A 72,089-nucleotide genomic window follows, 5' to 3' on the forward strand; every position below is an offset into this window, starting at 1 on the left:
ATGCTGTTTGGGAAGCAATTCAGCTTTCAGAAGACAGGTCCCAACTGAGGAAGTGGGTTAATGGGGTGGGGGGCTTTGACAGTTACAGCCCTCCCATAGTCTCTGGACTCTCTTGACTTCTTGGCTCATGGTAACAGAGAGGTGTCAACTCCGTGTTCCCTCCACTGTGGAGGCAGCCACAATGAAGTGCTGTCTGGACTATCATAGGCTTCAATACTCCGAGGCAGTGAGCCAAAATAAACACTGATTTCTATGTTGTTTCTGTTCCATTTGTTTCTTTTTGCAGCAGAATGGTTAACACACTATTCCTAAACAGGAAATCGAAAGAGCGACAGTCATCGCAGTATTGGGAGAGAAGCACACTGTCAGCTCTGTACTGACCACACTGAAAATGGAAGCAGCCAAAGGTTTAGATACAGTCACAGCCAGGCATAAGCAAAAATAACCTCTTAAAAAAAACTTGACAGAAATGATATAAGCCAGAGTTCCAGTCTACAAGCCCCCTGGGAAGGTTAGAAATGGAAAAAGCCATATATAATGCCAAAAGTTTGAACCCAAATAGCAAAATTTTGATATGTTTATATTCTGACTGAAAAAAATATATATATGAGGTGGGAGAAGTGAGGTGAGAACTGTCACATGGTATGGTAACATTATGCAACCACCCCTCATGAAGAAATAAACATCTGAGCATCCCCTGCAGGTAGGTATCAAAACCCAAGAGTGAGGGGTCCTGGCACTGGGATCAGCTGATGTCCAGGTCAGAAGGTACTGCATTTTAAGCAGAAGAAGGTTATTTGGTTTTGAGTGTACATCTGCCTCATCTGCTAGAACCAGAAACCAAAGAATCATCAACTCATAAAGCAGCTTCTCCCCCCTGCGATACTCACAGGAGGCAAAAGATGAACATTTAGTTTTCTGTATTTGTCAACCAAAGGCTCTATAATAGCTACATTTCTATCAGAAATAGTTTAAAGAAAACTGTAGGCTTAGCTTTAAGCATCTGCCCTTGAAATATCTGAAATTTATTGAAGTTGGAGAAATGGTGTCACAACATTCATTTAACAAGATAAGTCATAGATTCACACAGGGAGTGCAATGACTTACAGCTAACTTTGATTTCCTCTTCAGAAGGGAGGATCAAAGTGGTTCTCTAAAAACTATCAAGTAGAGTAATGGCAAACAGTCCAGACATATTGAGTGTGAGAGCCATTTATTGTGTCCATTACAGCTTAGGGACCGATCGATAGCACAGTCTTAAACATAAACTTATGAAGTGCTAAATCCTCTTCCAAAATAAACTATGAAGCTCTCAACCATACATGTGCGTAATAAACAAGGCAAAGTATTTATGTATGGCCCCAAGTGATACTTTGAAGTTTGATTTTAAAGGACACATTTGAAAAGCAATTTCAGAAAGAATGTTATCTATGGAATGAAAATCTAAATCCCTTTACATTTTATTTTTCAGTCTTTCCAAAGAAATGGCTTAATGCCTCCTTTGATATGACTTGATTCATATCAACCCTTTAAAAGACTTAGCAACAACAAAAATATCTTTATATTTCTCAGTTCAGGAGTTTTATAATCATATGATCTGTGTATATCAGACTGATGAATTATGATTTAAAATAGAAACATCACTGAAGACCCCATATGTTTACAGTCTTGTGTAGCAGTTGATGTTTTCAGAAGATTATGGGAACTCTAACCTAAGCTGTGGATTATTCCACAATCAGAATTTGATGGCACTATTAGGATGTAATGGAATCTAGAAGATGAAGCCTCACGTGAAGAAGTAGCTCATGGCAATGTACCCTGGTCTATCTGGCCACTAACCCTTCTCTCTCTTTGCTTTTCAGCTGCCATGAGGTGAACAGATCTCCCTCTCAGTACCTGCTCTACTTGGTGCCTCCCCACTGAACATAACGGAACCAGTTTTTCATACACTGAGATGTCCTTAATCACAAACCAGTGTGCTCTGTTTTAGTTACTGTTCTATTGCTAGAAAGAGACACCAGGATCAAGGCCACTCTTATAAAAGAAATCATTCAATTGGGGACTTGCTTACAGTTTTAGAGGTTATTCCATTCTCATCATGGTGGGGATCATGACAGCAGGCAGTCATGGCATTGAAGAAGCAACTGAGAGCATTATAACCTGATCTGCAGGCAGAAAGAAAGAAACTGAGCCTGTGTGCTTCTGAAACCTCAAACCCAGTGATACATCTGCTCAAATAAGGCCACACTTCCTAATCCTTCCCAGATAATTTTACTGGTAACTAAACATTCAAACAAATGAGCCTCTGGAGGCCATTCTCATTCAAACCACCATGGACCTCTTTCTTTCTTTCTGGGTATCTCTTGCAGGTACTGTGTCTATAGCATCTGTAGATTGCTTTTGGGATACCTGCAAAGGTAACCAGTATTTAGTCTCAGTAATTGAAGGACTTATTTTCATTTCCATCAACAGTGACTTAAGAGTTTCCTTTTCTCTACGCTTGTGCCAGCATTTGCTATTTTTGCTTTATGGAAAATAACCGTTCTAACTAGAATATGATATCTCATTGTAACATGATGTACATTTCTCTGATGGCTACTGATAATATTGAGAATTTTTTTTCTTAGAGATTTGTTGGGCACCAGCTTTTTTTTTTAATCCATCAATATAATCCACCATATTAACAAACTGAAAGAAAAAGAGCACATGATAATCTCCTTAGATGCTGAAAAAGAATTTGACAAAATCCAACATCCATTCATGTTTAAAGTATTGGAGAGATCAGGGATACAAGGCACATATCTAAACATAGTAAAGGCGATATACAGCAAGCCTATAGCCTACATCAAACTAAACAGAGAGAAACTTAAAGCAATCCTACTGAAATCCGGGACAAGGCAAGGCTGCCCACTCTCTCCATATCTATTCAACATAGTTCTGGAAGTTCGTGCTAAAGCAATAAGACAGTTGAAGGAGATCAAGGGGATACAAATTGGAAAGGAAGAAGTAAAATTATCACTATTTGCAGATGATACGATAGTATACCTGAGTGACCCCAAAAATTCTACCAGGGAACTATTACGGATGATAAACACCTTCAGCAAAGTGGCCAGATACAAAATTAACTCAAAAAAATCAGCAGCTCTCCTGTATACAAAAGACAAAAAGGCTGAGAAAGAAATTCGGGAAACAACAGCCTTCACAATAGCCACAATGACATAAAGTACCTCGGAGTAACCTTAACCAAGGAAGTCAAAGACTTGTATGAAAAAAAATTCAAGTCTCTGAAGAAAGAATTAGCAGAAGATATCGGAAGATGGAAAGATCTCCCATGCTCATGGCTTGGCAGGATTAACATAACATTAAAAATGGCCATCTCACCAAAAGCAATCTACAGATTCAATGCAATTCCCATCAAATTACCAACACAATTCTTTACAGACCTGGAAAGAAAAATTCTCAACTTCATATGGAGAAACAAAAAACCCAGAATTGCTAAAACAATCCTCTACAATAAAAGATCTTCTGGAGGTATCTCCATCTCTGATCTCAAGCTGTACTATAGAGCAACAGTAATAAAAAATACATAGTACTGGCATAGAAACAGAATGGTGGATCAATGGAACCGAACAGAAGACCCAGAAATAAACCTACACACTTATGGACACCTGATCTTTGACAAAGATGCCAAAGCCATACAATGGTAAAAAGATAGTATCTTCAACAAATGGTGTTGGTGTAACTGGATAACTACATGTAGAAAAATGCAAATAGATCCATACTTATCACCCTGCACAAAACTAAAGTCCAAGTGGATCAAAAGACCAGAAACATTAAATCTGTTAGAAGAAAAAGTGGGGAAGAGCCTTGAACTCATTGGCACAGGAGACAACTTCCTGAACAGAACACCAACAGCACAGACTCTAAGAGCAACAATCAATAAATGGGACCTTATGAAACTGAAAAGCTTCTGTAAAACAAAGGACACTGTCATCAAAACAACCCTGACAGAGGGTTAATATCCAGTATATATAAAGAACTAAAGAGCTGAAAAGCATCAAACCAAGTAATCCAATCAAAACATGGGGAACAGAGCTAAACAGAGAATTATCTGTAGAGGAATATCGAATGGCAGAGAATCACTTAAAGAAATTATCAACCTCGTTAGCCATCAGGGAAAGGCAAATCAAAATGACCCTGAGATTTCACCTTACACCCATCAGAATGGCCAAGATGAAAAACTCAAGTGAGGTTGTGGAGAAAGGGGAATCCTCCTCCACTGCTGGTGGGAATGTAAACTGGTACAACCACTCTGGAAATCAATCTGGGCGCTTTCTCAGACAACTAGGAATAGCACTTCCTCAAGATCCAGCCATACCACTCCTAGGCATATATCCAAAAGAGGCTCAAGTACACAATAAGGACATTTGCTCAACCATGCTTGTAGCAGCTTTATTTGTAATAGCCAGAAGCTGGAAACAGCCCAGATGCCCCTCAACTGAATAATGGATGCAGAAATTGTGGTACATCTACACAATGGAATATTACTCAGCAATGAAAAACAAGGAAATCATGAAATTTGTAGGTAAATGGTAGGAAGTGGAAAGGACCATCCTTAGTGAGCTATCCCAGAAGCAGAAAGACACACATGGTATATACTCACTCATATAGACATATAATATAGGATAAATCTACTGAAATCTGTACACCTAAAGAAACTAATCAAGAGGGAGGACTCTTACTAAAATGCTCAATCCCCATCCCAAAAGGCAAAGAGGAAGGACATCATAAGAAGAAGAAAACAGTAAACAAGCTAGGAATCTGCCACAGAGGGCCTCTGAAAGGCTCTGCCCTGCAGACTATCAAAGCAGACGCTGAGACTTAAGGCCAACTGTTGGGCAGTGTGCATGGAATCTTATGTAAGAAGTGGGAAATAGTAAGATCTAGAAAGGACAGGAACTCCACAAGGAGAACAACAGAACCAGAAAACTTGAACACAGAGGTCTTCCCAGAGACTCATACTCCAATCAACTACCATGAATGGAGATAACCTAGAACCCCTGCACAGATGTAGTCCATGGCAGTTCAGTGTCCAAGTTGGTTCCATAGTAATGGGAAGAGGGACTGCCTCTGACATAAACTGATTGGCCTGCTCTTTGATTAGTTCCCCTTGAGTGGGGAGCACCCTTACCAGGCCACAGAAGATGACAATGCAGCCACTCCTGATGAGACCTAATTGACTAGGATCAGAAGGAAGGAAAAGAAGACCTCCCCTATCAGTGGACTTGGGGAGAGGCATGCGTGAAGAAGGAGGAGGAAAAGTGGGATTAGGAGGGGAGGAGGGAAGGGTTCATGGGGGGATACAAAGTGAATAAAGTGTAATTAATAAAAATTTTTAAAAAAAAGAATCAGAGATACAGAGAATGGAATTTTCTGTGAGATTGTGTCTCCTGGAAGTGTCAGAAGCTACATCCACAAAGCCTCACCAGTATCTATCTACACAAGAGTAAACAACCACAACACCAACAGTCTAACATGTAAGAGGGAACGCTCACAAAGCCTCAGCCCTAGACAAAGAACTACAGGCAACAAAGAAAAGATGGAAACGCAAGACATTGTCTACCCCAGAGAAGAGCACAACAATTGAGAACAGAATACTAATTTATCCTTGAAAACATACTCACAACGTAGGAGAAAACAACAGGACAGGAGCCTACCACAGAGGGCCTCTGAAAGACTCTACCTAGCAGTGTATCAAAGCCGATACTAAGACCCATAACCAAACCATCGGCAGAGTACAGGGAATCATATGAAAGAAGGGGGAGTTAGTATGACGTGGAGAGGACTGGAGCTCCACAAGGACCAAATACATCTGGGCACAGGGTCTTTTCTGAAACTGACACTCCACCCAGGACCATGTATGGATATAACCTAGAGCCTCTGCTCGGATGTAGCCTGTGGTAGCTCAGTAACCAATTGGTTTTTCCTAGTAAGGGGAACAGGCACTATTTCTGAAGTGAACTCAATGGTAGGCTCTTTGACCTCCCCACCCACCAAGGGAGGAGCAGTTCTGCTAGGCCACAGAGGAGGACTTTGCAGCCAGTCCTGAAGATACCTGATAAAACAGGATTAGATGAAAGGGGAGGAGGTCCTCCCCAATCAGTGGACTTGGAAAGGGGCAGGGAGAAGATGAGGCATCGAGGGTGGAATTGGGAGGGAATAAGGGAGCAGGATACAGCTGGGATACATGTTAATAAAATGTAACTAATAGTAAAAATAAAAAATAAAGAAAAAATAAATTAAAAATATACTCACAAATAACATTATGCAAACTGAGCATGCTGTATTTATTTATTTATTTGGGAATATAAATATATATTTAAGAGTAAATAATATAAATAAATATATTATTTAGGAATAAATATATGCCCTGTATATACTATATGGCATATAAATGTTTCCTGTATGTATATATGTATGTATGTATGTGCGTACTTAGAAATACACATTGAGGCCCAGAATTTGAAAGAAAGCAGCAGTGATAAATAAAAGGGGTTGGAGGAAAAAAAGGGAGAGAGGAAATTATGTAATTACAATCTTAAAAACTAAAGGTTTGTGTTGAAAACTTCCCTCCCATACTTGATAAGCCAGGGCTGCCTTGCTGCATTTCTTTCAGCACCCCTCTCAAGAACTCCCACAGAATACCTCATCACATGCTGTGCTCTGATGCCTTTCCAGCCCAAAGCCCCGAATGCTTTTGAGAATACTCTGAAGACCAACATGCCCATGGCCATCACAGCCATGTTCCTGGTAACAATCTCTGTCCTAGTTTCCTTCTCTGTTGCTGGGATGATAAACACCATAACCAAAAGGAACTTGGAGTAGACAAGGCTTATTTTACCTTGCAGGTTAGGGTACATCGTCAAGGGAAGCCGCGGCAGGAACTGTGGGGCAGACAGGGAAACCGCAGCAGGAACTGTGTGCAGGAGAGTGAAAAATCTCCTCATACAACCCAGGACTCTTTGTCCAGGGGTGGCAACACCTCCCACATAAATTGCAATCAAGAAAATGACTTGATCACAGATATGCCTACAAGCCAATCTAACAGTGGCAATTTCTTGGTGAAGGCCCCCTCTTACAGGTGTATCAAATTTTCAACCAATATTAGCCACCCATCATTGCTACCCAAAAGAACTGGTCACTGCACTGCCCATAAAATATCCCTGACATTCTCACTGACGTTTGTTTTTTTCCTTAACTAGGTATAACCAGCTACATTTTCTGCTTACACTAAAACCATATCTCTATTCCAAAACCTAATTTAAATCCTGCCTTTCTCACAAAGGGACTGGTGACATGGGGCACCCTTCCTGGCTGAACTAAGTAAAGCGGGAGGGCAACAGGTAACAGCAGCTAAACCAAAAGTTCCACAAAAGATGGTGCAAACTGGTGAACTCCTTCCTTAGCCTCCTGGGAGCCAGGCCAGGAAGACAATCAGACAAAACAAACCGAGAACTTCCAGCCAAAGAGCACTGTTTCTATTACCCTATGTTCCCATTTTAATTAGTGAGGGAAGATCAGAAGTAGTGCAAATGAAAGGCACAAAGCACAGCCTATCACTTTTACAAGTGTGAATGAATGCCCCGTGGGTTGTTTTTTGTTTTGTTTTTTTTTAATTGCATGAGGAGGGTGAAGGCGAAGTCTCTATAAATCGGGGCTTCTCAGGGAAAAGTGTTAATCTTATGTAAATTAAAATTTGAAAGTCTATTTAACTGAAATTGGCAACAGCAAGCACTGTGTGACTTTTACCAGCCCTGGGGGTAGAGCCTTCAGCCTGCCCACGGCCAGATCTCTCTCCTCCGCTGAGCCCTTCCGTAGATCACTCTCCTGTTAGGATCGATTGTTAAGGTTTGACTATGAAATTTCCTCCCCAGGCCTATGGGTTGAATGTTTATCCCAATACAATGGCACTGTTTTGTGGGTTCCTGGGAGCACGTTCCTGGGGCCTTATTCTCAGCCATGCTTCTTCCTGCATTCTCGGCCATGCGTCTTCTCAGCCCTGATGTGTGCTGGTCTACCATGCTTTTCCCACGGGGATGTACTAAATCTTTTAAGAGGAAGAGCGTAAGTAAACTTTGCTTCCTTTAAATTGCCCACTTAGTTATTTCATTTAGAGCTTTGCAAAAGGATCAAACACAATCAAACAAGGATTGCTACTTGACTTCAAGAAATATTTTCCCTCACTGAAAAACAGGAGGGATTATGAGAAAGAGGCAAATCTGATTCCTTTCATTCAATGTTTGAAGTCATATGTTAAGTAATTTTTAGAAGAAAGTCTAACCACCATCTGATCTTATTAACTTCTACACCTAAAATCTATTCACAACCCCAACTCCATCTGCTTGACCTCATCTCCATCTAGTTTAGAATGCCAACCATCTTCAGAATTACAGCAGTCTGCTACCAGCTTTTACTCTTGCAAGCTGTTAATCCATTAGACCAATTTGTCAAAACAAAATGTGTGTGTGTGTGTGTGTGTGAGTGTGTACACAGAATTTACCTCAAAGAGGATAAAAAATAGTTATTCTGGAGACAAATAGCAGTGACCATGGCCCAAGAGCACATTTGAGTTATTCCTAATTCCATATTCCAATGTGGTAACAGTTTGATAAAGCTTTACAGTAACCTAACAAAGAAAGTCACACGCAAGGCACTTTTCAAACTCATTGCTGGAAAACACTAGGTAGATGGTTAAAGCAAAGCAAGGAACTCTGCAGAAGGTCGCAGATGCTGTCTGATGGCATTTTTAGCCTTTCAGTTGCTAGAAGCAGTGGTCTGTTAATGTAATGTATTCCAAAATGTTTTTTACCTGTTAGTGATAGGGTGTCAGGTGAGACACAGAGTGGGCAAGGAATGGCCATTAAGAAGCCTAAAGACATGCAAGATAAATTATAACCTGGACCTGAAACATTCCAACCTCTGCACACTCAATCAGCCTTGCCAAAGATTCCACAGAAGGTGGGTTCTTTCCAGAAACTTTCATTCACATTAGCCATCCTCACTCCAGAGGAGAAAAACCCAAATAGTTCTACATCTGTAAATACATTGACTTCTCAGAAAAATAAAATAAAATAAAATCACAAAGATAATACCTGGTTCAGATATAACCTTTAACAAAGAAATAATGTGAATTCTATATAACTTCTTCCAGAAACTAGAAAAAGAGAAAATATTTCCAAGTTTATTATACGAAGTCAGTATTTTACCTAAAACAAAGCTGCAGACATCACAAGAACAAGCCACCATTGTTCATGAAAAAAAGCACATAGCAAAAGCACATAGCAAACATAGCAAGCCAGCATCACGGAAAAGGGCAACACACACAACCAAGCACGATTTATACAAGGATCTAAGGCGGGTGGCAACTACTGGAAATGTGTGGGACCTCCACTTTCAGTGACTACGAGACAGCAGAAGCTGGACTGAGTTTCTTGAAACCACTAAAAAATAAAAAACATAAAATAACAATACTCAAAATCTGCATAATTAAAGGCTGTTCAGAGACGAGGGTGTATGTGTTCCTAACTGGTCTCGGACTTGAGATTTTGTGGGAGCGCGGCTGGGAATGAAGTTACTTCTTTCTGACTAACAGATACTTTAGAAATGGAATTCCCAGAGAGGTACTCCATCTACGTCCCAGGGAAGGGCGTCCGTGGGAGCAGCCATCCTCAGTCCTGTTCCCAACAGTTTGGGGTTGATTTGTTTGGCTCTTCGGTGTGGGCTCTCCTCTTGAGGCACTAGGACTCTGGGCTGCCGGATGGAGGCTGATGCTACAGTGGGTTCTCTGCGATGAAGGGGCTTGCCCTGAGAGAGAGTGTGCTCCCTAGGAGGAAGGTAGGTGAGGCTTGCTCAGCCGCGGGTACACACTGGCGTGGCCATAAATCTTCTTAAAGTTATGGTTACCTTTTAGATTTATTTTCAGAATTCAGCGTCCCAGAGAAGAGAGTATGTTCTCTGGAACAGAAACAGAAGGCAGAGGACGGTTTCCTTGGAATCAGGAACATATAAGACAGTCGTATCCATCCATCAGGGTTGTTTGTCAATAAAGAACGGTAACATTGTTTTTAACCATCCAAGTAAGAAAAAAAGACTTAGTTTAAAAGAAAAAAGTATAAGTTTTGTTAAGCAGTAGTCAAGACATTTTGTACAAACATTTACAAAGAAAATTGAGACATCATCAAAAGCAATGTATGGGCACAGTCTAAATAATTTTTAATGGTGTCTGACATATGTGTCATGACAGGAAATGTGTATTCTGACATCAGTTTGGGGCACAAACATTTACAACTGAAACAAACATGTTCTTTTAAAACCACTCTGGTTGTCAAACTGAAGCAAAGGTTATGCTTCAATGGCTTTCTTCTCTGCCTTCAGAGAGCGAAGACGTCTAGAGGAGGAGAAGGCCAGGCCTTCTAGTTTCTGGAAGGCCAGGAGGTTACCACGGATGTAACCTCCGTGTCCTCTGCGGTTGGCGTATCTACTTAATCCATATATATCGAGTTATCTCCAAAGCAATAAAGACCAAAGAGTTGAAGACATGAGACTTGAATAAGAAAAAAAAAAAGCCTTGAAGAAAAAGTGTCCAAAAATAATAAACATTAAAGCAAATTTACCTAAGAACTATAAAATCGAGATCAGAGATGTGGGTACATGCTGTCTATTTCAAAAGGTAGCTGATGAAAATCAAACTCCAGAATGTCTTTGGTCTTGTTTTATTATGATTGGAATATTACATTTTTTTAATTAAAAGTTGGATTCCTTTGGGGAAAAAAAAAATGAGAAACAGTCTAAATTCTGAAGTCTTTATTTATATGGTTTCAGATTTCCCACAACTAATCTTTAAAGAGCTCACTTGTGAGATGCAGAGAACTCGAGATGAAGACTAGCCACAGCAATGTGAAAAAGTTAGTGAAGTGCACACTTCCAAGCTGCGTATTTATGTGAAGCCAAATTTTCTTCATTGAACCAAAATACCATATTAGAATGAAATGAATGCAGGAGAAGATAGGCGAATCCAGCTGGGTTTCATTAAGCTGCACATTAAGGCTTTTACAAAAAAAAAAAAAAAAAAAATTAAGACAGTACTGCCCTTACACTATGTGGTGGGAAGATTCTTTTGTTTCAAAAAACAAAAAACCTCTGTCAAATTACATTTTCAGGTCTGGGATTTAGATCAGCATGTGCAAAGCTCTCTATTAAATTCCCAGCACTAAAAAACAAAAAAACAAACAAATCTTTTCCTTGTTATTTCTAAGTGAAATAGAGAAGATTTTTTAAATCTCTGTTTTGTTTCTTATATGATGTTTCCTTAGCAGTAAGTTATATATACAAACTCCCTGGTGGCCTCCGGTGTTTAAGAGAGCAGAGAGGTCCCAGGGGCCTCCAAAGCGTCGGATTAGTTCTTTACTGCAGCCTGGTTTTCTCCAAGAGGCTGCAAGCAACGCATACAATTGCAGCGGACACACCGTAATTCCCACCAAATGGTTCTTATCAACATCATGTTCAAGTTAGTAATGCCAAGGACCAGCCTGCTGACTTCTGCCCTTGGAAACTTTTACAGGGACTTGTCAACACAGGAAGAAAATTAATGCCAAACTTTGTAACAAAGTTATTGTCAAACAACACCACTAACCTGGAATCATGATTGTGTTTGAAGAAGAAATAACTCGTGGATAAGCTACTCTGTAGGGGCTCCATGTTACAGAGAATTTTCACTTGCAAATCTCTATATTCCAAAAATCATGAAGATTTAAATCAAAAAGCTACAGTAGAAACCCAAGTGTCAAGTTCATTGAGTCAACTGTGAACTCTCTTGTTTACTAATTAAATTCCGAATCTAAAATGTAGCTGAGCAACAGATCTGGAACTAAGTTGTTTTTCCAGTTAACAACAACAAAAAAGAAGAAAAAGAAAAAAGAAAGAAAGAAAAGTTAAGACTTGCTAGTGAAATAAGCAGAGTAAGTTGTTGCCGGGCTTTTGGTAGGTACTTGGATTAGTAAAACTATCCATACTTTAAATCTTGCATTGACATCTATCACTTTGGATCTCTTATCTACCAATTTAACCTAAAAAAAAAAAAAAAAAAAAAAAAAAAACAAAAAACCTCTTTAAATACAATGTAATCCTGTATTTAACCTGATATTTGAGATGTGTAGAAGGTGGGAAGTAATTAACATCAAATCCTTCTTAAAGATCATGTGCTTTTGATTTTCCCTCAGATTTATTATCAGCCTTCATTGTGGGACCTATCACTTTCCACAGACTGGACTATGCCTTTCTATAGATCGGGCAGACTGAAACAGTTCAATAAGGGACAGAAAGAAGTAGAGCGGCCAGCCACACAGTGAAGTGGAAAAGGGGATTCAAACAGTCAGGGCCCTTTCCTCGTCCACCTTACACGTTTCTATTCCATCCTTCTGATGCATAAACCTCCTCTGTTACACTACAAGAAAATGTCTCTCAAATTGTTTCGCATCTTCCTTCGGGTGTCACTGACAGACTCCAGTGTTCGGATTTTGAACAATGGTTTTCTAAAATAATTTATTGAGACCTTCCCTATAGTTTTTGTTGCTGTTATACTCACTGAAATTTACCTCATGTATTTCCAACATATTGTTAGCAAAGTCGAGCAACAGTTTGGGCTCAATAACATTGCACATAAATTTTAATTTAAAATTATTACTTCTTGGCTGCAAAATTGTCTCAAATCCTCTCCATTCACATGTGATATGATATGAACTGAAAGGCATCAGAGATGCAGAAAAGCGTTCAGAAACCAATGTAAAGGAAATGCACATGAGGAAAGGCTGTAAAGCTGTCTGCACAACACGAGTATCAGAATCACGTCAATGGGTCATAGTTCAGTTTAAAGAATGCTAACCTAATAACTGAGTTACTAAGAAGCATCTAATAAAAAGAAGAATATCTAAGACATAGACTTTAATTTTAGGTTTGTTGAAATCAGCTTAATTCAGACACATATAAAAATTCAAAAAATTATTTCTGTTTGTACACATACAAATATCCTCACAAGCTACGTAAAGTCCCATCAAGTTGATTCCAAGATAGATATATAGAGCACTTACTTCAGTTCACAAAGTGTGGGCGCAGAGAGTCTGAAGAAGCTGTTGGTGGGGTCTAAAGGGGTTGTAATCACTCCCACCAAATGCAGTCTGTTCTCAGCACAAACTGCTTTTGCAAGGCCTCTCTCATTGATTGAGACAGGCATGGGCTGCTCCGAAGACGGATTATCTGGGACCAGTCCTAATTTACAAGATTAGATATGGTCCACTTCCAGGAGTGGCATGGTTTACAGAGAAAAATAAGACCGGAGAAGAGTGAGCTTCTTTTGAACATAAACAGTTTTTCTTAATTCTAGTTTTCTTTAAATGAAAATATACATTATTGCAAACCTGTTGGTAAAAGCAGGACTAGTTTACAATGTCACTGAGCATACCAGGCCCTTTGTTCAGTACATGTTAACTATCATCAAATAAATAAAATATTCCCTATCTTTTCAAGTCTTACACTACTCTGTAAACACGGTATACACACACACACACACACACACACACACACACACACACACAGCTGTCTTAGTGTTTTCTACTGTTACTTAGGTATCACTGTTTCCCCAAAACATAGAAACTACCTCATTGTTGTGGCTAATTGCATTTTTCATCTACCTCAGTCTTGTGGCTAATTACATTTTTCATCTACCTCGTTGTTGTGGCTAATTACATTTTTCATCATAGCCTTTGACATACAGCCTTTTCTTAATGTGATTCATACACACACATCAGACTCAGCTCATCCATCTAAACCATGACAAAAGACCCAGATGCCCGCGAAAGGCACTCCGAAAAGTATTACCTGCATCCTCCAGGCAAATCCACCTTCTCAGCCTCTCTTATTTTTATCAGTCCTCTGTTTTCAAATAATGCCTTGCTTGGGAGACATGGTTATTCATAAGCTGTAAGAAGCGGTATGTTTTATACACAATAAATCAAATATGTTCATTGTGAAATTATATATCATTTTCTATACAATTTTTTGTTTTTGAGACAGGGTTTCTCTGTATAACAAAAGCTCTGGCTGTCCTGGGCTCACTTTGTAGACCAAGCTGGCCTTGAACTCACGGAGATCCACCTGCCTCTGCCTCTAAGGGCACGAACCACCACACCTAGCTATCTATACAAAACATTTTAAGAGCTTTTTCTTCTTGAACTTCAAAATGGATTTATTTACAAAAATTGTTTCTTTCATTCATTTTCACTCCTTCTTAGACTCTGGATAAAACAACATTTGAGTGTCCTATATAACTTAATATTTTCTCAGCAAGCTTGTTATGTTTAATTAATGTTAAAACCTACTAAACTTACTATTTTCCTGTAACTCTAATTCTGGTGGATCTGACACCCTATTCTGGTTTCCAAAGGCACTGCACATACATGGTACACATACACACATGCAGGCAAAACACCCATACAGAACAATAAAAAGTCTTTTCAAAATTAAAACAAAAATACCTGCTCATAGCTTGAACTAGCTTCCACCACCCGTTCTGTTAAAAATTTCTGTTGCCTTTCTCCTTCATTCATCTGTAGCCTAAACTATTGAAGTAATATTTTCCAGTTAACCTGAACTCACTTGTTCTTATAACATCTGTTTCTTATGACATTCACTTCTTTCCCCATCTTCTAAGTTTCCATCCCTGTTTTATTCTCCATGTATTGCTTTATTCATTTATCTACCTTTCCTGCAAATGCCTCCCCAAATCATTTCCTTTCCTATAAAGTCACTAAAAGAATGTTTTTAACTATGAGTCACAGCATCTGCTTCCATACCCTGCTGAATAGTCTTTCAGAGGCTCTCTGTGATAGGCTCCTATTCTGTTCCCTGTTTTCTCCCTCTTCTGATGTCCATCCCGTTTGCCTTTCTGAATGAGGATTGAGCATCTTACCCAGGGTCCCCCTTCTTGCTTAGCTTGTTTAGGTGTACAGATTTTAGTATGTTTATCCTATATTATATGTCTAATATCCACTTTTAAGTGATTATACACCATGTGTGTCTTTCTGCTTCTGGGATACCTCACTCAGGATGATCTTTTCTAGTTCCCACTATTTGCCTGCAAATTTCATGACTTCCTTGTTTGTGTAAATGTACCACAATTTCTGTATCCATTCCTCAGTTGAGGGACCTCTGGGTTGTTTCCAGGTTCTGGGTACTATGAATAAAGCTACTCTGAACACCGTTGAGCAAACTTTGGGCAGAGTGCAGGGAATCTTAAGAAAGAAGGGGGAGATAGAAAGACCTGGAGGGGACAACAGAGAGAGCAACAGAATCAAAAAATCTGGGCCCAGGGGTCTTTCCTGAGACTGATACTCCAACCAAGGACCATTCATGGAGATAACCTGGACCCCCGCACAGATGTAGTTCATAGACTCAGTCTCCAACTTGGTTCTCTTGTAAGGGAAATAGGGACTGCCTCTTGCATGAACTCATGGTCTGACTCTTTGATCACCTCCCCCTGAGAGGGGACCAGTCCTACCAGGCCACAGAGGAAGACAATGCAGCCAGTCCTGGTGAAACCTGATAGACTAGGGTCAGATGGAAGGGAAGGAGGACCTCACCTATCAATGGACGTGGGGAGGGACATGGGAGGAAAAGAGGAAGGGAGGGTGAGTTTGGGAGGACACCAGGAAAGGGGCCACACCTGGGATACAAAGTGAATAAATTGTGATAAATTTTAAAAATTTTTAAAAAAAAGAATGTTTTGAAACAAAATAATAAAAAGGCAAGATACATGTAACAGGAAGATTGTTGAGATAGGCAGTATTTTCATAAATTTGTTTAAAATATCAAACACAATAGCTATATGTTGGTGTTCTGCCTGGTTCGCAAATCCCAAAAGACCAGGAATAAATAGACTCCGCTGTAAATACATGAGGCTTTTTAATTTTATATGCATTCGAACATGGGACGCAAAACTCCTGTGGAAACAGAAAAGGAATGTGGCCCCGAGATCAAGGGGTACAGAGTTTTTAAGGGAAAAAAAATGCAAGCAGTGATGTACATGCTTTGGCATTACATGACTGGGTAAAGGAAATTGACTTTTGAAACAATAGGTCCACTTTAGGCACCAACGCTACTAACAGTTCTGGCCTGGTCTTATGGGCTGGTTTCCTAGCAACTGTATAATTAGAGGGCAGGGAAAGAATGCAGTAAGACGAGTTCTCCTCAGGGCATTACTGGACAAGTCTGCACCCAGGTAGCCTTAGATCAGGCCTTAACCTTTAATAATAGCTGCTGATTTTTAATCTTTCCGTCTCTCATTGGCTTAAAGATTGAGTGACTTAAAATGATACAATAAGCTACACCTCAGTCTTCACTATGACCGTAAGAATTCAGTGAAGTGCTCCTGAACACAATGCCTAATCGGCCCCTGGATTTCTCTTCTCTCTCTATTCCTCCTGTACTCCTCTCTGCTGGATCTATTAGCAGCTGACAATCACATAGATTGGATTTCAACAAACACCACATCCTGCAGTCAAAATATTTGTGTAAGATGAGGCACAAAGTTTTTTTAATTTTATTATTTATAATCTTTGTTAATTTAACACTGACAGGTGATGATTGTACAAACAAATGAGTTTCAGTGTGATATTTTCATACATGCATTTATAGCACACACTGAACAAATCCAGCCCATCCTTTCTTCTGCTCCTACCCTTAAACACCTGGTAATCACTATTTTTTCTAATTGACAGTTTATCATTTACACATATGATAGAAAACAGGTAATGCTCGTCTCTCTTTGCTTCAGTTCCACACATTTCGCAGTAAATGACAGGACTTAATTCTTCTTTGCAGCTAAATAATACGTCATGGTGAGTCTACATGTACCACATTTTCATCATCCACTGATCTGCTGATGGACTACTAGACTAATTTTATATCTTAGCTACTGGGAATAATACCACAGACAAGCATGGCCATGCAGATTTCTCCTTGAGTGTTGATTTCAGTCCCTTTGGGTGTACCTAAGAAATGGCAAAAGTAGATCGTGTGGTAGGGTTTTTGTTTGTTTGTTTGTTTGTTGTTTTTCAGAATTTTGAGGAATCCCCACACCTTACTTTTTAATGGCTGTTCGAATTTGAAAGTTCTATTTTTCCACGTGTCCACCAGCATTTCTCTTTCTATCCTTTTATGTTTTATTTTATTTTTGCGAATGCTGAGGGTCTTAACATCTCAATAGTATATATATATATATATATATATATATATATATATGTATGTACACATATATGATATGTGATAGCACATATATATCACATATATCAGCTGTGAATGTTTAATCTAATGGCTTTGACTATCATTTCCCTGTTGGCTGCTGGGTCTTGAGCATTTTTTTTTTCACATTTTTTTGGCCATTTGTACTTGTTCCTTTGAGATCTATCTGTCTATTCAGAGTATGTGCACAGTTTATGGAGTGGTTAGTTGTTGAAATCTATTTCTCTTATCACATATAAACCATTCCAGTTTTACTGGTCTTTTATATACAAGTTACAGCCAATATTATCAAAGGATTTCAGAAAAGTAATCCTGATCCTACTTTGTCAAAAAAAAAAAAAAATGGCTTTTTTAATGAATGGGCAACCATTGTGTTCCAACCATTTTTATTTTAATTTCTATCTTTATAATTGAAAACCTTGGAAATTTTTAAGGTATTTCTAATTTTTGTAAAATCTAATTTTAAACATTTTTTTTTTACAAATGGGTTCTCAACTCAGAGAAAAGGTAATAAATGCCTGCTAAATGTATCTCACCTTTTAATTATTTTGTAAAAACATATAATTGACATGAGGAAAATGGAAATGCAGAAACTTTTTCAACAATTCTTTGCATAATTGCTAACGGAATAATAAATAAACAAACCATGTACTTTTTCCCCAATCGGTTTCTGAATATTTCTACCTTTTTAAACCTTTATTGTTTTCATTCCTAAACTATTTTGAGCTGTTCTGAATTCTAATTGCATTGCATTTTTAAATATATGTATTCTGTATTCTATATAATATAATCCAAATATATGCATGTATATGCTCACTTTTCCCTCTCCAATGATTAAATATGGGTAAAATATTATGTTGGTCTGGCAAGATGGCTCAATGAATTAAAGCACTTTCTGTCAAGCCTCTCAGTCTGAGTTCCACACCCAGAACCTGCACAGTAGGAGAGAACTGGCTCCTACAAATTGTCCTCTCATCTCACACATACACACAACCTCTAACCCCACCAAATAAAGAAATATAAAAAATACAATGCAATTATCACCACCATGATAAAATTGTAATAGACGCTATATAAACAACAAACAAATAACAGAACATGGTAATGCTTTCTGATGAGAAGCCACCTATTTTTATTGTTAAGAATTTATAGTTTTCAATAATATTTACTACATAATTTTTACTAAAATTTAACCATGTTTGCGATCAGATCATTAAAGGTATAAACTCTACCAGTATGGAAATATATCTGGGTCTGGAGTGATGGCTCAGCAGTGGCTAGTGCTTGCTGCTTTTTCAGAGGACCTGAGACTGGTTTCCAGCACCCAAGTCCCATATTCCCAATGGCCTGTAACTCGGACTCCAAGGGATGTGACACCCTCTTCTGGCCTACACAGGCCCTGCACCCATAAGCATAAATCCACATATAAATAATAAGATAAAATCTTTATAGCCACTACTAATGAACTAAATAAGCCTCATTAAATGTATGCTTTCTTGTTGAGCACCTGAATCCAACATCAAAGAATGCTTAGGAAGAAAATACAAGGGAAACAGGACGTTAAGAGATTTATAGTCTACACTTTAATTATTAAAACCATGTAATTTTTGTATATTCATTAGACATACTAAATGAGCCCTAAGTAATTAGAACAGAAAGTGACAAATTATTTTAATCTTTGTTCTTCACATAAAATTAAGAGGAATCTATGACATGGTTTCAATTCCCACCAGTGAATGAACTAGGCATGGTGATACACACCTGTGATCCAAGCGTTCAGCTCGTGGAGGTGGAAAGATAAGAAGCTCTAGTCATCCTGGGCTAATATAAAAAGCTTCAAGCCAGCATGGAACACCTAAGCGCCTGTTTCAAGAGCAATACAAAAAAAAAAAGAAACCGAGGAACATTAAGTTTTATGACAAAAAGAAAAAAAGAATTAATTAAAAAAAAATACTTCAGGGCTGGAGAGATGGCTAAGTGGTTCAGAGGACTGTCTGCTCTTCCAAAGGACCCGGGTTCAATTCCTAGCACCCACGTGGCAGCTCACAAGTGTCTGTATCACCAACTCCAAGGGATCTGACACTTTCACACTAATGCACATAAATTTTAAAAATTCAAATACTTCAACCCAACAGAATAAAACCTGTAGTGTGTAAAAATACTATCTTTTTAAAAACTTGCAGATAAAAATTGCACCAAAATGTGATACACATCTCCAGTTCTATAAGATTTAGAATAAACTATTTACTTTCAGTCAACTTATTTACCTATTTGACAATATGAATGGTGCCCATGTATTGCATTCTAAAAAGAATGTAAGTTTATAATATATTACAATTCAACAGTTCATTCTGAAGTTTACTATACACACAGACACCTAGAAACCATTAACCTCGTTTTTGCCTTGATGCTATGTTATGAAGCCTTTATCTGCATTTTTTCCAAAGGTTTTAGTGTATGGGTAAACACTGCCCTCTCCTGGCAATTAGAAATAATTGTGTGTCTACAAAATTCTTTATGGCTTATTACTGCAAATTTCTTGACATGTTCATTATTAGTTAATGAGTAAATGTTCTTAGCCTAAATCAAATACTCTCATCTTCAAAAACAAATAATCCTCACAACAATAAGAAGGTTCATTGGCATTTTTTTAACAGGAGACTGTTTTAAAAGGAGACTAAACTAGGCAGTCTAAATTCTCCTATAAATCTGCCACTAATGAGATAGTGAATCTCGGACTAATGTTATAACCATTCTAGACCTATCTATAAGATTATATGACTAAGTCACTAATGGAGTTCTTCAATCTAAAAGTTCATGTGCATCCAGATTTAGAAAAAAATAAAATACTTGTTTTTAATACCCTAATATGAAAAATAGGTCTTTTCATGACATAACCTTTATATTTATCTTTTATTAAGAAAATATTGATTGTGTGCTACTTGTATTATCATTAGGGAAAATGAAGCTCAATTTCTATTCCTCTCTGTTCAAACACTCTTTCCCTAAACAATACACAGCAAGATCCTACTGAATTGTAAGGAAAAAAATAAACTGGAGAAACTGGTATCGCCTTTGATAAGGGGAAAGGAAGTAACAAACTAAGTGGGCAAAAGTTAATAAGAAAGAATTCAATCCTCAAAGATTGAATTTTAAATGGTGCGGTGACAAGTACTTAGAGCAAATCCAGCCACCGTTTTTGAAGAAAGAGCCTGGTACCCCAGCTTTACCTATGACACCATTTCATTCTTCTTCCTCAGCTGTCACCAGCTTTTCAGTTTCTTTCTCTGGCGTATCCCTTCTTATTCAACCTCTCTGGCAACTTCTTAAACCTCTCTATCTATAACAGTAAGCTGGCTTCAAAATGTGTCCTGAATACCAGCCTAAGAAACAGTTGGGACCCTTGAAAGACATGCCATGTCCTGGATTCAGTACACTCTACAATATAAAAACCCTAACGTGAATTCCATTTGTAGTCTTACATGCTCTGCTACAGAAAGGGAGAGCAAATGACCGAAAAACTTTAAAGCAGGCTAATTGCAAAGAAAGGGAATCAAGAAGCTCATCGTTTAAATCGAAAGTGCTGAATTTATGGGATTTTTACTGTGATTATTACCGTGTATGTACGCGTGCGTGCATGCGTGTGTGTGTGTGTGTGTGTGTGTGTGTGTGTACACGACTTGCAAACACAGGGTCGCCCATACTTGAAACTATCCAGGAGATGGAGGATGCTTTAAGGATGCACAAACCAGGCCCTTAGCAGGCTACCGTTCCCACTATTGTCCCCGGGCTTCTTCTAGGCCACCTGACTTGAGGCCCCGCCCACCGAGGACGCTCCAGGCCGGGACGCACAGTTACAAGGTTGGAGCCCCACTCTGCGCCTGCGCAGTCGGTCTGCCAGCGTGGGCGGAGCCAGGACCGGATACACGTAGCTTTGGGCGGGACTTCACACGTCGCAGGGCTGGGCTTAGGGCGGAAGCCACGGTTTAAGTCAGACTCTTGAAGCCAAAATCCCAGCCTAACCATACTGCGCGAGTGGGCGGGGCTTAGTGAGGTCACCGGAAGCCTGGGGCGGGCCTAGAGAGGGGTTCGGTATTATAGGCCTGGGCTTGGGCCGGAAACTGGCGGCGTGGGCGGGGCTTAGGGCCGGTCGCGCCTGCGCACCGAGCGCCCCGCCGGCGGGTAGTTACTTTTGAACTGGTGGCGGGGAAGAGCGGAAGGAGGCGTGAGGACGAGGTCTGCGGTGAGGTCGGCTGCGTTCTCCGCTAGATCTAGTGATGGCTCAGCAGCTCGCCCGGGAGCAAGGCATCACGCTGCGCGGGAGCGCGGAGATCGTGGCGGAGTTCTTCTGTGAGTGTGGAGAGCGGCCTCCCAGGCCTGGGGGCGCGCGCCGGGGCGGAACTAGCTCTGGGGCTCCCGCGCTCCTCCCGGGGGCGGGGAGCGCCGCGCGGGCCCTGGCACGGAAGCGGCTCGCCTGGGGCGTGATCCCACCCTCGCTTTGAAAGCCGGGGTGTGCTGACAGCCTCTGACCACGTAACCTTTTTACACTTAGCGACATGGTGAAGCCTGGCGTTGCGGGGTTGAAGGTTTTCCCTATGGTTTGGTGCCTGCTCTTGCTGTCCGCAAGACTTAGACACGTGTGCACACGTTTACAGCCTTATTTCTTTCGCCTTCAGCCTTTGGCATCAACAGCATTTTGTATCAGCGTGGCATTTATCCGTCGGAAACCTTTACCCGAGTGCAGAAATATGGGCTGACCCTGCTTGTAACTACTGACCCCGAGCTCATAAAGTATCTCAATAATGTGGTGGAGCAGCTGAAAGGTAATCACGTTTTGAGCTTTACATCTTATACATTTACATGTCTAAGCCTCCCAAGTAGCATAAAGCAATTATGCCTTCTCAACTACAGATTGTGAATTGGGAGGAAGCAAATAATGGAGAGAAATCCCACCCCTTCCGCCACTACTTTTTTTTTTTAATTAATTACCGTTTATTCACTTTGTATACCCCCTGTAGCTCCTTCCCTCATTCCCTTCCAATCTTACCCCCTCCCCCTTCTCTACCCTTGCCCTTCCCTCAGTCCACTGATAGGGGAGGTCCTCCTCCCCTTCCTTCTGATCCTAGTCTATCAGGTCTCATCTGGAGTGACTGCATTGTCTTTCTCTGTGGCCTGTTAAGTCTGCACCCCCCCTCAGAGGGAGGTGATCAAAGAACAGACCAATTAGTTCATGTCAGAGACAATCCCTGTTCCCATTAATATGGAACTCACTTGGACACTGAACTGCCATGGGCTACATCTATCTGTGCAGGGGTTCTAGGTTATCTCCATGCATAGTCCTTGGTTGGAGTATCAGTCTCAGGAAAGACCCCTATGCTCAGATATTTTGGTTCTGTTGCTCTCCTTGTGGAGCTCCTGCCCTCTGCAGGTCTTACTATCCCCCCCCCCCCTTCTTTCATAAGATTCCCTGCACTCTACCCAAAGTTTGGCTATAAGTCTCAGAATCTGCTTTGATACCCTGCAGGGTCAAGCCTTTCAGAGGCCCTCTGTGGTAGGCTCCTGTCCTGTTCCCTTTTTTCTCCTTCTTCTGATGTCCATCCTCTTTGCCTTTCTGAATGGGGATTGAGCATCTTAGCCAGAGTCCTTCTTGATTAGTTTCTTTAGGTGTACAGATTTTAGTATGTTTATCCTATATTACCTCCACTACCTTTTAAGTAGACTGAATATCTTGATTTTAGGAGTCTTAAATAGTTTTTCTTTTAATTTATTTATTTTATGTACATGAGTGTTCTATCTGCATTTTCACCTGCCAGCAATGGGAATCAGTTCACATTATAGATGGTTGTGAGCCACCGTGTGGTTGCCTGAAATTGAACTCATGACCTTTGGAAAAGCAGACAGTGCTCTTAACCACTAAGCCATCTCTCCAGCCCTGAGTTTTATCAGCTGCCTTAGGAATGGATTTTGCAGTTTAACCAGGTGCAACAATTTGAAAGTTTTACACAATTAAAATGACTTAATCTTTCTGTTTTGCTTTGTGTCTTTCAGTGCTCTAAAAGCAATACAACTGTCTTTTTCTCTTTGGGTTTTATTTTATGTGAATCGGTGTTTTGCCTCTGTTGGGTTTTAGTTTGTTTCAGTTGCAAATTTGTTATAGTGTTCATTGCATTTTTGTTAATTTCAGCATTAAAATGGCCTTCTTTTGGTGACCAACTGAATACAATTAGCTTCATATTTCCTAAGGCCATTCTCTTGGTTTGATTTGGTTTGCTTTTGAGACGTGGTCTTTATGTATCTCTGCTTGGTCTAGAACTTGCTATGTAGACCAGGCTAGCCTTGAATTCACAAAGATCAGCTAGCTCTCCCTCCCAAGTGCTAGAACTAAAGGCATTGTCATTGTGCATAGCTTAAGGCCATTCTCCTAAACACTCCTTGCAATTCAGTTCCATAGTAGAGTGCCCATCAGCACTTGTGAAGGCTGGGCATGATTCATAGGCAAAAAAGGTAGGGATTTTACCGATTTCCTTAATCTTAACATTACTAACACTTTGGTCTGGATATTTAGTGGGGAGCTTTCTTATGTATCGTAAGATAATGTGGCAACATTCCAGCTTCTGCTCTTTTTTAAGAGCTGAATTGTTCTTTGTTTTCAGTCGCATTTCTTCTAGGCTTTTTAAAAGCTTTTTACTTCTTTTTCATGTATTTTCTGTATCTCTGTTAGGATTTTAATTCTTCCAGTTGGTTTCATCTCCTTTCATCTTTAACCCTTTAAAAAAATTGATGTATCCTGAATTGCTGTCCCAATTCCTGAGGTCCTCCTTAGAGATTGCTAGATTATCTGTGGCATGTACAACTTCACTATCAGCTTTTATGTGGTAAAACCAACCCTCTACTCCAGACTCATAACAAAGATGACATATCTGTGAGGTTGTCCTAGACATGCTTTATAAAAACTAAATGTAGGATGATCTCCCAAATTGTTTATCAGTGACTAGATCAATATCCCAACCAGAAATGAAATCAAAAACCTGGAAACTACCTCAAAATGATTCTTGCTCATAGTTCACTTACTGCAAGGATGATAGTTTGGAAACACAAGGCTAATTGATCACTCTGCTTAAAACACAGTTGTAGTCTTCCTGAGTCTTAAAAGTATAGTTTCGTTAATACATATTTTGATTTTTCATAATGTAGTTTATTCTCCCTTTGCAATTATATTAGCCTGCTCAATTACATATGTTCTTATTTAAAACCTGTTTTTCTTTTCTTTTGTACAGTTAACACAACAATTAATCCTTCTTCCACCTCCCAGAGTGAATCGGAACAGTCACTACAGCTGTGACTTGACAGTTGTGACAGTGGTTAGATTAAAGCCTATGTCCTATGTTCTTACTGTGATTGCACTGAAAGTACAGGTTCTCTGCTCTGTCTGTGATGCTCTGGGTTGCACCTGTTAGTAATGTGGACAATTTTTAAATTGGCCAGATTATTAGTGGGGAACCTCTTTCCTTATGTATGAAAGGAAGTCCAAAATTCTAGTGTAAGAATTTTGTGAGGCTAAAAAAGTGGGTCTGTAGAAGAGAGCCGCTGCATTACAGAGTGTGAGCGCTGCCCTGTGTGTTGCAGATTGGCTGTACAAGTGCTCAGTTCAGAAACTGGTGGTGGTCATCTCAAACATTGAAAGTGGGGAGGTCCTTGAAAGGTGGCAGTTTGACATTGAGTGTGACAAAACTGCAAAAGAAGAAGGGTGAGTATGGATTCAGTTATTCCTACATTAACTTTTTTTTTTTTTTACAAGCTCTGTTATATTAGTTCATGTTGTAATGAACTGATTTCTTAGAATTGCAATGTTTTTAAAGATACCTTTGTTGATTTGTGAGGGGCTTCTGAGTTCCTCATAGCCTGTCAGAGATTATTTAGATAAGATGCTTTTAACATGCTGTCTTTGGGCCTAACTCAGTGATATTTGACCTTCATGTTCCTGGGTATACCAGAAACTCTGACGATATATTATGTGGGCCATTTAATCACAGGCTTAAAGGTACTGTTAACTGCTGGAGATGAGCCTAGACCCATTCCTGACCTAAATGCCGCTCCACTGTACTTCATCTAATGCCATGAACTTTGTAAAAAATGAAGATTGCAAGTACTCTACATCAGAAATGCCCATTACACTAGGCATACTTTTCTGTAAGTTCCTGTAATAAAGAGCAGTGTGCTTCTGAAGTCTTTGACCTGTAGGACATTTTTAGCTTATAAAAAAATGTATGTGTAATTTATTTTACTTGGCTTAATCAGGAATTGGGTATTTAGATGTTACTAAAAATGTCAAAGTTTGGGTTGGAGAAATGGCTCAGCAGTTGGGAGGTTCAGTTTCCAGGTTCAGTTCCCAGCATCCACATGGCAGCTCACAACTGTCTGTAACTTCAGTTTCAGGGGATCCATGGCAACAGGTATGTATATGGTGCACATGTGTATGCATGCAGGCACAATGCCCATACACATAAAATAAATAACTTTGTTAATGCCAAAATTCTACATTTTTGTGTTTGAATCCATTTCCCATTATCTTAAAGACTTAACTGGGAGTGTTGGGGAAATCTACTAATCATCCTACACTGAATGACTGATACTAAGATCAGCTCTAAAGGATGATGGAAAGAAAGGACTGATACAGATACAGTAGCCCAAGGATATCATTAGTCGTTAACCTTTAGTTTCCTGATATTGGAAGCATTTTGTTCAGTCAGTGGTTACCAGTGTGCTTTAATTAGCTTACTGAAACCTAGAATGAATTTGTTTCATTCCTGTCTAGTGTGTGTAGAGAAAAGTCACAGAAAGCCATCCAGGATGAAATCCGTTCAGTGATCAGACAGATCACAGCTACCGTGACATTTCTGCCACTGTTGGAAGTTTCTTGTAAGTATTATGCAACCTCTTGGCTTAAATGTGCTGAGGAAAGTATAAGCTATTGTTGGGAGGATCCCCCAATTATTAAATCTTTCCATTTATTAAATATGTGGGATATGGAAAACAGTACAGCACAAATAGAAGATGTGTATTCCAGAAAGTGTGAAGATGAGGACTGAGGAGATGGCTCAGTGCTTAAAGTACTTGCTGAGCACCTGAGTTAGATCCCTACCATCAAGATCCTCCAGGTGGTTGTGGTGGCCCACCCATAACTCCAGCCCAGAAAGGCAGGATGGGATCACCAAAGCAATCTGGCTACCAAAACTAGCCACATTGGTAAGCTTTGTGTTTGCCTGAGAAGCCCTGTCTTAGTGAATAAACTGGAAGAACAGTCATTAATTTGAGGCATCCACCTGTGTGCTCTCTACACACACTCAAGAAAAGAGTAGAAAAAAATGAAAATGCTAAAAAATAAAATATTCTGCAGTACTTTGAAAATTTTCTCAAAATTTCTTTTACTACTTTTATTTTCTACTGAAAAGTGTAATGCTCTGTTCTAAACCCAGTTTTTGTTGAAGAAAATAATAATTAGGACAATCCAAGCTATCTTTTTTAACCAGAGGTGGTTCAAAATAAGTCCCAGTGAGAGAGGCAGGGAGGACAGCTTCACTTTTAAAACATACTTTACTGTCATTCCCAACTTAGGTTCATTTGATCTGCTAATTTACACTGACAAAGATTTGGTTGTACCTGAAAAGTGGGAAGAATCAGGACCCCAGTTCATTGCCAATTCTGAGGAGGTCCGCCTGCGTTCCTTTACTACCACAATCCACAAAGTGAATAGTATGGTGGCCTACAAAGTGCCTGTCAACGACTGACGAGAAGGTGAGGGAAGGATGGGATTATCATTCACAAGTGTGTTTTCCAGACACTAAGTCAAAGATAGTTGATACATTTTCTTCCCATGTTTCATTTACAGGTGAAGAAAGCCAGGATCCTACTTTGATAAATGTGCCTCAGTGTTCCATTTCTTGGGTTCCTCCTGGACTTGCCATACAGTCAACATTCCAGGAGGGCTGCACATTATTAAGGGGAACCAGCAGATTGTGTCAGCATTGTGGAGTGGATTTTTTTTTTCTTTTTAATACAGTGGTCATTGTAGATAGAAAACTTCTGTTAAAAAGCTAAATACTTCCCCTAACATTTAGCTCAGGAATCTTCACTGGGATATAGAGAAGCACCTGAATGTAAATACAGCAGAAGGAATCAAAGGTTTGTTTAGTTCTGAGAGTCATGAATGCTGCCTTATTGTGTCCATTTTATTTCTCCTTGTATAGATCCCATATTGAATACGTGTTAATTATTTTATTTTACTGTATATACCCTGAACTCAAAGCAATTGATACTGTTTAAATTCTGTAATAAAGAACTCTCTGTTTTAATGTTTTATAAAAAAAAAAAAATCAAGCTTTAAATAACTGATAAAAAATTAACTCATGTTTTAAGTTTGTGTTACAATGTCTTTGATGGCTAGTTTGGTATTAATACAGTCAGATACTGCAATGGATTGAGTGTGTGGATTGTTCCCGTTGACGTGTGCTATCTTCTTCGTCACAACAGTGCAATTAACGTGAAGGATGAAATGGCCTTTGAAATTAGTTCATATATTAGCCTGTAGTGTCATGTCAACCTCATGTTTATTATGGTCTGAACACCGAGCTTACTTCTTTACCTTCATCACTATTCTGAATAGGTGTGTTGATTATAATTTGCCAACATTTAAAATTTTTCCAGAAAAGTGACAACTTTGTTTATAATTTGAGTTTTATAACTAAATTTTGTAAAATCACATTCTTGTAAGTTGAACATAAACATTTCATACCTCTTAACGATTATATATTATTTAAATACACATTTTAAAGTCAAGGCATCAGTCTGAGCTTTGTTGGAAGTTAGTTGGAAAGATTTGTCCTATATTTCCAATAGGATTATCATGGGAGTAGGGTATTTCATCTAACAGCCAAAAGATTTGGGGCCAGTTTCTATTCTGCGGGAAGTCACGATGCAGTGGGACCTAGTGGGTCTCTTGAGGCAGACTTGAACTCTAACTCAACTGTTTACTATAGAGGCAACCTGTTCCCATTTGGTCCATTGAGGCATAAATGAAGCCAAGAAGGGGATGAAATCCCACTCATGATCTTCAGGATCTATTGGTGCAATCAGCCAGAAAATCCAATCTCCGTTACTGCTGAAAAAAAATTCAGTGCTAGCATGAATTCCCCTGTTAGAATTCCATTTAAAGACAAGACCATGGGAAGGCCTGGGCTTATGTAAGATAGAGGCTCTGCTGAGGTGTGCATTGGTACTTCTTTGTTCACTGTGGGGATTTATTATATTTTGAGTTTGTAAAACATTTTCCCAAAATGTTACTTTGTTTTATGATGCATCTTCAAATTTTGTGTTCTACCCTCCTTTCCTTTTGGCCAAAGCCTGAGATGCTAACTCAGCTTTTGTCAGCAGAGGGCAGCCATGAGACTTGTCAGGGGCAGTCGGCTTCAATTTGTGAAGGATAAAAAATAAATAAAATAAAATTACTGGGAATTCGGAGGTTCTGGAGTGCCAGAAGCAGCAGGGAGGTTTCCCAGAGTGACAGTGAACTGGCATGGAGGATAGATGGAGCACAGCAGAAAGAGTCAAAAGGGAAGATTGACAGTTTCCACAGACCTTCCCACCACCTGTGCAGTTTGCAGGGCTAAGACCCGCCTGTGGGAAGCCCAAGGTTTGGGTCCTTAAAGAGGCAGAAATCTGCTGTCAATCAAGAGAACTGTTTTGAACTCAAGCCTGGAGTTGAGAACATGCTGCCAACAGTGCCAAAGGCTCACAGCCAGTAGAGAGGGGGTGAGCACCAAGGACAAGCAAGCTTGCTTCCTGTGTTGTTATTTTATTATTCCAGAAGAAAATAAGAAACTAGAAATTGGCCTGGAACTCATCCTGAAGCACAGGCTGTTCTAGAATTTGCAGCATCTCCTGACAACCTCCCAAGTGCTAGCTAGGGTTGCAGGCATACGCTCCCAAGCGTCGGTGCGTCCTGCTTTCTGATATAGTCAGTTTAAATACATTGATAATGCTGTGCTGCTGTCTCCACCTTCCATTCCCGTACGCTTCCTCTTGTAAAACATAACTGGAATTTTAAGTTCGTGTTGCTCCTCCCTGAATCTGGTAGCTGATTTTCTGCCTCTGTATCTCATACAAATGAAATCATGCTTGTATTGGTTAGTTTGTGTCTTTTATTATCCCAGTGTCTTCAGGGTCACCCATACAGTATATTTCCAAATTCCCTTTTTAATGATTAATACTGTCCCATATGGGTTTAACCATACTTTGTTCTGTGAATGCTTGGGGTGTTTCCATGTTTCTGCTGGTGTGAATGATGCAGCTGTGACTGTGTTAAGTCCAAGCCTTCAATCATTGGGGGATATACACTACAGGATTGTATAAAAAGTCTGTTTTTCAATTTTTTGAATCACGGTTTTCTGCAGTGGCTGCTATTGTTGAGGACAGTCATACATCTCACAGCAATAGGCAATTTGTAAGTAAATTTCACTTTTCTTTACATCAATGCGCTACCGCTCATACTGTGCTGTCTTCAAAGCCCTCCCATGTTTTAATTGTTGCAGCGCACGTCCTAATGGTGCTTGAGGTCTGTAACTGTTCGCTGTGTCTCCTTTCTGTACTGGCCCTTTTAAGTGTATAATACCTTTTGTGTTTTATCTTTTTGATTGAACATCTTTTGCCTTGTGTTAGTCCAGCAATCTCTGCTCTTCTGGTTGCATTATGCCTGGAATATGTGTTTTCATCCAAGAGTTCTGCTGGTGTAGTGTTTTCAAGTGCTTTCTAACTTCTCCCAGAACCCCTTTCTCCACAATGACATTGGAGAGAAATGCAGCATTGGTTATTACATAGAGCTGTAATTTAATAAGAGAGATGGCATCAGAGTACACTTTCTTTTTAAAGGCACACACTTTTAATCCTAGCATTCCAGAGGCAGGAGGATCTTGAGTTTGAGACCAGCCTGGGATGATAGAAGACCCTGTGTCTCAGGAAAGGGGGAAAAAGAAAGGAAAAGAAAATTTTAAATGTAAACCTCCATTACAGTATTGGCTGAGTGTAAGAATCACCTGGCAACAACTTAAGAATGCAGTTTCCTGGATTTGATAAATTATCTAGACCTGTGGGTTGGGAGGTGGGGTCCCTGAAAAGTCCTCCAAGGAACTTTTAGTGCCTACAGGATTTATTAATAGAAATAGATTCTGGAAGTACCAACGTCCCTGGTTCTCTGAGCAGTAGGGCTTGGGAGAGTGGATCTGCAATAATCTGGAACTGGGTCCAGAGATGAGACTGCTAGCATTTCTGACCTTAATTGCATCCTTGGAGACTTGGTGTGAGGCCAGTTGTTACCCAGTGAGTTTGTCCCTTTACAGGTTGTTATCCCTGTACAAAATCTGCTCGAGATAATTAGAGACCAAAAGTACAAACATAAAACTATGACAGTTACCAGAAAACATAGCAGAAGCACTTTACAGCATTGGTACAGACCTTAGCCTTTGGACAGGACTCCAGGGCTCAGAAAATAACAGCAGAGGCTGACAAATTAAAGTAAAATAAAAATAAATTAAAAAAATAAAAAGCACAAAAAAGGAAATAACCACCATAATGAAAAACTACCCTAAAGACTAGAAAATATCTGTCAGTGTCTGGGTAGAGGTTACAATGGTTAGTTTTAATGGCAACTTGCAGAAAATTAGAATTACCTGAGTAGGGAGTCTCAGTTGAGGAATTAATTTAATTGATATGGGATGACCCAACCCATATGTGGGTGGCACCTTTTGGTAGCCACCCAGATTTAAAAAAAAGAAAAATGAAAAATATTATAGTGTTGCTATGGCTGATTTCTTGCTGATATCAAAACCATGGTTTCCAGGTTTTCGATGCTGGATTCATATTGCTGAAGCATCCAGCCCCCATATGCTGGGTTCCCAGCCCCTCCAGTGAGAGGACCACTGTGGGACTGTTCAGACTGCTGAGTGCCCATCTTCAGGACCAAACAACTACCAGATTCATGGCCTCCGGTGTAATTGAGCTGCTGTTCTTTCAAAGTCAGCTAATTTAATAATTTTTAATATATATGTTATACTTGTGTACTTTTTTTATCCTACTGGTTCTGGTCCTCTACAGATCCCTATGCAATTTTTAACATGTATTATAGGTATTTTTAAAGGTGGACAAATGATCTGTATAGAAATTTTTCAGAAATTTAAATTCCCAACAAATACATGAAAAAAAGCCAAAATTTCAGGCATCAGAGAAATGCAAATTAAAACTACAAATACAGTGTGATATTAGCCATTAAAAGTGAAATGTGTCATTTGCAGTAAAATGGACAGAATCACATGACGTTAACAAAATGACAACACATTTTCTTTCATAAGAGGCTAAAAACTGATGACTTGAAAGTAGTAATTAGCAGGAATTGGGAAGAGCTATTGGGAAAGTAGAGGAGGAAAAGGACTTCTTTGCTTCGAACAGTCTAAGGGAATATTTTAACACCGCTGCATGCATGGATACAATTAATATGTTAATAAGTTTCAAAAGCTATTAATGTTTCAAGATGTCCACCACCTCCCTCCCGTCATTTGGTTTTAAGATAAATCAACACAGACCAAGCCCCTACCTATCTTTGCGACGCCATTTTCACTGCCTGTACGCTTTGTTCATACCCCTGGTCGGGTGAACTATAATGTTACATATTGAAATTCTGGGCCCCCTACATAACACTGAAAACTGTACCGTACGTTACTGCTTAAGTATATTAACAGTTTATCCCCTCCATTATGTATTCAGCCAGGTTTGAACACAAAGCCATTCTTATGTCACTGACAGCAATAGGTTTACTTTATTTGGGGGGGGGGGGGCGGGTGTCTCGAAACAATTTCTCTGTAGCCTTGGCTCTCCTGACCACATGGGCCTAGAACTCACAAAGATTTGCCTGCCCCTGCTTCCCCAGTGCTGGGATTAAGGCATACACTACCACTGCCTGGCTGAGTTTACTTTTTAAACATCTGTTTTTAAGCATATGCCTCTGTGGGGCTAGGTGCACCTGAGTGCAAGTTCCCCAAGAGGCCCCCTAGGTCTGGAGTTACTGGTGGCTGTAAACCAGCAACTGAGCTCTGGTTCTCTGCAAGACCCATCTCTCCAGCCTAGCAGTAAGTTTTTCATAGCAATTTTTACCCTTTTAGAAGAGAGTTTTGTTTTTGTTTTTGTTTTGTTTTGTTTTTTAACGGATAAAGAGCACAATTCTATGTCTGGTCCTAAGTTTGTTTATACTTATGAAGAACTTCTGGGTCACTCTTGGAAAAATATTATTTGTTGTTGTAAGAACTGTTAGAGCTTTAATTTCAAGTCTGTTATTCTGTTTTGATGGAGGTGATACATCACAGCCATGGCAGCTGCAGCTGTTTTGAATGCTGTCACCTCTCCTTTTCCACTGGTTACCTACTCTCCTTCACCTTGGTAATAGCATGCTCTCTCTCTCTCTCTCTCTCTCTCTCTCTCTCTCTCTCTCTCTCTGAACGTGGCTGATGTCTGGGATCTTAGCCAGGTGCTCCTGACTCAACTAACAGATTTGTGACGGAGTCCCAGTACTGCTTGTACTGCTCTAGGAAGAACATCCCCCGAGCTCTGGTGAAAGTCATGACTTACTTCCGGCCCGCTGACAGGCCAGCTTAAAGCCCTGGCAAAAGGAATGGCCCTCTGATGCTTTCTTAAGAATTGGACTGTATGACTGAGCTGCACCCTGGTGTCATCCATCTTCTTGGTGAAGCACTTGAACACTTTGACTAAAACAGTCAAGGGTGACAGTTGGGCCATGTTCAAGATAGGAAGTAGTAGGTGCCCAGCCACTGCTCCTTCTAAGCATCTTCTTTGCCCTCTTTAGGCAGGACAGGAAGAATTGGAAGCAGTCACACTTTGGTGACATGAGTTCATCCACCAGATCCAGTTCTTTCTGTGTATGGCAGTAGAGTACACCTTTACCAAAAAAATAATAATAATAATAATAATAATAAAATTTAATTAAAAAAATAGAGAGAGAGAGATTTGTCTACACATACCTCAGTGCACCACAGGCATGGCTGGTACTAGCAGAGGCCAGAAGATCCCTGGGAATGAGTTAGGCAACGTGGGCTACCACGTGGGTGCTGGGACTACATCTGGATCCTCTGTAAGAGCAGCAAATGCTCTTAACCACTTTGTAACTACAGTATGCTAAGCATGCCTGTACTACCATTGCAGCCTTTAGAGTGATTATTTAGAATGTTGGCCTTTTTGCCTGATTTACTTTTCTCTCTTTGTGTGTGTGTGTGTGTGTGTGTATGTGTGTTGTAGTGCGTAATACCCATGAAATCCCTCAAAACACTGGCTGGCTAAGTACCAGCTGTGGATTTCTTTTTATTCCTGTGGACTGATTGCCTAAATTCAACTATACGAACCCCAACTAAAGCAGCTAAGTAGTTTTATGCCTTACGTTTGCGGCCTTTGTTCCTTTCTGAAGCCCCAGCTGTTCTGGTTGAAACGGTGAAAGGCTAGCGCATTGAAATGCGCTGGTAAAATACTTCAGAGCTGGAAGCTCTGCCGTCACCACACTGTACAAGTACTAACTAGCTTCTGTCAGTGAATGCACAGAGAGAGGTGTGACCTTAGGGATGTGGCTCTGCTAGGAAAGAGATAGTGCATCATTTTCCCTTCCAAGCTACAGTGACACAGCCCTTGAATGAGTCACATAACTGGGCATTAGTAATGAAATTTATTTTTACTTTGTCATTTATTTTTATGTTTTGCCTGCATGTATAATACATACATGCAGTGCATGTGGAAACCAGAAGGGGGCATTGAATCTCCTGGGACTGGAGTGACAACAGCTGTGAGACACCATATGGGTTTTAGGAATTGAAGGTGAGTCTTCTGGAAAGAGTAAGTGCTCTTAACCCTTAAATGCTGAACCATGTCTCTAGCCCTAATTTGCCTTCTTATTTTGATAATACTTCATTTTATTTTTCTGAAGCAGATTATTTAGCTTAGACTGACCTTGAACTTGCTGTGTATCTGAAGATGACCCTGAACTTTTGATCTTTCTCTACCTCCCAAGTGCTGGGATTACTAGTATGAGCCACCTTGCCTGGATACGCAGTAATGGGGTCAAACCTAGGGCTTTGCACATGCTAGGCAAGCACTGCTCCAATCAAACTACATTGTCAGCTTATTTTTTTTATGTAAGATTCATTAATATTGTGCAATATAACCAAAAAGTATTAGACTCGTGTGTGCATGATACTGTGTGCATAGTCCAATAGCAGCCAACTAGTACCGGAGAGGCTGAGAACCCAGTAACAGAAGCAGACAGAAAAACCAAGCCTTTCATTTGCTCGCACACATTGGGTTTTCTAACTCCAGTAACTTAATCAAGAACTCCCTTCCCAGGCATGCTCAGGAGTAACCTAGTCTAAGTCCCTCAGAGGCTTGCCTCATAGATAATTCTAGATCCTGTCTAGTTGACACTATTAACCCTTGCAACTGTCTTGTGTGTCTTAGTCATAGTGACAAAAGTCAACACTAAAGTATAGAGAAATATAAGCTAATGCTGCCTTAAAACCTTTAGACTTCATAACTACAGGACATAATGCCACAGATTCTCAGGGTGTATACATTAATTATGGGAGCAATCAAGACACCACAGTTGTTAGCATCTATGTCCAGTTAAGCTCTATTCTTTGATGTTCTCAGTCCTGACAAAACATTTCCATATACAAAAATATTGCCATGTTAATACCTGAGAGAAAATCCGTTATCATGTGCATACTGGTCGCCATGAACAATGTGAAACTGACTTTAAAAAAATAAATTCATTATGGCTTTCAAGAAAAGTCTGTGTACCAATTTTTATTCCAGCTTTACTTATGGCCCAACCTGGAGACAATCCAACAGTCCTTCAAAGAGCCAGTTAAATAAACTGCAATACAATACAATAAATCACTGCAATACAATACAATTACAGGATACAAAGACAAGAACAGTATATGATACCAACAATAATATGAATGAATCTCTATGCTGAGTGGAAAAATATTGAAGAACTGTATATGCCATATGGTCCTGATTACACATTCCAAAAAGAAGAAGAGAAAAAAAAACCTAGAAATGCAAAGGAAAAGAGGTTGCTGGGAATTAAGGGGAGGCCGGCATGAGGAAACAATTGGTATGACTGTAAAAGGAGCATGTAAAGATCTTTATAGTAATGGGAACATCCTATGTCTTAATAGTATCTATCGACATCCTGGTTCTGTGGCTGTGACGTGGCACTCAGGGATCCATGTGCTAGAAGCTTACTTAGCCCTTAGTGCTACAGTGAGTGAGGATGAAAGCCTACATGACAGCTGTCCTGTCACTGGAAATGCTGCCTCCTGAAAGGACTAAGGACTCTAGTGCTTTCAGGAGCATCATTGTCAGAGAGCAAGAGTGGACCTTCTGCACACTGTCCGGCCTCCCACCCTGCCGTGTGCTCTCTCACATGAGTGCCTGCTGTAACATAACCACTGTGGCCCCACCCAGAGGCCACTGCTACAGGACAGCCTGAGCTGTACTTTCTGCCTCCGAAACCCAGCAACAGAAGACAGTCTGGCACATCTGCTTATAATATTGTACCTCAATTTGGGGATACATATCCCATCTGTGGCAAACTAGACAAAAGATGGGTGCAATTCCTGCATTAGATTTTGAAATTACACTTGGATCCAAAACTACATGGATAAAAATTAATTTTGAAAGCTTAAAAAAATGGAAGCAAATCAGGAAATGAGTGTGTGAGTTTTTCAGTTATGGCATAAGCCTCAGAACTTTGACATCATAGTAGTCAGTAACCCCTAGCTACAGCAGAATCCTAGACCGTAGCAGTTTGTCTGCTGTTTTTGGTCTTTGTGCCAAGAAAGGAAGAGAACCAAAAGTTTAAGGCTTTCTGCTCAAGACTTTGCCGTAAAAGGTATCTTTTTAATGTCCTGTTGTTTATCTTCTTGACCGAGGCCTATTTTCCTTTGAATCACATTTACTAAGTCTCAGCTTCAGCATTGGTTTTATGAGAAGTTACATGTGTTTGAACTTATGAAGATGTCAAACTTGAGAGCAGGCCTGACTATCAGGGGAGCTGTGTTCTGTGCTCTATGGGAGGTATGTTGGTAAACAGAAGGTCCACCCTGGCTGTAAGACTTTACATTCTGCACAGTTTAGTTGTGCCCGTGATGGCCACAGAGCCTTCCTGGAAAGTGGTCAGACTTCAACCAAACCACTAAGAACTTCCTGGAGATTAGCAAATTTCTGTTGTTTCCAATAGTATTTGCTGGTTTTGAGCAGCTTTTTCCCAAAATTTGAACATTTTTTTGATAAGATGGAAATACCTTTCACATAATATTTATTTATCTGAATTTTCACAAATAAATCCAAGCTGAAACTACTTTTCCACATACCTTTACATCAGCATCTTACATGTGTTAGAACAGCTGCTGTCTCTATCTCTCTTTGCCCTTTTGTTTCATTGGCTTGTAAGCACTCACTCACTAAACTATCTCTGATCTATCCAAGGCTTCATTGCTGTAGCATCTCAAACACAGGTTTGAGCTGATGGGTGCAGGTTAGTTTTCCAATACACAGACTTTTTTATTTTACTTTAATTTTTATTAATTACACTTTATTCACTTTGTATCCCCCCATAAACCTCTCCCTCCTCCCCTCCTAATCCCACCTTTCCTCTCCCTTCTCCACGCATGCCCCCCTCCCCAAGTCCACTGATAGGGGAGGTCTTTCCTCTCCTTCCTTCTGAATCTAGTCTATCAGATCTCATCAGGAGTGGCTGCATTGTCATCTGTAGCCTGGTAAGGTTGCTCCCACCTCAAAGGGAGGTGATCAAAGAGCAGGCCAATCAAATCATGTCAGAGGCAGTCCCTGTTTCCATTACTATAGAACCCACTTGGACACTGAGCTGCCATGGGCTACATCTGTGCAGGGGTTCTAGGTTATCTCCATTCATGGTACTTGGTTGGAGTATGAGTCTCAGGAAAGACCCCTGTGTTCAAATTTTTAGTTCTGTTGCTGTCCTTGTGGAGCTCCTGTCCTCTCCAGATCTTACTATTTCCCACTTCTTTCATAAGATTCCCTGCACATTGCCCAACAGTTGCCCATAAGTCTCAGTGTCTGCTTTGATAGTCTGCAGGGCAGAGCCTTTCAGAGGCCCTCTGTGACAGGTTCCTAACTTGTTTCCTGTTTTCTTCTTTTTCTGATGTCCATCCTCTGCCTTTCGGGATGAGGACTGAGCATTTTAGCCAGAGTCCTCCCTCTTGATTATTTTCTTTAGGTGTACAGATTTTAATAGGTTTATCCTATATTTCATGTCTATATGAGTGAGTATATACCGTGTGTGTCTTTCTGCTTCTGGGACAGCTCACTCAGGATGACCCTTTCCAGGTCCCACCATTTACCTGCAAATTTCATGATTTCCTTGCGGAGTAGTATTCCATTGTGTAGATGTACCACAATTTCTGTATCCGTTCTTCAGTTGAGGGGCATCTGGGCTGTTTCCAGCTTCTGGCCCAATACACAGTCTTAAGCTAGCATGAAGGTAGGAAATATGTTCACGTACCTGGAAGACCTCATGTGGAACTGCTAGGTTCATTCTCAGGGATTGTGTAACACATCTATTCTGAACAACCATGTACTAACTTTCATACTTATTTTCAACTAAAGAACTTATTAGCAGCAATCAACACACACATGCACTGTCTCTGTGTCTTTCTGTATCTTTCTATCTCTCCTCTCTCTCTCTCTCTCTCTCTCTCTCTCTCTCTCTCTCTCTAATGCATGTGTGTGATCCCATTTTTGTGTATCATCACCAGGTTGAGTGAACAAAAATGTCCCCCAAGTTTTATAAACTTATTAAAAACTATCATTTGGTTGGTGACTTAAAACATTTTCAGAGCTTATTGGGAAGAATGAGAGTTAATCCAAGTATGATCTTTTGTTTACCTGAATATGTACAAAGGCCAGAGAATCTACATCTAAGCCCTTAAGCCCAGCATTACTTTGCATTTTTAAGCCTGTGCAGCAATAATTCAGCACCATTTGGGGGCCAGTGACCCTATGTCCATGTTTGGCCTGGGCTCCTGTTGCTTCTTTAAAGTGTCCATCTTTCAAATACTTTGGTGGCTTTTCAGATATGAATACCCTTGAGTTTACCCATAGGTAAACTCAGGCCACATACAAAGAGCAATGAAGACCATTATGCTAATCTTTACAACCTGATGGTAAGAACCTATTGCTGAGGAAAACACTTATCTATGTCATCAAACATGGGGAAGTTTAACTTGTTCCTATCCGGAAGCTTCACCCTTAATGACTAGTGTTCATAGTATTGAAGATACACTGCACACTGCCAGAGGGGAAAGGTATCATCAATACATCAATATTACCCAGTTACCAACCCTGTGACCTGCAACAGGAAACTGCCTGAAAGATACACTGCTATAACAGAGTCACAAATGTTATAGGAGTAACCAGCCATTTCTGACTGGATTTAAGGCCCATTTTTGAAGTGGAACCCATACCTGGACTAGTTAAAGGAGCCAAGAACCTGACTGAGTAAGCCATGGATCTAAGAGAAAGTTAATGACTGTCATTCTGCTAACGGATCATAGCAATATAATGATTTCTAATGACACACACTATACTCATAGATCAGTGCCTCTGTCAGCCATCATCAGAAAAGCTTCTTTTCACAGTAGATGGGAACTAACATAGAGAGCCACAGGTGAACAGTGTGCAGAGAGTAAGACACACAGCAGGACTAATGCACCTATGAATTCACAAAGACTGTGAATACACAAAAGGCCTACACAGGTTCAAGCCTGACAGGGTCCCAACACTGGAAGGGAGAAGTGGATATGAGCTCCGTGCTGGCTAATTTTATGTCAACTTGATACAAGCTCAAGTCATATGACCGGAGGAAACCCTAATTAAGAAAACGCCTCCCTTAGATCGGGCTGTACGCAAGCCTGTGGAGCATTTTCTTAATTAGTAGTTGATGGATAAGTGGACCCATTGTGGTAGCTACACCCCTGGGCTGGTGGTCATGAGTTCTGTAAGAAAGCAGGCTAAACAAGCCTTCGGGAGCAAGCTAGTAAACAGCATTCCTTCATTTATTCTGCATCAGCTCCTGCCTCCAGGTCCCTGCCCTGCTCAAGTTCCTGTAATGGGAGTTTTGGTTTCTTTGTGTCTTATGGTAAAATGCTTATGTCTTAATCCCAAGTGTGGGATTTTAGTTAGGCTACAGTTTGTCCACAACTGTTAGTTATCACACACGGCGCTTGATCTTTGCCAGATGGTAATGGCCTTCCACGTGCTGCATGGAGAGGGATGTGGTCTAGGACTCTATAAATATGAGGCCTAGAAGGAGACTGTGTGGTGGTCAGTGGAGTTTGGTGTGGCGTTCAGTGTTGGCGTGGAGCAGTTTGGACTGACGGAGAGACCAGAGACGGTGTGGCGGTGTGGAGCAGACCTCTGGAGTGAAATGCTTCAGGCGCAGCAGCATGGAGGAGCCTGCTAGCTCTGTCTGCAGTTGGTGGAGATTGGTAGAGAGGCCTAAAAGAACCCCTTGACCCTAACTAGAAGTAAAGGGGGTCCCTCTACCCACCAAACTTTTCTCTCTCCTACTTAAGGATGGTGAAAGTGAGGTAGAGACCTAAACACCCCAAATAAAGGAGAGTTTTAAAACAAGAATGCCACCCATGGCTTTCCACTACAAGTTCCTGTCCTGACTTAAATAAACCTTTTCCTCCTCAACTTGCTTTTTGGTCATGATGTTTCATTACAGCAATATTAACACAAACTAAGACATGTCCCCACGCCTAACAGAGAAGCTGTCTTCAATTGACACTTAACCAGCAAAGAAAAGATTAGTTTTCTACAATGCGTCTCATGGGATATGTTAACCACAATTCAGGGCAGGCTCCATGCTCAGAATAGTTGGCCAAAACAAAACAAGCTCAATGATTTTGAAGACTCCATTTTAAACTCATTTTGCTTTATTTATTTTCTTTTCCTTGTTGATCTTTCACTTGTATGTGTTGTTTCCTTTTTGCTGTTTGTGGAGAATGTTTTTGTTTTTAAAGAGAGTGGGGAAAAAACATAAAGTTAGGAAGGTTGGGAGTATCTGAGAGAAAAAAATTAGTTCTGTTTCTCCCAGTCATTATAAAACAAGAAAAAAGAAAGAGCACTAAGGAGACACCTGTGCCTTTTCTGAATCCACAGTCCATTTCTTCATTGCTCATTCTAATAGATTTTATTTTGACTGCCCCAGATCTTTAATTTTAAGATAAACACATTGGATGGAAAGTCTCACTACTGGCTTCATGTTATATGCAAAGGCAAGAAAAAGTATAATTAAAGTTTGGGCTCTTTTTAGACGCTTTGATTTAAAGTTACCTGGGAACAAGCTTCAGTTGTGGAGTGTGGATAATAACTTGATAATAACTATTAATCTGTGGGCTTATAAATTATTAATTAGTAACATTCGACTGCATGTTTTAGAGTTTTTGCTGTAATGTTAACAAATTTGGACAAATTGGATGATATTATAGAACAGTAACTTTACTGGAAGTACCTCTGGATGACTTATAAGCTCTTTTCAGTTAGAAATCAACTGTTTTGTGTTCATTTAAATAAGTATGTCTTAATATTATTGCAAGATACTTGATTGCTATACATGTCAACTCATGTTTTGTCAGCCTAACTAAACTAAATTTAGCTAATATATGATATTAGTCTATACATGGGTAGTGTTCTTGCATTCTGTTTAAATTCTGTGTGAAATAAAGGTCATAGCATAATGAAGTTGCTCTCTAATTCTATAGTGCAAGTAACAATGCATATTTTGATGTCTATATTATGTATTCCAATATAGTGGTGCATGTGTATGCACAAAATTGAATAATATTGTTAAGAAATTCCCAGCCCTGTTTGATTGTTCTTTTTGCAGATTTGTTCTTTTATATTTGCTCCCTTTTCATGCCTATGTACTGAGATTGTCTCTTGAGGATTATCTCCGTGATAGTTCCTGAAGAACATACATTTCTGACATTAGAACACGTTGCTAGATTTCTGTCCCCTGGAAGCTGCTCCTAATGGTTCCTCTATTGCACTATACAGAGGGAGGTGGACTAGAACCTGTTCTGTCGGTATAATGCTACCAGCATGGGCGTTTTCAAGACTGACCATTTGCTGCTGGACAACCATGTGTGCCCTTCCCTGAGGGATAACATGTTTCCCATTCTCGGCTTCCCTTGGTTACCTGTAATTCTTTGTGTAGGACTGAGGGCTTGTGGGCTTTTCTCTGTCCAGTTTGTCATTGGTGTCATCCTTGTTTATCTCACATTTGGGCAGTCATGATGGTGAGACTTTATGGGTACAGCTTAAAGACACAATCTCACAGGTAACTCCCTGATCCTCTGGCCCATAAAATCCTTCAGTTTCCTCGTCCACAATGTTCCCTGAACCTTAGGTACAGGAGTGTTTTGTAGATATATCCATTGGGATGGAGTTCTGCAGAAATTCACTATGCTGGCCTGGTCTTTGCTGCCTTGAGAGACCTATGTGTAATAACTGTTTTAGAGTCCATGGCTCCTGGGACACTGAGTGCCTTTCAGTTCCTGAGAAACCAAGGCACTCCCTTAAGTGGAGCATTCAGGCCGCTTTGTGTTTTCCTGTGCTTCTGGAAGCCAATGAAGCATATAGAAGCTTGGCTGGACAACTGGTCTTAGATATTAATTTTGTATGCCCTATATAGATGCTCTATATATATATATATGTCATAGTATCCTGGCAACTACCATTGTATTGATCCTGGCAACCACCATTATATTCTGTTTCTGATAAGGGTATAAAAAGTCTGGTTGCTTGGAATAAACTTGTCACAGCCTCGGTCTTTCTGTGGCCCCTTCAATCTGTGCCTAGTTTTCATTTCTCACTGGCCATAGCAGGTAAACTTGGTCTGTTAAGTAAGCATTGGCGCTTACAGGGTTCTATACCTTTGCATTCGGATTGGTTGTGGGTTTCTCTCTCTGTGGCAATGAGGAACTTCCTTGATGATGGCTGAAAACTGTATTTATCTGTGGGTATTAGGACAAATGTTTGCAGATTGTTGTTAAGGATTACACTTGTGTGATAAATTAGTGGTTGTAGATTCACTTCCAATAACCATTTCACTAGAATTGCGTAGTTGGCTAGGTTTCTAGTACCAGGCATGATCTCTCTCTCTCTCTCTCTCTCTCTCTATCTATCTATCTATCTCTCATTGCTTTTGTCTTAAGTCCAATTAAAGAGCAACTAGTTACCACCAAGGTATGTGTGCCACTACTGCATTCTTGGGTTTATTGTGCCACAGATGTTCATAAGCATCATAGCTGGGTAGGACAATTGGTTGCATCCCTCCTTTGGAAGCTTGCCTGCCACCTTCTGGTGCCATGAAAACTAGTCTTCAGGAAGCAGGCATTTAGATCATTTCCAGCTCAGGGATATCTGGGTACTTCTGCTTCTGAAATATACAGTGTCTTCAGAAACAGAGACTTACCTTCCACCTCTACAGGGCAACGGCAATAGGCTGCCTGCTTTGGGAGTCTCTTGGACAGCCCTGACCAACAACTCGAAAGAGGGCTTTTTTTTTATCTACTCTTGGGGTTTTGTTAAATGGTCTTTGGCTCTTGCAGGGAACACCATCAGCCCAGATAATAAAAGTCTATTAAGATTATATGTTTAATTACCAAACTCATTCTGTGACTGTGAAGCCACAGTCACCTTGATACCTAAACCACACAAAGACCCAACAAAAAAAGAGAATTTCAGACCTATCTCTCTTATGAACATTGATGCAAAAATACTCAGTAAAATACTTGCAAATTGAATCCAAGAACACATCAAAGTTATCATCCACCATGAACAAGTAGGCTTCATCCCAGGCATGCAAGGGTGGTTCAACATAGATAAATCCATCAATGTAATCCACCACATAAACAAACTGAAGAAGAAAAGCCACCTAACATCTACTTAGATGCCAAAAAAGCATTTGACAAAGTCCAACACGAATTCATGTTTAAAGTCTTGGAGAGATCAGGGATACAAGGCACATACCTAAATATAGTAAAGGCAATATACAGCAAGCCTATAGCCAACATCAAACTCAATGGAGAGAAACTTAAATCAATCCCACTGAAATAAGGAACAAGGCAAGGCTGCCCACTCTCTCCATATCTCTTCAACATAGCACTTGAAGTCCTAGCTAAAGCAATAAGACAACTAAAGTAGATCAAGGGGATACAAACCAGAAAGGAAGAGGTCAAAGTTTCACTATTCGCAAATGACATGATAGTATACATGAGCGACCCCAAAATTTCAACTAGAGAACCCCTCCAGCTGATAAACACCTTCAGCAAAGTGGCTGGATACAAAATCAACTCAAAAAAATCAGAAGCCCTCCTGTATACCAAAGACAATAGGGGTGAGAAAGAAATCAGGGAAACAACACCCTTCACAATAGCCATTAATAACATAAAGTACCTTGGGTGACTCAAACCAAGCAACTGAAAGACCTGTTTGAAAAAATCTTTAAGTCTCTGAAGAAAGAAATTGAAGAAGATATCAGAAGATGGAAAGATCTCCTGTGCTCATGGATTGATAGGATTAACATAGTAAAAATGGCCATCCTACCAAAAGCAATCTACAGATTCAATGCAATTCCCATCAAAATACCAACACAATTTTTTACAGACCTTGAAAGAAAGATTCTTAGCTTCATATAGAGAAACAAAAAACCCAGAATCTCCAAAATGATCCTGTACAACAACAGATCTTCTGCAGGTATCTCCATCACCGACCTCAAGCTGTACTACAGAACAATAGTAATAAAAACTGCATGGTATTGGCATAGAAACAGAAAGGAGGACCAATGGAACCAAATAGAGCACCCAGAAATAAACCCACATACCTATGAATACTTGAATTTTGACAAAGATGCCAAAACCATTCAATGGAAAAAAGACAGCATCTTCAACAAATGGTGCTGGTCCAACTGGATGTCTACATGCAGAAAAATGAAAATAGATTCATATTTATCACTCTGCACAAAACTAACGTCCAAGTGAATCAAAGACCTCAACATAAAACCAGATACTCTAAATCGGTTAGAAGAAAAAGTGGGGAAGAGCCTAGAACTCATTGGCACAGGAGACAACTTCCTGAACAGAACACCAATAGCACAGGCTCTAAGAGCAACAATCAATAAATGGGACCTCATGAAACTTAAAAGCTCCTGTAAAGCAAAAGATACTGTTGTCAGAACAAAACAACAGCCTACAGACTTGGAAAGGATCTTCCCCAACCCTATATCTGATATTCAGAATATATAAAGAACTAAAGAAGTTAAAAAGCAATACATCAAGTAATCCAATTTTAAAAAATGGGGTAAGGAGCTAAACAGAGAATTCTCTGTAGAGGAATATAGAATGGCAGAGAAACACTTAAATAGATGCTCAACATCCTTAGCCATCAGGGAGATGCAAATCAAAACGACCCTGAGATTTCACCTTATACCCATCAAAATAGCTAAAATCAAAAACTCAAATGACAACACATGCTGGAGAGGTTATGGAGAAAGAGGAAGAACCCTCCTCCATTGCTGGTGGGAATGTAAACTTATATAACCACTTTGGAAATCAATCTGGCGCTTTCTCAGACAATTAGGAATAGCGCTTCCTCAAGATCCAGCTATACCACTCCTAGGCATATATCCAAAAGTTGCTCAAGTGCACAACAAGGACATTTGCTCAACCATGTTTGTAGCAGCTTTATTTGTAATAGCCAGAACCTGGAAACAATCCAGATGTCCATCAACGGAGGAATGGATACAGAAATTGTGGTACATTTACACAATGGAATACTACTCAGCAATTAAAAACGAGGAAATCATGAACTTTGCAGGCAAATGGTGGGATCTAGAAAAGATCATTCTGAGTGAAGCATCCCAGGAGAAAGACACACATGGTATATACTCACTTATACAGACCTATAAGATATGATAAACATAATGAAATCTATACACCTAAAGAAGATAAACAAGAAAGAAGACCGAGGGTAAGATGATCAATCCTCACTTAGAAGGACAAATAGGAAGGGCATTGGATATGGGAGAAAACAAGTAACAGGACAGGAGCCTACCACAGAAGGCCTCTGAAAGACTCTACCTAGCAGTGTATCAAAGCAGATACTAAGACTCATAATCAAATCTTTGGCAGAGTGCAGGGAATCATATGAAAGAAGGGGGAGTTAATATGACATGGAGAGGATAGGAGCTCAACAAGGACCAAATATATCTGGGCACAGGGGTCTTATATGAGACTGTTTCTCCAACCAAGGACCATGTATGGATATAACCTAGAACCTCTGCTCAGATGTAGCCCATGGTAGCTCAGTAACCAAGTGGGTACCCTAGTAAGTGGAACAGGGACTGTTTCTGACATGAACTCAATGGCAGGCTCTTTGACCTCCCCACCCTCCAAGGGAGGGGCAGCCCTGCTTACCCCACAGAGGAGGACATTGCAGGCAGTCCTGAAGATACCTGATAAAACAGGGTCAGATGAAAGGGGAGGAGGTCCTCTCCAATCAGTGGACTTGGAAAGGGAGGAGATGAGGGAGGGAGGGTGGGATTGGGAGGGAATGAGGGAGCAGGATACAACTGGGATACAGAGTTAATAAAATGCAACCAATAATAAAAATAAAACACAAAAAACAAACAAACAAAAGATTAGACACAGGGTTACATTTATGAGAGGGTTTTTCTAAAACAAGTAATAGTATAATTCCGTATTAGTTTTCAGACATCCTTATTATTTTACCAATCTCCCTTCTTCCGTATTTGCCTCCCACCCAATCCCTAAAGAGCCTTCTGTTTTCCCATTTCCCTAGTAGATTCACTTGTATCCGGTTATTTCTCTCTCTATTCCTTCGCCAAATCCCTATCCTGGAAGAGGTTCTGTTTACTTTCCTGGTTTCTAGAGTTACTACAGGCTATGTACTCACGTCTAAAGATTTGAAGCTAGGGACCTCCAATAAGAGAGAGCATGAGAAGTTTGCATTTTGGGTGATCAATGTGATCTTTTTCTAGTTTCATTCATTTACTTGTAATATTCCTGATTTTATTTTTCTTTACAGACGAATATTATTCCATAGTGTACACATACCAGATTTTTATTACCTGTTCATTCATTGTAGTACATTTAGATATTTTGTTGTTGTTCGTCTTCTTCTCAGTTCCCTAGCTGTCATGATTAGGGCAGCAATGACCATGGCTGAACAAGTATTTGTGGAATAGGATGCTGAGTCCCTTGGTCATATGCCAAGGAGTGGTATAACTGAGTCCTATGGTAGATTTAGTTTTAGTTTTTTGAGAATTTTCCACATAGATCTCCAACGTGACTGCACCAGTTTGCAATCCCATCAACAGTGAATAAAGATTCATTTTTCCCATCCTTCCCTTCCAGAATTTGTTGTTGGTTGTTCCATTGATTTTTGCCATTCTAACTGGGCTAAGACAAAATCTGCAAGTTTTCATTTGCCTGTTCTTAATTGCTAGGAATGATGAACATTTGTTGAGATATTTATTAGCCATTTTTTTCTCAGTATTTCAGGTTTCATATTTAGGTCTTTGATCTATTTGGAGTTACTTTTGTCCAAAAAGTGACAGACATAATCTCATTGTTGCTGCGTGTGGCTGTCCAGTTTTCCCAGCGTCATTTATTGAATTTATGGAAGATGATCCCCCTCCCCGTGTTGTCTTTAGCAGCTTTGTCAAATATGAAGTTGTTGAAATTAATTTGTGCTCATGTTTGGGTCTTTGACTTTTTTCCATTGGCTACATGTCTGGTTTTGTGCCAGGACTGTTGGGTTGACCTTCCCACATATTGAGAATGTGTGTCTCTGCAGAGAGCCAAGTACTGGCAGGATTTTGGTATTGTAATTTCTACGGCCCATTACTGATTTTCTATTTGTAAATGCTTGTCCTTCCTCACCTGCCAAAGGGCAACCCAGAAGAGATGGATTGGACATTGTCTTGATGCTGATTGGTTCAGGCTGGAATGAGGCTTTTTGTGCAATAAAGAGCTGCCCCACAGCTGGGGCAGGAAGTATGGGGATGGGACTTCTGGGCTGGCAGAGATGCAAGAAAAATGCAGGAGATGCAGAAGGATGCAGAGGGAGACAGGGAACCAGAAGGAAGATGGAAGAGAGACAGAATGGATCAGGGAGGTACGCAGTGAGAACCACGTGGAGACACAGTGCCAGAGAAGTCGAGTTAGTAGCTAGCTCAAGGCAAAGGCCAACAGCTTTAAATTACAGGGATGTCTCCATGTCTTAACTAAACCTCAAGCCCAGCAATACAGACCATACTGTGTTTACAACCATGACTCTGTAGTATATCTTAAGATCTGGAGTTGTGATCTGTTCAGCATTAATCCTTTTGCTCAGGATTGTTTTGGCAACCTCTGTGGCCTCTTGTGGTTCCATATGAATTTTTGGATAGCTCTTTTTCTATTTTCACAAAGAATGAGGCAGAAATTTTGATTGTTTTTGTTTGTTTGTTTGTTTGTTGTTTTTGTTTTTTGTTTTTTTGCATTGAATGTGTAAATGGCTTTTGGTAAAATGTTCATTTTAAGAATGTTGATTCTACCAATTCATGAGCATGGGATGTCTTTCCATTTCCTTTTGTCTTTCTCATCTCTTTCTTTAGAGATTTAAAGTCTTCATTGTAGAGATCCTTCATATCCATGGCTAGTTTACTCATGCAGATTTTATTTTCCCTGGTGTTATTATGAATTGGTTCGTGTCTATAATTTTCTCTGTATGTTTGTTGTTGGGGAATTAGAAAGCTATTGGTTTGCACAGTTTTACTGCTGAATTTGTTTATGATTCCTGGAAGTTTTCTGGTATAATTCTTGGGGTTTCTAATGTATACTATCATGTCATCTGCAAATAGGGATAGTTTGACTAGTCTTTTTCTCTACTTATATCCCTTTAATTTCCATCTTTACCTTAATACTCCAGCTAGTAGTTTGAGCAAAGTGTTGAAAAGGAATGAGATTCCTGTCTTGTTCCTGACTTCACTGGGATTTTTGCAAGCTTTCCTCCATTTAGAATAATGTCATCTGGGGTTTCTCACATATAGCTCTTACTAGATTGAGGTATGTTCCTTTAGCCCTATCTTCTCTAGGACTTTTATCATGGAGACATGTTGGATTTTTTTTTTCAAAGTCTTTCTCTGTATCTGTTGAGATAATCATGTGATTTTTCTCTTTAAGTCAACTTAGTGGTTAATAACATTTATTGACTTGTGTTTTTTGAACCATCCTGCGTTTCTGGGATAAAGCCAACTTGATCATGTTGTATATTCTTTTGTGATACATGTCTGTATTCTGAATGCATGTATTTTATTGAGTATTTTTGAGTCTATATCAGGGATATTAGTCTGTAATTGTCTTTTCTCTATTGTGTCTTTACCTTGTTTTGGTATTAGCGTGATACTGGCTTCTTAGAAGTGGTTTGGGAGGGCTCCTTCTGTTTCTTTTTCTTTTTCTTTTTTAATAGTTTGAAAAGGACTGGGTGTAAATTTTTTAATGTCTAGTGCAATTCTTCTGTGAATCCATCTGGTCCAGGACCGTTTTAATTTTTTTTAACCTTAAAGGCTTTTTATTATTATTTCAATCTCCTCATTTATTATGGGTCTGTTTATTTTGTTTATTTCTTCTTGGTTTAATTTTGATAATTTGGCTGAATCTAGGAATACATCCATTTCTTTAAGGTTTTTTTACAGCATGATAAAGTATTTTCTTTGATGCTTCCATGTTCATTTCTGATTCTGTTAATTTAGATTCCCCCCCCCCTTTTTTTTGTTAGTTGGGCCAATGATATGTCAATTTTGTTTATATTATTTATTTATTTTTACTATTAATTATACTTTATTTATTTTGTATCCCCCCATAAGCCCCTCGCTCCTCCCCTCCCAACCCTACCCTCCCTCTCCCTTCTCCACGCATGCCCCTCCCCAAGTCCACTGATAGGGGAGGTCCTGTTCTCCTTCCTTCTGATCTTAGTCTATCAGATCACATCAGGAGTGGCTGCATTGTCATCTTCTGTGGCCTGGTAAGGCTGCTCCCCCCTCAGGGGGAGGTGATCAAAGAGCAGGCCAATCAGATTATGTCAGAGGCAGTCCCTCTTCACATTACTATGTAACCCACTTGGACACTGAACTGTCATGTGCTACATCTGTGCAGGGCTTCTAGGTTATCTCCATGAATAGTCCTTGGTTGGAGTATGGGTCTCTGGGAAGTTCCCTGTGTTCAAATTTTCTGGTTCTGTTGCTCTCCTTGTGTGGTTCCCGTCTTCTCCAGCTCTTACTATTTCCCATTTCTTACATAAGATTCCATGCACTCTGCCCAACAGTTGGCCATAAGTCTCAGCGTCTGCTTTGATAGTCTGCAGGGCAGAGGTTTTCAAGGCCCTCTGTGGCAGGTTCCTAGGTTGTTTCCTGTTTTCTTCTTCTTCTGATGTCCAACCTCTTTGCCTTTCAGGATGGGGATTGGGCGTTTTAGTCAGGGTCCTCTCTCTTGCTTAGTTTCTTTAGATGTACAGTTTTTAGTAGGTTTATCCTATGTTATGTCTATATGAGTGAGTATATACCGTGTGTGTCTTTCTGCTTCTGGGACAGCTCACTCAGGATGATCCTTTCTAGGTCCCAGCATTTACCTGCAAATTTCATGATTTTTTAAAGAACCAGCTTTTTAGATTTGTTGATTCTTTGTACTGTTTTCTTTGTTTTATTTCACTGACTTCTGCTCTGATTTTTATTATTTGTAATTGTCTACTAGATTTGCCTTTAATTTATTCTTGTTTTTCCAAATTTTTACATTTTCCCCATAAGACTGCTTTCAACGTCTCTGGGAGGTTTTGCTGTATTTTCATTTCAATTTAGTTCCAGGAAGTTTTCATTTATTTCTCGATTTCTTCTTTGACGCAGTCATTATTCAGTAATGAATTGTTAAATCTCCATGAGTTTGTGTATCTTAGCAGAGATTTGCATGCTATCCACTCTGTAGGACATGTGAGCACACTGGGATTGGTAAGCTGATATCTCTGAACCCGATGCTCCCCAGGGCCTGCAAGAAGAGTTCTGCAGATGAAGAGGTAAGTGACAGTATGTGTAAGCCAAGGGTGGTCTTGGCAGAGTAGGGGAGGCTACAGGATAGCACCAAAAGTAAGAGTACAGTGCAGTGCAGGCCATAGGATTTGAATGAAGGAATGAATGTAGGGAGGCAGGGTGGAGGAGAAGAAAGAAGACCTGGTAGGGTGTTGATCTGGAGCTCCTGTACATACTAATTAAGCAGTAGGTATGACAAGCCCTTAATGTCCTGGGGAAAGAAGCCCAGTGGACACTGAAGGCAGGTGTCTGAGCCCAGGAAGGGCTTACCATAACCAAGATGGCATAGGGAAAGCCATGCAGCCCCTGCTGAGAAGAAATGCCTGTGTTCAGTGAATAAAGGGAATTTATTAGGTTCAGGACATATGTGTTTGGGGGATCTCAGTGGCTCTGAAGGTTACTGTGGCATGCACAGGCCACACTGACTGAAGTACCATAGAGTAGAAGTTAAAGGAAGTTGGAATAAGAACCGGAGGCTCAGGCCACGGGAATGGGACCTTCCCTATAGACACCTGGAAGCCATTTTGATTCCCTCACTCTAAAAGACAGCTGTAACTTCAAGCCATGGCTGCATCCTTTGCATCCTGAGCTTGGGAAATGAGCTCTCTCCCAGAAGTCTTAGAGGAAATCACAGAGGACAAAGTGAGCCCTGGAGCTGGAGGCTTTAAGGCCTGGAAAGCAGATAGATACTGTTATTCAAGACCTACTACCTGGACTGAAGCCCCAACAGTGGCAAAAGGAGCCAGCAGGGCAGGGCTGCAGCTTCTATCTCAGGTGATTGATGGAATTCTGGCTAAGATCTGATTCACAGTGGGGCCCAAAACTCAAGCTGTGGTTATTTCCACAATCCCGGAATGTGTAATTAAGATATAGTCTTAGAAATTGGAGGTTTCGGCAAAAGAAACAGCTGTCACTCCAAGTGAGTAAGACTCAGTTTATTCGAGACTGTGTATGAGTAACCATGGCCCAGTAACAAAGATTCGGGTTACTCCACGATTCTGTTTTCCAATGTGGAGGTAATTACATACATTTATAGTTTTACAGAACAAAGACAATTATAAATCAGGACAGGTTTAAAAAACATGAGACATTGGAGGGGTACATCGAGATGGAGAAGCTTTTTTATAAGCTCAAGGTTACCCAATGCCGCTCTTAGCTCTTGGATTGGTGGAAGCTAGTGTTCCACTTCTAATAGGTTTTTATGTATTATCATGAGATGTTTAGAATTAACAGAATCCAAAAGAAGGTTTCTTACTTATTATTACAAGGTGTTAGTTCAGATAGAGAGTATGGCTGTTCCAGGGGGGTTAACTATTGGCCCTCTGGCAAAATAGTTAGCTTCTGAATTTACAAAATTCCAATCTCTCCACAGTACCGCGAATCTAATAAGTCTACCAGTCTCTAAAAACAGACTCCTTCCAGGAGTATTTTGTTCAGAGGCAGACACATTTTCTCTTCAGGAATTTTCATTCACAGCGGAATCCCCACATATGTTCCCTCACCTGCTGTGTGAGGGCTATTATGGTTGAGATAATCAAATTGAGGCCATTGGAGTGATTTTTCTTTTAACTAAGTAAAAGGGCAAATCAAAACCAATATCACATTCCCAGAGGGATTATATAAATCAATGCCACCATCAAGGATTTGAAAGATGCAGAGGTGATGGTTGCCACCACATCTCACTTTAACAATTTTATTCTCACAGAAAACATATGGAGACTTACATGATGGAGTGCTCATTCAGGGAGAATGACTGTTGACAATGATGAAGTTAGTGAGGAAGTGACTCCAACTGCACTTGCTGTACCAGATGTGATTTCCTCACTTGAGTGGATTAAAGTACCTCCAGATACCTGCTAAACAGATAATGACCTCATAAGCTATTTTTTTAAGTACTTGTTAATATGGACCACCAAAAGCAATTTGCTTTTTCCCGGCAATGCCAGCGGTGCAACTTTATACCTCTACCTCAAGGTATATAAACTCTCCAGCCCTGTATCATAAATTACTTCAAAGGAATCTTGATCCCCTATCTCTTCCTCAAGGTATCATGCTGTTCCATATGTATTGATACATTACGCTTCCTGGACAAAGTTAGCAGGAAGTAGCAGCCTTCTTGGACTTGATAAAACACATGCACATTAGAAGATGGAAAATGATTTCAAATAAAATCAAGAATATTCTGCCTCACTGAAATTTCTAGGATGCCAGTCGTGTGGGGCATGTAGAAATATTCCTTCTAAAATGGAAAGGTTGCTGTTCCTGGTTCCTCCTACTTCCAAGAAAGTGAACACTTAGTGGACCTATACGGATTCTGAGAACAGCACATCCCTTACTTGGATGCTTTACTCCAGCCATAAACAAAGGCATTTGGACAACTGCAAGCTTTGAATGGTGCTGGAATATAATAAGAATCTTCAGTGGGTCCATTCTGCAGGCTGCAGTGTGGAGGCTGCTTTGCCACTTGGGCCAAAGATTTACCTGAGATCCAATTTACCTGAGGTTTCTGTAGCAGATAGGGATCCTGTTTGGAAATTTAGCAGGCCCCTATTCTATCACAATGGAAGCCCTGGGGATTAGAGACCAAGACTGTACCATCATCTGCAGGCAGGCTCATTCCCTTTGGAATGAGACATTGCTAACACGTGGATTATTTCATAATGTAGTTAGTTTGATTTCAATGTTCTCGGAGGAATATGAGACTTGCAGAATCGCAGTTGAACTAATTATTTATATTATACCTATTGAGCGTTACAGAAGGTATCACAGTGCTTCATTTCAAACCATATTACAGAGACAAAATAAAAACAGCACGGCAGGGGAAGGGGATGGCTCCTCTCAGGAAGGAGAAATAGAATAGATATCGATGGATGAACCGGGGTGGAGGTTGAAATGGGAGGATCAAACCAGGAGGGGGAGGGAAGATGAGAGCATGAAAGGGAATACAGGGAGGAATGGCCGAAACTAAGGAACATTTGAGGAGTTTATGGACACCTAATACAGTAGAAGCTCACACACACACACACACACACACAGGTGATTTAAATGAAATCACTAAATATCAGGGAATAGAGAGCCCCAGTGAACAACTCTTATTACCACATGAAGCTTCCAGTACCAGGAATGGGTTATATCTTACCAAGATGTTGGCCAAAGGCACCTTATGGAAACCTCCAAGAAACCAGACTATTGCCAAGGCTATTGTTTGCTCTTCACAAACTGGTGGTAAGGCTTTATTGCCAAAGACATCACCTACGTTAATCACTGATCATGAAAAATTTATGCTGGTTGTCTATCTAGAGTCTATGGATTACTGTTCATAGTGCTGAAAGGTACCGTGCACACTACCAAAAGAAAAAAGCACCAATCAGCTACCAACCCTTCAATATACAATACATATAAAGAAAAGGAAATAAATTGTTTTTTAAAGAGAAAAATTACCGTTTTTTAATAATCTGCTGGCACACTGACTGCATGTTTTTCAGCATATTGATTATTCTATTATCAGAACTGATTTGTATTAATGGGGTAATTGTGGGATAAGCCTTCATCACAAACTTCTGAACCACCAGGATGACTGGGTCGTACATCCATAATAGGACTGAGGTGAATGAGATGATGAAGTCTGCCCAATATGTGATCACAAAGAAAAACACCAGCAGCAAGATGGTCTGGGTGGCCTTTTTCTCAGGGGGCGCTCCCAGGTGGCTGATGCTGTAAAGATGCTTGCATTGCTTCTGATGTCTGAACAGGATAATTACCATGTATGCACTTGTGGTCAGCATGACTCCTACAAGAAACACATCTCTGGAAGTTGTCAGGGTTAAAATCAATCCCTCGACGATGTAGTTCATGGGGAAGAGTACGCAGGATTTAGTGACCTTCATCTGGTTGGCATCACTCAGATTGGTAAAACCACCCACATAGAAGATCCGGTTACTACTGAAGGACAAATTGAAAGACCAAATACAGAAGAAAGCATAGATCATGTATTTTTTTAGTTTTTGCTTAAATTTTGACAACAAAGACGTACTGGGACTTAGAGTGACAGCCTGGAACACACTGAGGAGGCAGGTGAGGCAGATGGAGAGGCCTCTCAGCACCCTGTGTATGTAAAAGGTTGCCTTACATTTGACATCATTCTCAGCGTTCAGTGTGTCAAATATGTCTATGAGCCAAATGTCCCCTCCCGTGAGGAGCATCACGAGGTGAACGAAGGCCAGCTGACAATATGTCAGATCCATAAGCTTAGGTCTGTGACATAGGATTATGAACGTGTAGAAACAAAAAAGACATATATTGGCTAGGACTGCAAGACCAGCTTGGAAATAAAGGACATTATCTAATGAAGACATGAGTGGAAGGTGTATTCATCTTAACAGCACAGAGGAAGCATATTTCATATATCTGAAAAAGATCATAGATACCTCAAACTTGTGATTCACTGGTCAGTATGTCTAGATCATCATTCAATTTTACCTACTTATTCTTGATTAACCTGTCTCTTTAAGTTTTGATGTTTCACAGGACATTTTCCTGCATTCCTACATCCCTCTCCCCGTATCTACCTGTATAAATGTAGCGTATTATAGATAATAAATGCATCCACAGTCACATTCTATACAAAAGGCGCATTTTATGTGCCTGTATTACACCCGGCCCTCCTATTTTAGAAATTCAATTTTATTGATTTAAATTTCCCTATTTTATAGTTAATACCTAAAACAACAGTGAAGAGTACAGAATATTAATCACTTTTGTACAACTGAACAAAAATTATGCTGATATGGGGGAAAATTAAAAAAAGAAATTCAAAAAGTCAGGTAAGTCAGCCTCCTATTCCATAATTTTACCATGATTTATTTTTGTAACTATCCATGTTTTGATGCATAATTCTAAAGGGGTCACAGTGATAATTCATGATAATCCCACTATTTTAGTCAGCAAAATGTTTTTCTCTCTTCATCCATTTCTATGTTTCTTTTCCCAAAAAATCTTACATCTCTCAGATGTGGAATAAAAATACAGATGCAGCTGGAGACCACTAGTCTACTTCCACAGCCTATTAATTGCATAACTGTTAATTATGGTTATAAATTATCCTAAATGCCTCCCAGTTTCGTTCCCATTCATTTAAACCTGAGGTAGGTGAGACTGCCTCAGGTTTAAAGAAGTACCTCTCAGCTATCAAGATAAACACTATATTTCTTTCCTTTGTTGAGGGAGAGGAGAGGTAGATAGTTAACAGTGATTCTTTACAGCTTTTTCAGCCATCTGTGCTGTTACTTCACTATCTACCTCTGTATTTATATGTTCTGTATTTATCTCCCTTCCCCCTTCGTAAGGCTCTCCTCACCCATTTTCTGATTCCCCCATCAGATCAATTGTATTCTGCTATTTCCCTTTACCTTCCTCCCACCGTCTTTTGTATTTACCTCCCTCTACTTCCCTACGGAGCCCCCTTTTCCATCTCCCTTCTCAGATCCCTTGTCCTACCATTCCCCTCTACCCTCTTCCTACCTTCTTCTCCCTCCCCCTCCTAAGGTGCCCCCTCTTTCCCATTTCCCTGATCAGATTACTGCACATTCTAGAAAAGCACTCTAAAACAAAAGAGAGGCATGCCCTCAAGCCCTGAGTATTGTTTGCTTGTTTGCTTTGTGCTGGTGAGGGCTCAACCATGCTATGCAGCCCAGGATGTTCTCAATTTTATGTTCCTTATGCTTCTACCTCCTGTGTGCTGAAGCTACTGGTCTGCACATCAATCCAAGTTGTTTAAATTTAATTTTAAGTTGTTTATCAGACACCTTTTATTTGATAACTCTGAAAGTTTCATAAGAGGAAAAAAAATCAAAAGATTTATTCTAATGTAATTCTAACCAGGAAGTCATAGAATAAAAGAAAACATCACGGATAGAGTCTACAAAGTAGTATAGTGCCAAGGAGAATTGGACCCACTATGGCAGGCTGGGCATTCACTAACAATATACCCACTGTAGGAGTGTGAAATTCGGGGCCACTCAGGATCATGTGAAAACACTGGGTACATTGAGAACAGACACTGGATGTTGCAGTTATCGATGTTTTTGGCTTTCCATTACTTAAAGCTGTAAAATTTAGTTGTAACTAATAAAACCCAAAGTGTGCCCATAAACATTTATAATAGTAGAGAAGCCATCACTATTAAATTGACCCGGGACACAAGACTAAGCAGTGTGCAGGCAGCTGTCTGAAGAGACCTGAAACAAAAGAGACCAAGAGCTGCTGCGTGCGTAGCTCTACATTCCTCCAAGAAAAATCACTTTCCCCCTCACTATCACAGTATTTGATTTTAGGACAGTCTTATGAATGTATGGTGAGAATGGGACTACTCAGGGGAGGAGATACGTGGTGCTGCCTGATGGACTGGCCACTGTAGGCAACATTCATAACTCATCAGGCGTCTCAGAAGATAAAGATATTTGCCACCCAAGCTAGTTCCATGGAGCATCTATAAAATGGATAATGACAGCAGGAATAAATACTGAACACTTATTAATAAGGTATCAATTAATAGCTATTATCTGGTACTCTTAATAATTTAAATGCATGACTTGTTCTTTGGAAATTGAGTTCAGCACAGATGTAATTGGAATCTCACAGATGCTGACTAGAGTGTTCTGTCTCACACTTAATAGCCAGCTCCCCTGAGAAGAAGCAGCAGCAGAAGCGCCCCTGCCATGGCTGTGGGGAAGCAATCAAGCTCAGAGACTCATCACAGGTTGCATAGAGTGAGCTTGGAGAAATGTTCACCGGAAAGATGTGTGTGTGTTGGACTGCTGAGAACAGAGTAATAGCACAGCGTGCGCCAGGGCTCTTAATAGGGATACCTGGACATCTCGGGAGTGAAAAAGTAAGAGTTATATAAAACATGTTTGTGAAATAAAGTGATCATTAAAAAATGGAGAGTGTGCCCTCTCTTTTCTGGTTGACTTGGTCAGATCCATGGGTTCTGCCTGGTTTATCTGTACCGATTTTTAATGCAAACTAGTCAAAAACAAACTGAAAATTCTGTAATTCTTGCAAACATAAACTCATGTTTCTATCAGTTGTTTTTGTGGTGGTGTTTCTCTTTGGCCAGTGGCTTAATGACAGTTAACGGCATTATCTTGTTCCCCTTATTGACATAAATTTCCTAATCCTGCATTATCTGTTTTCTGCATTATCTGATTTTGCTTTATTTCCTGTGTGATAGGTAGATAGGTCTAACCTAGAGTCAAACTCGTGGCTCTCCTCCGTTAGCCTTGAAAGTGCTGGGGTCATAGGGGTGTGACACTGTGTACACTTGCCTTCATCTTCTATTTTAATCTACTGTAAATAAGTAAACCATATTCCAGCAAAATAAAAATGAACTTGCGATAATCATCAGCTAAACTTAAATGTACTTGGCATTTTTTGTATTGTATTTTATTGTATTGTATTTTGTAACTATTAGAGAAAGCATGGTTGATTTGACTTTAAAAATTTTTATACTATTCGAGAAGTACAAATATTTTCCTCACTGCTAATGAAAAGCTTACTCATTATCACATCAATATCATTTTTACAAGGTTTGGTTTAGAAAACTTGAAATAGTAAAACTGAACTTGTTTTAATTAAAATACTTTTTGAGATTTTTTCCAGTTTATATTTTTGTAAGACTAACTTTACAAAGATGTAATAAATAAGTGAGGTGAGATTTCCAGATATTTTTGAAATACCCAGAAAAGATCTAAGTTATTAGAAATCATTGCAATAGAATAAATAAATCTACATAATTAAAAAAACGTATTATACAATATTAAGAACATCTGATGTTTTACTAGGCCATGAGTTGTAACTTTCCTAAGAATTCCTAAGTATATGCAAACTTAGCAGAATAGAAAATTACTAAGAAACACTAAATTAGTTAATATTTGTTAGATATTCCTAGCTTAAGTTCATATAGACGCGTATAGTTAACTTGAAAAAAGTCGTAAATTGAAAAATTACAAAATGAAATTCAAATGTATCAACATTATAAATATTCTCCTAAAAACCAATAAATGTATGTTCTTTGTTTTTCACCCTCTAAGTTATTTCAAGTGTTTTGTGACAGGGATGGAAAACTTACACAGTTGACACTAGCTTTTTAAAATGTTTTTAAAATTATTAGAGTACAAGCTTAGTATAATGCATTATCAGGTATGCTGGTTAAAATAGTCCATTTGGGTTTACTTTTTACATACTTATTGTGTACATTCATTGTAAAAAGAAAAGTTACAGGTTACATGACATTTTCATCCAATATATAATATCCATCGATCGTCTTCACCCTATTAGCCTTTTTTGTTTCTATCCATCCTTCTGCTAGACCTTCTGCTCTTCCCAATAGGCCCCTTATACTGTCATAGATATAATATCCTGAGATCATATTAAGTGAAATCTATGTTCTTCTGTAAATCACTGCATTCATATTTCTGTGCATAAGCATCTGTTGTGTTTGCTTATGATACAGTACAGCTCAAAAGTAAAATTCTAGGCATAGAATTCTCCAATCACCCCGCTTCATTCTTCCACTTACTTGCAGCTCTCGCTCTCAATGAAGAAATAAAGAAACACTCACCAGGCTGGGCCTTTGACAAGCATCCATGTAGAATGAGGCCCTGAGAATTAGTTATATGGAAGAAACGTGATTAGCTCATCTCCCTCTAGATACATAATTATCATGTCATCTGAAGTAGGTAGTTCTGAATGTGAGGTTGTTAGAAAGTGGTACCATGAAATGGAAAAGTGAACTTCCCTAATTCCAGGAAAACAGTGAAGTAGGAACAGCTGAGCTCTGGGTTTCCCTTGTGTGACCTATTCTCCCCAGGACCTATCTGTCTGTGTGGATTAGCTGATCCCAGTCCTTGTGAAAAAAAAAAAAAAACAAAACAAAAGTAACAACAATAATATCCCATTTAAAAGAAGTAGAAAAACATTTTAGATTCTCCAAGGCATCCTTCCGGTTTCCAAAACATTCATGGTGACCTCAGGGTCTCACCCAGTAATTAACAGCTCTTTTGTTAAACTTACAAAGATGTCACCTCTTCCGAACACACTTAGGAAAAGTAATCTTTCTTACAGAGAGCACAGGGGTGAGGTAAAGCAACAGTACAACCAGCAGAAAATAGACTGTGGGGCTGGGATGTGGCTCAGTTGGTACAGTGCATGCCTAGAAAGTATGAATCCTGGGTTTCAAAGCCAGCAACACATGACCCAGCACAGTGATGTACACACACACAATGGCTACCCCCAGAAAGTAGCCATGGGAGGGTCAGAACTTCAAGGTTGTCCTTTGCGACATGGCCAGTTTGAGGACATGATCGCGCTGCGTTTCTCTACCAGGAAGATGGAACACTTCCCTCCTCCACAGTGTCAGCATAAACCTCCAGGCCCTGTTATGGACCTTCTTCTATGCCCACTCCTTAAGCAACTCTGGTAATTGCATTAACTGGATTGCTCATATCGTATACTCAAATAAAAAAGGAAACTGACAACTCACAACTGTCAATGATCTCCTTTTTATAATTGATCACAAAGTATAATTGTGACTAATTATAACTGACACCTTGGCTATTCTCTTAATTCAAATTCATCTGATTTTTAAATGGTGATATTTGGACAGACAAGATGGATCAGTGAGTAAAAACATCCATCCTCCACCGAGCTTCATCCCTGACATTCAATCCCAAGGACACACACGGTAGGTGGAGACACAAATGGGTCTCTAACCTCCACATACACACTGAGGCATGAATGGCCACTGAGGCATGAATGGCCACTGAGGAAAGTCACTCCATGGAGCCCCTGAGAGGCCATTTTGTGAATCTATGGAGGTGAAGCCTGGGTTATGTTGGAGACCCCAAGGTGCTAGAGATGCCAGATCTATGAAATACCTGCCAAAGGGGAGCAGACAGGATATGGAACCAGCCCAACAGCGACTATGTTACAGTTTACAAAGCTGAAACCCAAGAGCAATCCAATAAAAGCTTTAACTTTAGACACGGGGATGCAGGATTTGAACTTTGCACTATTGGGTTTCAGTCTTTTTTTTTTACTATACTCCCCTTTGGAATGGTACTATATACTCTATGCCAATGTATGCGGTTTGTGATTTGCTCTTTGCTTTCCCTTTACTTGAATTACAGAAGATTTTTTATAATTAAGAGATTGCAGTGTCTGTCTGTGTGCCTACAACTTGTGAATCAGATGTGAGTGCTCACCTACAGCTCCAACGCTGTGCCTGCCTGCTGGCTAGCCGTGCTCCCTGCTGGAAGGAAGCCTGGATCCACTCACAGGAAAGCGTTAGGAGGTCTACTGAGAAATTAATGGAGCTCAGGGTCCTACCGTGAAGTTTTAGAGTATGAATGCTTGGTGTTAAGCTTTAAAAAAATCACAACAACAACAACAAAACAAAAACAAAGATCTTGTGCAATATTCATTCACACATTTAAGAACTATTTACCAAGTATTTGCTCCAGCCCGCACACATAATAGCAGGTCTTCCTTCACGCGACAATTTGCGCCCAGTTGAAGAGAAAAACATCAAGTTTTCTTCTGCTTTATATTAAAACATCCTCAGAGATTTCTTGGGAAAGAATCTAATTTTTGTTCTGAAACAAAAAAAAAAAAAAAAATCCACTTGGGAATCCTTTTCCCCATCATTGCCCATGTTCCAAGAAGCCTTTTCCATTTCCTCACCACTATGCAGACTCAGTTGGGAAGGAGATTCTAAACCCCAGCTGCACTCTGAATTTGTGTAATATTCACTGCACATCTGCTCTATGCCCAGAACATTTCTCAGCACAAAAAGAAAATAAGATAATCACATTTAGACTCTTAAAATCTTTCTTAACTGAGCAGCCTATCATTTCTTCAGTCATTTTATATTATTATTTATTATTATGTAGAGGAATTTTAATCCAGAACATGGCTGCTCTGGCAAGAGATCACATCCAAAGATTTTATGGATCTGTGTGATCTGGCTCAAATCAAACATGCCTTTAATCCAGGAGATAGAGGTAAACAGGTCTGCATTCAAGGGCAGCATGGGATAGAGCAAGTAGCAGGTAAAGAAAAGTGTGGGTCCAGGTGTGGTGGTACATGCCTTTAATCCCAAACAATGAAGGTGAAGTTAGTTTGTAGAACAAAGCACCCATGTTTGAAAGTGATGTTTAACTGAGTAGTAAAAAAGGTCACAATTCAGAGAAAGATCCGACAGAATACAATACACCCAACTCTCACGAGGGGAGAGAGAGGAAAGGGAAATACCTAAAGGGTAATGCTGAGAGAGAGAGGAAGGAGGCAGTTACTGAAAGAGTTTTACAGAAAGAGGTTGAAGATGATACAAACCAGAGAATAAGAAGCCAGAAAATTGGAGCAGATTGTTGGAGTTAGTTTGTGGCCAAGCAGAGCAAGTCAGGGGTCAAGAGAGAAGCCAGACTGAGTAAGTTAGCTGGGAGAGGAGTTTGAGCCAGAACAGCTGAGTTGGACCAGCCAGCCCAGAGCTCACTAAGGATGAGAAACGGTGAACTTATTAAGCAGCGAGTCTCAGAGGCTGAAAACATTCTAGACCCAGATTAGATTGTATGGAGGCCAGAAGCTTCCAGGACTCGGCCTAGCTTAGCAGATGGAGGCAGTGAACCTCCGAGACAGCAATTGAAACAGGTGAATAAAAGTTAATTGTGCAGGGTTATTAATGAATAGATTATTTCTGTTCTAAAACAGTTACCAGAATAATTTAACTACAAAAAAAAAATCTTGAATCATCTGTTGTGTTCAGTGTGGTTGACGGAAACAAAACCATTGAAAGAAGGGACGAATTGGGATTTGCCTCACACTGTAGTACAGCAGTGGTGATGTCTGTGGGAAATTACGTAGCACTCTCTTGGACCTGCATTTTCTTTTTTTCTTTTCTCTCTTTTTTTAAGTCTAGGCAACAAACACGTGAAGTCATTTTTAATACAATTAAAAAGTAGCACACGAAGATTTTTCTTATACAATGTGCATTTTATAAGTCTTAGAATATAGGGAGTGCCTGAGACACGTATGTGTCTGAGGACAATATATACCCACTTGGTTAATAATTTTTTTCTTTTGGAACAAGACATCACTAGGCACCCTAGGCTAGCCTTTAATTCTTCATCCTCCTCCCTCAGCCTCTCAAGAGCCAGAAATGCAGGGATGTGCCAAAACACCTGACCACTTTGATTTTTGCATATTGGCATTATTGTAAAACTCACCGAAAGGTAAGAGTGAAGAAAAAAGATACACAAAAACTGAAAGTCTATTTGCTTAGTAGTATATTAACTTGATGAAATGTTTTCTTAGCTTGAGGCTTGGAACATCTTCATGCATCCTGATTTTCTGGAGGGATCCTAGGATCTTGGCATTCTTAGCCCCTTGGCTCTTTAGCCATTCTGAATGTAAATTCTACAGCACTCTCTGTCCAGTTCCCAAGTGTACATCAGCTACTGGCTATCCCGATGCCTGCCTACATCTTAAAATGCCCCTCCCATGGAAATGCTGGGACCCTGAATGGTGAGTATAACTGTCATTCTTATCCAGACACAATACTGCAGCTGCACCCGATGAAAAGGCAGAGTGAGAATTCACCAGGTTATATGACTGGTAAAGCAGAAATGGAAGAAAAGGAGTCTTCACTCTACTCTTCACTCTACTGAAGAAAGGGCAAGAGACAGGGAAGATGAGGGGCAGGGTCAGCAGCAGCTGGCTTGGGTGCTTTTCCAGAAGTCTACAGGTTTTCATTAGAAATCCACTTCTTTTGGTACAGGATCTCTAAAGAAGTCTTTGCAAAGTAAGGGCTGAAAAGCACGGAAAAGCAAAACAAAAGTCTTGAACAGAACTCCTGAAAATTCTGAGTGTCATCTTCTCTCCCACAAACACTGTTTCAAACTTACTAGCTTCTGATGCCCCACAGCCTCCCCTCTGATCATTCTCTAGGTAAAACTATGAAGAAAGAGAAACCACTGTGCTGCCTATGAGAAGCCTAGCTGCAGAACTAGGAGTGGAAAATGAAATTTCTTTCATAAATCTGATAGACATTATGTTGAAAAAACACAAATGAGAGCAATTCTCTGACAATACACATTGTCAACTTATTTAAGGAATACTAACCACGGTGGTAGAAAATTGCCGAACTGCCAACTGTTGAAACAGTTTAATTGAACTGCCGCATCTGCTCATGGTATCTCAGGAACTCATGGCTCTGAGGGGGGGGGGTGATGGAATCCTCACCCTGCCCATTTACTGCCACATACCTGCTTTTGTGCTTATTTGTTTGGGCTATGCTCTCCTGTATGTAAAAGGCTGGTGAACAAAAACACAGGATGTGAAGCTAATGCCGTCTGAGAAAGCTAGGTGCAGCCAGCTGTTAGAATAACATTTCTTTTCCCCAACTTAAAAATGGCCTGGTGACTCAGTTTCTCAGAAATTCCAGCAACATTCTGGAATTCCTGTGAGATGGCACCACCACACCCCTGCTCTGCCCTAAGCCCCTGAGTTAGGTAAGTCCACCGGTCAGGGTGTTGGCATACTTTTTTAAAAACTTTTATTTACATTTCTTTTATCTTTTTCTCCCTACTCCAACCCAATCTCTTCCAACTCCCCAACACCAGATAGGAGCGAGAAAGAGTTAGTGGGCAAGGGGATATAATTCTTTTAGCTGCTTCCTGCTGGTTAGGGTCATTGGGTTCCTTGGAACCAGTCCATTCCTTGTTTCAGGAGATCTTATACTTCTTGTCTCACAGCAGCAAGGGGGAAGCAGGAGCAGCCTTGTTCTTTCTTGAAGCTCCACACTCCCTGGGCTCCAGCATTTAGTCACTCCAGGGTCCTCCAATTTAAACTGTCTGCAGCTGGCAAAGCACTCCTCTCAGAGTCCAGATGAGGCAAATAGTCTGCTGCTGTGTACAATCTGAGCCAGTCCCACATCCCACACCTGGCATTAAAAAGAAAACATGTTTATATACACAACATCAGGGAGCCATCCTTCCACCTTTCCAAGGTGCTTTGGGCTCTGAGTTTCTAGCTAGAACAGGATTCTGTGGGAATTACTAGGGATTCCTGTTTAAACTCTGGATGAATGAGTGTGAATGTGAGAATGAAGATGATGGCTCCACAGCTCTTAAGGCTACAGAGTCTGAGCGGCCCCAACCTAAGGTTCAGCTGAGACTGCTTAACCCGAATGAGCTCTCACATCCTGGAATCAGAGGTGACCTGGCACTAAAGTTGTACAGGTGACCCTAAGGCAACCTCTTAAGTCTATACAAGGTGGCCAGCCAGATGGACATCAGCCTAAGGGGGTGGAAGTCCTTCAGGCTATCTGCCCTCCTTACGCATGCACACTGCAAACATGCCAGGCATATCTAAACCAAACCATGTTCAAGTGCCCTGTGGTGTTTCGGAAGATGTTGGCAAACTTCAAGGCAGGGTTCTCTAGGGACTACTGCAGTGGTGTGGGCATAAAGCCTTCCAGATTGAGAGCCTTCTGCAAAGTCCACTGGCTCTCCTTGAATGTCAACTGGCCTTCAGAAGAAAGTCTGGACCTGGCCACCATCCACAGAGTATAAGACATCTGCATTGGAGAACACAGACACCCTGACCAGTTTCCTTACATTAATTCCTGGTATGCCCTACCCCTCTACCGCCCACAACTGGCTTCATTTCCATGCTTTTGGGGAGTCCACTGCAGTGCTGATCTCTAAGTCTCAACTCAAAAGCCTCTTACCCTCCAAGTGGAGGGTTATTTGGAACTTCCACCATACATATCCCCCCTTGTCTGCGGCCACCCTCAATATCAAGAACCTGAAACTCCAATGCCTGCTTTGTATCTTGCCTTACTACCTAGGACTCTTCGGGACACTTGGAGACTTCTCCAGTTTTGGCCAGGTTTGTTACGTAAGAACTCCATTTTGCACTTCCTTGACGATGACTGAGAAGGGCCTGGAGACCCCCAGGTGTATTGAGATCCTATTTGCACACTCACCCACAGAACTGCCAGTTCCTTTGCCCACAAACCATGAGAGAAGATCTCTAAGCTCCGGCCACTTAAGATCCAAGTCTCTTGAAGGCTGCCCAGTGCCAGGTTGTCCTGCATGAGTTGCAACAAACTCTAGGTCCAGCTGCCATCCTGGAGGATGGGACTTTCAGTCCAGGCCAGTTCAATAGGTTATCAGCCCTTGAGCACTCCCGAACTCCTGAACTAGCTTCATCACACCCTGCCACACTTAGAACCACAAGCAAAGATCAACCTTCTGATCACCATTATGCATGGCCATCAGCCTGTTTGGGACAACTGCTGACAGCTCCTGATTGCTCTTTTAACCCGTTCCCTTTAGCCTCAGATTTGATCACTCAAGCACCCCTGCACAGCTCTACTAATAACCCAAAGCTAATTATTTCCTGAAGAGCATCTAAATGGGATCTCAGCACACCCGGGCCCTCCAGACCTTTCTCAGAATGAGGCAAGTCATCTCCAAGAGAGTTCAGGGTTCCTGAATAACAACCCTGTTCAAAACTGGAGAAGTCACGTAGTGTCCTGAAGAATTCCAGAAGTCCAGTCACCAGTTCGATGTAAAGTTCTGTGATGCTTACAGGAGGTTCATATATATATATATATATATATATATATATATATATATATATGTGACACACTTGACTTGGAGTGATGGAGTATATATGTTGAGTATGTTCGGGGGTGGGGGGGATGCAGGATGGTATTCCTGACTTCATACCTAGATATTCTCCTTGGACCAGAAGTAGGTCAATATTTGGGATAAGGAAAAAAATAATTCCAACTTTATTCCCAATATTTTTGGGATGGCTCGTGTTGGTGCTTCTGCCACAGGGTCAATCACACTTGTGGTTCAACATAGATAGCTTTTCAGGAGGACTTCAGCATGGTCCAATAGAGTCACCCTGGACTGCCAGGTTAGCTAGCCTAACCACAGCTGGAAAGAACCGTATATGTGTCTTCCTAGAAAAAAATGTTGTTTCTATACAAATCAATCATGGACTGTAAGAGAAAATGCCAGACAATTGTTAGAACAAATCAAGGCCTGAGACAAGACCAAAGACTCTTACTGCAGTGAAACTTGAGCCTCCTGGAACCCACAGCTAGCTCCCACTACTTGGGCCCTTGGTTATCATTTTCCTCATTCTGTTTGGTCCACACCTTATAAATTCTCTAACTCCCTTCATCAGAAACAGGACAAGAGCAGTTAGACTCCAGGTCCTTCACCAGTATCAGCGGATTGCTTCAGAAGGCCTATAAGAGATTATGACCAAGAAGAGAAGGTGTGGATAGTGAGCTCTGGGGCATTTGGCAATTGGGATGTTCCTATGAGATTTTCTTTTCAAATATGCTTGATTTATCCACACAAACATTCCTTACAATACCATCTATGTACATTGCAGTAAACCCATGTAAACAAACATTTCCAAGTAGTGAAGATGGGCAGGAAATGCTGGGCAAGCCTCTCCCATGAGGGCATTTGAGGAGCAGTTCAACCTTCACCCACTGTGATGTCCTTCAGCTGTTGCAGGCTGGGAGGATGGCACTGTTGGAATTCTAGAAGGTCCCAAGAGTCAGCAAGTGGCCAGCACTGACAAGTAGGTACTCGGCAATGGTGCTGGACACTCAACAATTGCCAGAGCCAGAGTCACACAGTAGCCTGTCTCAAAGTGCTGTAGCTTATGGCAATCAGGGCAGAGGCTTGAGATGTCCTGCAATCCTAGGGGCCTGTCCCATTTCAATTCTCAAACTGTTTAGGTGTGTCAGTTCATTTCTTAGCAGGCTCACCATGTGTTTGACTTTGGAGTAATTATTTTGCACATTTTTTTTTCTGTTTTGCTCACAGCCAAAACTTGTTCTGTTCACGCTGTTTGTAAATACTCGTCTCCCTTTAGAACAATAACATCCTTTAAGTCAAAATGTGTTAAGATTAATTCTGTCAAAACAAATTCTTGGTTCAAAATGATATGACTCGTCTTCAACATAATTTCCGGGTTACACAAAAATGGTTTCACTTATGTTTCTAACAGGAGGGAATGTAGTGGAAAATCCCCAAACTGCCATGTGTTGAAACAAAGGAAATTCCCCAGGGCTGAAACAGTTCTGGTGAACTGCCATGCCCCATTTGCAGTATCTCCAGGAACTCACGGCACTGAGGGGATGGGGTTATGGAATTTGAACCCTGCCCAGCCACAGGGCTTTTGAACTTGCACTTCCTGTTTGCTCACATCCCAGGTAGGAAAAGGCTGTTGAACCCAAGGCAGGAGACCCATGCAATTACAGAGAGATCTAAGTGTGGCCCTACGAGTGTAATAAACTTTCCTCTCCCCAGGTGAAAAAGAAAAAAAGGATCAATGGCTCAGTTTCTCAGAAGTTTCTGCAACACCACCAAAGCACAACAACATGTAAGTTACACGTCAACCAAGTAATTTCCCCAAGATGCAAATATCTAACTCTGGTGAGGTGGCACACACTTGGAACGCCAGCACTCAGGGGGCCAGACGCAGGCGGTTCTCTGTGAGTTTGAGGCCAGACTGCTCTACGAAATGAGTTTAGGACAGCCACAGCTACGGAGAAAAACAACAACAACAACAAAAAGATATAAATACCTAGTGGTTAGCATGGCAGAAAACAGAGACATTAGAGAGTGTCGATGGGACAGACAGCAAAAGCTTCCACCGTACAGCAGGCTTATGTCTTTGCACTTCAGACAAGACTTAGCTCTACATTTTCTCCGCTATATGTTTAAAATTCGGAGCTTGAACACCTGCTTCAGTCTGGTCTCCTCAGTGAGCACTCCTGCTACTCCAGGAGGACATGGTCTCCTTGTTTACAGAAGTCTAAGGAAAGCACGCACTCAGATTCAGCATTTTATACTCATCACCAATAGTGTGGCTCTATATTTAGCATTTTCCTCCTGTAGGGAATGAGCATCAATATGGCATCCAATGAGCAACCTTTGAAATTCCAGATTCATCTCACAACTATGGAGAAATTCTACCTCTTTTCTCAACCGTAATGAGCTAGTCTTGGAACCACTGCATAGTTCATCTTAAAGTCCAGACAGCAGACTAGAAGCAGCAGAAAAGTGAGTCCCTTACTCTTCTTCAAGTTCTTTCCCTATCTATCTATCTTTATCTATCCCTGACCCAAATCTCAAGACACTATGCTGTTCTTCATCCAGGGAGTCTTATGTACGTTTCTATTGTTGTGATAAGACACCATAATCAAGGCAACTTATAATTGTTGGGCTTCATACGCAGGACAAGCGGCTGAGGTGCCTATGTAACATAAGAAAGCTGACCTGGCCTCCAGATTCTCCTAGCATCGCTACCTGTCAGAGCGCATGGCTGGGGTCACCTCTCCCTTCTCTCTGCTGAACTTTCCAGCCCAAGCGCTCTCCCCAAGAGGCTCTTTACCATATCATCCAGACATGTTTTGTTCTCTCTCTCTCTCCTCCCTCTGTGCTTACACACTCTCCCCTCTCCCTGCCTTCTCTTCATGGTGACTTTCCTAGCGCCATTTCTTGGGACAGGTGACCCCGCCTGAGAGCTGCCCACAATAAACCTGCCTTTATATTTTAATTTGGCTTGAATAGGCTCATTTCAAAGGTGGAGAATACATATCAGAAATAATTTATTTGGCTTTCAGTTCCACAGGAATAAGAGTGCATCATGGCCAGGAAGTGAAAACGTGTTAATAATTTGGAAAGTGACTTTCAAAAAAAGACAAATGCTACTTAAGGATGTGTGTGGGGAGAGAGAGAGAGAGATTGTAATCCTATAAGCAGAAAAGTAATTTAATTTTTCACTCTTTGTTCCTCAGCTCAAGCTATAGGAAGGCATTAACTCAAATCATTCCAAGATTATTTAATTGACTCTTTTTTTTTCATGGCAATAGCACATATTCATTAATCACAGAAGCAACATGAATGATCACTTTATATAACACACGTTATTCCAGGCTGAGCTACATTTGAAAATACTTTGAGAAAGTAAAGACTGAGTGTTGGGTTTCCTCTCTTCTCTCATAGAGTGGTTTGGGATCATGACTCACATTAAGGACTAGGGCCTTCCTCTAGGACAGTGGTTCTCAACCTTCCTAGGTGCTGTGAACCTTTACTCCAGTTCCTCACATTGCGGTGACCCCCAACCATAAAATTACCTTTGTTGCTACTTCATAACAGTAGTTTTGCTAGTTAAATATTTGTGTTTTCCAACGGACTTGTGAAAGAGTTCTTCAACCCCCAAAAAGTTTGCAACCCACAGGTTGGGAACTGCTACTCCTTATGAGAGCCAAGGATCAGAACATATTTGAACAACATTGTAAATAATCAAATCAGGTTAAGAGAAGAGAAACTTAGTTGCATTAAACGAAAGGTCTACTTCTCAGGCATGTCAGCTTACAGGCACATCCTCCCAGACTTGAGAATACGTGTCTTTTTCTTTTAAGTTGATGTGAGTGCCAGCTAATACAGTCTGGCCTCAGGACTGCACACCTCTTAGAGGCTGCTAACGCCAAAGGAGAATAAAGTTGTTAGCCTGCTTTATGAGAAGAAAATTAACATCTAGACTGCCTGAAACTCCCTATGCTGTCACAGCAGTGAACTATGACTTCATAATAGGGAACTGTGATGCCTCAATGAAGCACTGTGATGTTGAATTGGAGCATTATGACGATTCAATTGAGAATTGTGGTGGCATAATGGGGTATTGTGTGGTCAAAATGGAAATCTGTGATATCACAATGGCTCCCAGTGATGTTGCAAAGAGATATTACATTGTACCAATAGAGCATTGCATAGACACAATGGAGAATTGTGGTGTCAAAATGGAGACCTAGGCAAGCAGTCTTTCATTCCAGCAGTCAGGAGGCAAAGGCAAGCGGGTATCTGTGAGATCAAGGCCAACATGTCACGATAAAGAATTGTGATGTTTTACGGAGAATTGCACTGCCACAGAAGGACTTTTTAATGTGACAATCAAAAATTATCTTGTCATAATGTAGAATTGTGATGTCAAAGTATAGCAGTGTCACATCATGGAGAAATCGATAATAATAGGCGTAGTAACGTCACAATGGGGCAGTGTGTTATCACTGTGTTAAACTGTGATCTCAAAACTGGCATTGTGAGATCAGAACGGATTTCATGATGTCATAATGGAGAGCTGGAAATTCAAAGCTGAGAATACTGATGTCAAATGGAATATTATTGTGTCACAATATAGAAATAATTATGTCTTAATAGGCCATTTTGATATCACAATGGGACACTATATTGTCAAAATGGAGACTGTAATGTTATAAGAAAGAATTATGATATTACAAGGGGCGTTATTATGGCACTGTTAGACATTATGTTGTCACAGTGGGGCACTGAGTTGTCAAAACTGTGATTAAACAATGATCACCACACTCTGCCGCTGGACTATTCTGCTGTGATAATGAAGAATTGTGGTGTCTTAATTATGTCATGATAGTGCACTATAATGTGAAGATAGAAATTATGAGAATCCTGCTAAAAATTTTAGTACAATGATGTTACAGTGCAGAATTATGGTGCCATAATGAAGAATTGTGGTGCCTGAATGGGGTATTGTGATGTCATAATAGAGAATTTTCATGACAGTTGGACACTGTTTGGTCACAATGGGGCATTTTTCTCATTTATTTATTTATTCACTCATCTTTTTTCATTTTTAATTAAATTTATTTATTTATTCACTTCACATCCTGGACACAGCCCCCTCCCTCTGCTCCTCCCAGTCTCATCCTCCCCTTCTTTTCCCCTTCTTCCCCCTCCTCTTCTCCTCAAAAAAAGGGGAGCTTCCCCTCCCCACGTCACACCCCCCCCCCCCGTATACCAACACACCATGGAACATCCTATTGAATCAGGACTAAGCACATCCTCTTCCACTGAGGCCGGGCAAGGCAGCCCAGCTAGGGACAAGGGATCTAAACCAGGCAACAGAGTTCATGTCAGAGACAGCCCCGTAACCCCGCACTCTGCTTGCTAGGGGACCCACATAAAGACAAACCTGCCCACTGGTTACGTATGTATATGGACCTAGCTCCAGTCCATGCATGCTCTTCGGTTGGTGCTTCAGTCTCTGTAAACCCCCATGAGCCTAGGTTAGTTAGCTTTAATGGTCTTCTGGCAGAGTTCTCCTCTCTGAGTCCCTTTATCCTTCCCCCACTCTTCCACAAGACTCCCTGAGCTCTGTCTTTGGTTTGGCTGGGGGTCTCAGCATCTGTTTCAATCAGCTGCTGGATGGAGCCTCGCAGAGGACAGTTACGCTAGGCTCCTGTATGCAAGCATAGCAGAGTGTTGTTAATAGTGTCAGGGGTTGGCTCTCTCCTATGGGGGGA

At 40.4% G+C, this 72,089-nt stretch overlaps 2 protein-coding genes across 2 annotated transcripts; one reads left to right on the forward strand and one right to left on the reverse strand.

Moving 5' to 3' along the window:
• Window positions 1–21,492: 21,492 nt before the first annotated feature.
• On the forward strand, window positions 21,493–27,829 carry Mad2l1 (mitotic arrest deficient 2 like 1). The gene is made up of 6 exons (XM_021653312.2): window positions 21,493–21,702; window positions 22,029–22,175; window positions 24,979–25,099; window positions 26,168–26,271; window positions 26,968–27,147; window positions 27,242–27,829. Exons 1-5 carry the CDS (start codon window positions 21,630–21,632, stop codon window positions 27,138–27,140), a joined length of 618 nt encoding a protein of 205 aa, XP_021508987.1. The 5' UTR covers window positions 21,493–21,629; the 3' UTR covers window positions 27,141–27,147; window positions 27,242–27,829.
• A 26,258-nt stretch (window positions 27,830–54,087) lies between these two features.
• LOC110558430 (vomeronasal type-1 receptor 90-like) lies at window positions 54,088–55,005 on the reverse strand. Its single transcript, XM_021653314.2, has one exon. It carries the CDS (start codon window positions 55,003–55,005, stop codon window positions 54,088–54,090), a length of 918 nt encoding a protein of 305 aa, XP_021508989.2.
• Window positions 55,006–72,089: the final 17,084 nt, after the last annotated feature.

This window comes from Meriones unguiculatus, chromosome 21, assembly GCF_030254825.1.
Source record: "Meriones unguiculatus strain TT.TT164.6M chromosome 21, Bangor_MerUng_6.1, whole genome shotgun sequence".
Taxonomy (NCBI): domain Eukaryota; kingdom Metazoa; phylum Chordata; class Mammalia; order Rodentia; family Muridae; genus Meriones; species Meriones unguiculatus.

Bases quoted from the DNA above. Each gene is read 5' to 3' on its own strand.
- Mad2l1 (XM_021653312.2), top strand. From the start codon at position 21,630: ATGGCTCAGCAGCTCGCCCGGGAGCAAGGCATCACGCTGCGCGGGAGC. The intron at 22,176-24,978 runs GTAATCACGTTT...TGTGTGTTGCAG, and splicing joins TGTGGTGGAGCAGCTGAAAG to ATTGGCTGTACAAGTGCTCA. The intron at 26,272-26,967 runs GTAAGTATTATG...TTCCCAACTTAG, and splicing joins GCCACTGTTGGAAGTTTCTT to GTTCATTTGATCTGCTAATT.
- LOC110558430 (XM_021653314.2), bottom strand. From the start codon at position 55,005: ATGTCTTCATTAGATAATGTCCTTTATTTCCAAGCTGGTCTTGCAGTC.